The following is a 72,089-nucleotide window of genomic DNA, read 5'->3' as shown; positions in this document are numbered from 1 at the left end:
ACGGGGTATAGGCTTTAAGAATTTTGACGATCGTTTCAAGTATATATATATATTTTTTTTGCTTATAACGTGTTAATCGGTTTTGCAAGGCTTGAACTTGCTTGGATCGGCCATTAAGGCGAGCCATAGAGAAGCCATGATCTATCCCTTTAAAGCAGAGAAAGCGGAAAAGGATCTTGCTCGCATGCGAGACGAGATGTTGGCGCGAGATGCGCAACTCGCTCGTGATCATGCGAGGGCTGTTCGTAAGGCGGAAAGGAAGGGCAAGAGGGAGATTGTCGAGGTGATGAAGACTCGCGCCTCTCAATTCCAGGTCGGGTACAAGAACCTAAAGGATGCTTTCACCTCGCTAGGCAATTTCCGTGAGTGTCGCGGTTCAGTCGGGAGCCTTTGGAAGATGCGGGCGGACGATTACGTTTTCGAGAAGGAGATGGAGTTAATGAAGGGTGGCATGAAGGATCATGCTCGCGCTGAGGCGGTCATTCCTCCGATCGAAGACAAGATTCAGGGATTTTGGGATCCCATCCCGGTTTCTCCTCATACCGTAGAGACCACGACCGAGTTTCCCAGTGATTGCGGGGAGGTGGATCGTCCCGCGGATGCGTTTGGAGCTTCGTTGTCCGGGAACTTTTACTTTGAACCTTGAGAGGTGGAGTGAAAATCTGGAGGGAGGAGGTTGTTTATTTATCCTGGATTTGTTGCCGAGTATGGCTTTTATTTGTCTTTTTCTGCCGAGTGTGGCTTTGATTTCCCACCGCTTTATGCGGTCTTTATATATGATGGGCGTTTTATTTCGAATTGTTTTGGGTAAATTTGAAGTAAATTTGAGTTGTCGTCTCATATTCAATTCCGTTGGGACGTTCAATATGTCGGTTCGTTCGTGACTTTTCATAAAAATTTCTTATTCTTACAACTTTCGGGAACGTTGAGATGTGAACGGAGAGACATGGTTTAGGATCTCGTATCGTTTAGATATCATGTCTTGAGATGTCTGAGACCAATGCGATGGGTTTAGGGCAAGACCTATGTTTACTCTCGGTTTTAAGGTTTGTGCGGTGACTAGCCGGCTATCAATTTTCCTGTTGCGATTTCTACCTGATTCGTACCGATTTAAAGTCCGCGATAGGTTCTCGGCTTATATGACTTGCATGGTATGAATCGAGCATCTTTCCAGAGACAATTTTTAAGCCAACTGGAAGTGCTAGACCAAAATTTCGGATTTTTTTTGTAGCGCACTTTCGTCCTTGTATTGGACGTTCGAAGATCAAAAGAGTGATCAAGTTGTGTTTGGTTAGGACGGCTGACGCATTCATCGGGGCCAATCGACAAACGGGGTGTAAAGTTTTTGTGGTCATGGTCGGACAATTTGTTCGCATCGTGTCGAATTTTAACTTGGCGACGTCTCGCGGTTGTTTTGAAGACTATACGAAATATTTTCTGTGCTGAAGAAAGATTATTTTCCGATTTTGGGCAGGATGAGGCCGTTGACAAGAGTCTTAACATTCGTAGATTTTCTAGGCGTGTCCTGAGACTTTTACGTTTATCTGAAGCGTAAGCGTTTTAATTAAAAAGGAGCAACGCATATTGTAAAGAGAGATTTTTTTTTGTAAAGAGGTCTCCGTCGGGGAGCAGACCTCTCTTGAAAGAGGAGATAGCAGTGGGGATACTGGATTCGGGGATAGCCACCTTCTCTTGATTGAAGCGGGCTATGTAGCCTCGCACGGGCTATGTAGCCTCGCAGGGGTTATGCTCGGTGCTGGAGGATTTCGTAGAGGCTGTCGGAGGTTTTCTCCAGGTCCCTGCTACTGGTGAATTGCTCCACAAATTTTTCACGGAGAACAGCGAAGGAGGCTATGGACCTGGAGGGTAAGTTGATATACCACTGCAGAGCGGGTCCGGTCAAGGTTGAACCGAAACCTTTGCACATGGTAACTTCGTGTGACCCCTTTGGGAGTGCTACGGCGAGCATCCTTTGTCTGTATTGAGCGACGTGGACGTCGGGATCAGTGGTGCCGTTGTACGCCTTTATGCTGGGGAAAGAGAACTTCCTGGGCATCTCGATAAAAGTGATCTCATCCGGGAAAGGAGTATCGGCGTAGGAGTCGGGGTTGCTCTTCCGGATGGGGGGAGCTACCCCTGGGAGTCTCTCTACCATGAAATGCATGGCGTCGAGCCTATTGGAGAACATCTGGTGAAGGTGAGCGATCATAGGAGACTCCGTTCTCGCTGCTCTGTCTAATGCTTCCTTATCAGGCTCGGGTTCCGCGTCACTGTCGTACACAACGTAGGTCTGAGCATCCTTGGCATGAATGCTTCTCCTCCCAGCGCCGTAATTGGGAGGTTCACGCCTGTCCCGGAGTTGGGCGTTTCTAGAGTCGGCATAGGGCAAACCTGAGTCCAGAATCGACGCTTCTTGTTGCTTACCGCGTTAAGGGCTTGGTTCTCGTCTCGGAGGGTAAGATTCTCCGATTCGAGCTGGCAGAGCTTCTCGGTGCTCTGCTCCAGTTGCTTGGAGTGTTCGTTGAGCTTTTCCTTCAGGATCTTGAACCCCGAGGAAAGCTCGGGATTGGTCTCTTCCCGAGTTCGATGCAACCCGGTTACTTGACCTTGCAGATCGTTGATTTGCCTCTGGAGTTCGGCTTCTCTATGGGTAGCTTCGGGTACTCGTCATGCTCGTCCACCGCCATTATCACGTAGTTTAGATTACTCCCCTCCTTCTAGTGCCAAACTCTTAGGGGATTTTTGTGTAGGATCTTGCCGCCTAGCTCTAAGGGTTTAGGTTCCCTTTATATAGTCTTCCTAAGGCGGGTCTTAGTCGGTTGGAGTAGGTTAAACTCTTCCACATTCGGAAATATGGAAGGTTCTCCTTATCGGAAGTTTTCCATTTCCCGGAGGAAGGGGGCGATCCTTGGACCGGGCCCGGAAAAATCCATAGCGGAGAACCGGGGTTCCTTCTAGCGGAGATCCTGGGAACCAGGGTTCCTTCCAGCGGGGATCCAGAGGCCGGTGTCCTGCCTGGGGTCTAGAGGAATTCAATACCTGAGTATTTTTCCCGAACAGCTGAGATGGATTCTTTTACTCCAAGAATTCGATCTTGAGATCAAGGATAAGAAGGGGATCGAAAATGGAGTTCCAGATGGCCAGCCGCCCTAAAGGAACCCCAATCTGAAGAGGTTTCCGCTATCAAAGAGGGCGAAACCTGGATGACCCCTGTAGTCCGGCGGTACCTAGAGAATGATACTCTCCCGGAATAATCGCAAGGAGGCCAGAAAAATTAAGAAGCAAGCCGCAAGATATTGTATCTCTCAAGAGAAGCTATACCGGAGATCCTTCTCAGGCCCGTACTTGAGATGTGTTACACCTCGGGAAGCCGCTAGAATCCTTGTAGAACTACGTGAAGGAGATTGTGGATCCCACTCTAGCGGCAGGAGCCTGGTGCTCAGGGCCAGAAGAGCATGCTACTATTGGCCCATGATGGCCGCAGACGCCAACCGACAAGCCAAACACTGCGACCAGTGTCAGAGGCACGCTCCAGTTTCTAAACTCCCTTCGGAAAACCTCAAGTCCCTAAGCTCACAGTGGTCGTTCAGAAAATGGGACATGGACATTGTGGGGAAATTCGCTATGGCGCCAGGGCAGAAGGTCTTCCTTCTGGTAGTCACGGACTACTTCTCCATATGGGTCGAATCAGAAGCACTTAGCCAGATAAGATACCTCCAGATCCGCAAATTCCTGTCGACGAACGTAATCACTTGCTTCGGGGTCCCCCATGAGATCGTCACCGACAATGGACCCCAGTTTACGAGCCATAACTTCAATGAGTTCTGCAAGGACTGGGGCATAAAACTTACCTTCGCCACCCCCCCCCCCCCGACACCCCCAGTCCAACGGACAAACCGAATCCACGAACAAGACCGTGGCCAACATGATTAAAAAGCGATTGGAGGGTTCTCACGGGAAGTGGGCGGAAGAACTGCACGGAGTCCTCTGGGCCTACCGTACCACTCCCAAGACAGCGACGCAGGAAATTCCTTACTCGCTAGACTACGGCTCTGAGGCCATAATACCCACGGAGATGCACTTGAGAACAACGGTCTCATGGTCTACCTCTCAAGAAGAGAACGACGAGCTGATGACGCTGAGCCTAGACCTACTCGACGAAAAGAGAGAGGCCGCTCGGCTAAGAAACTGGTACTACCAGCAAGACGTCGCCAGGACATACAACAAGAAAGCCACAACCAGGACCTTCCAGCAAGGGGATTGGGTTCTACGACGAGCAGAAAAAACGACTGGGAAACTCACCCCGGGTGGGGAGGACCCTATAAGGTAATCAAGGTGCGGAGAGCAGGAGCCTACAGGCTACAAGATAGCATAGGTAAAATACAACCCAACTGCTGGAATGCCCTGCACCTCAAAGCCTATCATTTTTAATACGGTCTCCGGACCATGATTTCTACTATCTTACTATATACTATTTAAGCATTATAATTTCCTACTTCTATGTATGTTAAACATCTCCGAGCAAAGCTTATAATAAAAAATAGTTCCGACTATGAAGCCAGTAGGAAAATCACTATACTTAAAGGGGAATACGAGCAGGAACAGGTCTCTAGAGACCTCTGATCCTGGCTAACCCTTGTCATAAAGTGGCATGCCCACAGAAAATCAAAACGGGTATGAGACATAGAAAACGAATGGGTATGCGCCAGCCTGAGTATGCTGTCAAAACTACCTAAAACTCCTGTGCAGCCTAAGGCGCATCGGGGTCCGTAGAGTACCACATGTGAAAGTACATGTATTAAAACGCTACGTGCTATACAATACAGATAACACTGGGTATACTTGCAAAAGTACTGTGAAATATAGGGAGCAAAAGTGCAAAAGTCTGGGAGCACCTCATAATCTCTGCTTATCCAGATGTGGAAAGCAGCAAAGCCTGGCACTTGGGTCATAACACCCAAACCAGCACCCTCTAAGCCTGTCAGTGACTTCTTGCAGAAGTTGAATACATCATAGGAAATTGATAGTGGCCAGCTTTCGAGCGGCAGAATGCGAAATCCAAACAGGTACTGGTAGTAGTCTTGCCTAGGAAGGCGGAGTACGGTCCCTGCGAAAAACAAATATTCCGGGTTCTCAAGGGAAATCCGGGCCCATATAAGAGCCCGCAATCTAAAGAGGAAACCCACGGTTCCCCATACAATCTCGGGTCCTACGTATAAAGTCTAAGGAAGAACCTCAGGGTTCCCAGATAGCCTCCGGGTTCCACGCAAAGATCTCAGGATCTGAGGAAGAACCCTCGGGTTCCTATATGGCCTTAGGGTTCTAAATATGATCTTATAAAGAAGATAGAACCCATGTGAAGCCTAAGGTGCATCGGGGTCATCACATCTCTAAGAACCTCCGGGTTCCCACACGACCTCAGGGTCCAATCATGACCTCAGGGTCCAATCACGATCTCAAGAACCTCTGGGTTCCAAGTACGGTCCGGATCTAATGAAGAAATTTTCGGGTCCTCATACAGCCTCCGGGCTCCAGTCATGATCCCAGGATCTAAAGAAAAACCTCCAGGTTCCCCTACGACCTCCGGGTCCCAGACACGATCTTAGGATCTAAAGGAGAACCTCCGGGTTCCCCTACGACCTCCGGCTCCCAAATATGACCTCATGGTCCTTATGCGGCCTCCGGGTCATGAAAACAATCTCCAGACTCCAAGAGTCCGTATTCTAGAAAGCCTGAAACCTCTGGGTTCAGAGCCCATCTTTCAGATCCTAGGCTACCTTCTGGTCCCTGCGTAATCTCCAGGTCCGGGGCAACCCCAACATCCATAGATGACCTCTGAAATTTCATGACGTATCCAAAGAAAAGCAGTTCACTCCCAGGATCCAGTTATCTAACCTATGGAGAGGATAAGGAGCGATCATATACTACGAGACTCACCCCACCCGAGAAACAGGCGGAGAAGATCCTCTTAAAAATTTGAAGTACTACCATCAGAGCATACAAAACAATAGGAAAGATTGCATAAAAAGAGAGTTATGAAGAGCCGATTATTCCAAAAACCAAAGGGGGCTAAAAAGAGCCATTTTAGAAGGATCCTCCGAGAATCGCGACCCCACAACGGATCTCGGGGTGGAAACCCGGGAGAAACTCCCCGACTGCTGGTCGATCCCCCCGGATAGTAACAGATGTCGACGATACTCTTCTTCAGGATCCCAATGTTCCACTCGCTTCTCCAGCCATTCCTTCATGAGCTCCCATCTGGCCGACGCCTTCACTTGCTGAATCAACAGATCCCGGTGAGCCATCATGTTCTGCACCAGACTACGGAGAAAGAACACCTCGCCAATTAACCTCCGGTGAGCATCCACCAGTGGGTCGTGATTAGGTACGGCTTCAGCACCTGTTGACGAGGTGGAAGATAAGCCATTAACCAATGAAGCAGCCCTTGCCAATCTTGGCGGAGGGGTATAAACAGGACACCTCTTCCGAGTTTTAGCCTTCTGGTGCTCATCATAGATGGCTGACACCGAGAGTCTAAAGGATCAGTTTGTCGAAACAAACAGACTTGATCATCGAACACGGATTCAGATCGGCAGTTCACCGAGCTGGACCAGTCTAGTTCAGCGAACGGCCAAGCTGGACCCAACACGGATTCAGCTCGGCCGTTTGCCAAGCTGGACCAGCCCAGTTCGGCGAACGGCCGAGCTGGACCCAAGACGGATTCAGCTCGGCCGTTCGCCAAGCTGGACCAGTCCAGTTCGGCGAACGGCCGAGCTGGATCGACCGGAGTCCGTCTTCGCCTTGTGATATACCATGGATTTGACCCATTTTCATCCATGGTATATAAGTATTTTACTATCTATATATTATATATTCTATCCTATTACGTATGTTTTCAGGTTCAGATGTATCTTGGAGTAAAGTGATGATTATGGAGCATTTATGAGCTTAAAAGAGATTTCATCTAAGCTGACCATTAGAGGTCGATATGCAGAAGAAGCAATCATCAATGTACATCCTGTACCATCGATTGATGTCGAGACGCGGAACGCGCGACTTGGTTCCAGCCGACTTTAAACCCAAGGCTTCACCAAATTACAAGATTACCCCTGACAAATTTTTAACCTAATAGTTATATATTTGCCTAAGTGTTAGGAGGCAAGAAGAGTTTTTACCATCATTGTATTCTTACTTTCAGCAAGAGAGAGAGAGAGTTTTTTGGAGAGAAGATCATAGAGAGATTTGTGATTGGAACTCCATTGATTCATCTATTCTATTCTATGCAGTTTTTATCTATATTTTATGTCATGAATTGCTTAGCTATGTCTGAATAGTTTACTTGTTAGATTCAGGGTTCAAATAGGTTAGAGGGATTAGCCCCAACTATAGAATTGCTTAGTTGTGATATTCATTGATTGATTGTTCTTAATGCTTGCTATAGCTTGCTAACTAGAATATTGAACCTAGGAATTTGCATGTGTCAAGCATCCTTGATTATCATGTCTTAAATCTAATATGTCATGCTAGGACTGCTAGAGAGAGCTAACCGCAGATCTAGGAGACTAGTGAGCATTATCAACCTGCGCCTAGGGCTGAACTAGAAGCTATCGATTGATATCGTCATCTGACAATCGATCGATATTGTGAAAAGTGTATCGATCGATATCCCTATAGGATCATCGATTGACACTTTCTTGTGATCAAAAGACGACAGTTGAGATCCAAGATCTAGTTAGTTAACCGGTGAAACATTTCCATCGCTAATCACTGTGATTAAGGAGTTGAGCTCTATTATATCATGCATGCAACTGTTAGGCATCTATAGGATTATAATCTCCAACACCTGAATAGAAAACATGCATCTAATATCTTCCAATAAAGTTACACCCCCAATCATCTTGTTAGTAGAGCAATAGACTTGCTATTTACTTTTAAACCCATAAAACAACAAACACCTAGAATTAATAACCTGACTAGATTTAATAGGTTCCTTAGCTCCTTGTGGATTCGATCCCTAAGTACTGCAACTGAACATCTTATTTGAGAGAGTAATTCACTCCTTAGGGTAATTTGAGTGGTATCAAATTTGGCACCGTTGCCGGGGAGCTTTGATCGCCATTAGATTTAGTGTTATTGATTCTTATTCTTTTCTCTACCCCCATTCTGACACAAAATTTTTTCTTGTCTTTTCAGGTGCATGCCCAGCAGTACCAGAAGCAACAAGAACACACAACCGCTATTCTCAGAAGATCCTGCTCACTTAGAATGCTCGATCTGCAAAGACCAACGTTCCACATCGATCGACGCAGCAGCTTTCACGTCGACCAATTCTCGCACCCAACCATTGACCGATACCCAACCTTCATCGTCGACCGATCTACATCGTTCGCCATCAATCGACACTACACCACATCGATCGATCCTCAGTCGCGAAGCATGGTTGTGATTGTTATTCTCAGACAGGACGAGAATGGAAACATGTATGACCAGGATGGTCATCTTTGAATAAGATGGAGACTAGACGCTCAGGGGAATGTAATCTCTGATACTGATGCTACAGGATCTGCTCAACCAGTTGAAGAGGCTGCTCGACTAAGGGCACTGGCCGACTACAATCGTCCAGATGAGTACTACACCAACAGATCAGCTATTCGACTTCCAGAGATTCATATGCAGAATTTCGAGCTAAAGCCTCAGTACTACACACGCAGATACCCTACTCTGAGTTACCGCACGAGCATCCCATGGACCATCTAGAAAGGTTCGAGGATCTTATCGCTGCTACTCGTATGGATGGAGTCTCTGAGGACTACCTATTGTGCAAGCTCTTCAAGTATTCTCTGACTTGAGAAGCGATGCACTGGCTTAAGCAGCTACCCACATGATCTCTAACATCCTGGGCCGAAATCAAGAATGCGTTCTTGCGAAACTTCTTCGATGAGGCACGCGCTGAAGACTTGAGAAGCAAAATCGCTACATTCGCGCAAGAGACATGAGAGTCTTTCAAAGACGCATGGATCAGATTCAAGTTCTTCCAGCGAGACTGTCCACACCACGGATTCAACGAAGTGCAACTGCTGAGCACTTTCTTCAGAGGTATCGCCTTGAGGTATCAGATGGCTCTTGATAAAGCTAGCGAGCGAAACTTCAACACTAGGAATCTGGTGGAAGCTGTGAGACTGATAGAAAATCTAGCAAACAGCAGCAGCACCAAGAACACTGATTTTGAAAGAAAGAAGTCTGTTGCATCCCTAGGGAAGGAGCATATGGACGAAGTTAGAGCAAAGCTAGATGTAGTTCATGAGCTTCTCAGGAAGCAGGTCTGCTCAGCTGAAGGAGAAGAAGCTGTAGACATGGAAGGAGAAGAAGATGTGAACTACATTGGAGGTACTGGATTTCAGAGGTATGGAAACCAGGGTGGAAACAGAAACTTCTATGGAAATGGTCAAAGGAGTAACAGAGTTCACAGTTTCAGAAACCTTTCAGCAACAACAACAGAGGCTATGGAAACTCATTCTACCAGAATCCACCACCACAGACTCAGGATAGCAAGATTGAAGCAATGCTTGACAGAGTTCTGGAAGGACAGCAACAACTCACTGTGGATTTCAATGGGAAGATAGATTCCGCCTACAACAGTCTGAACACAAGAATTGAGACCTTAGGGACTCAGGTTAGGAATCTTGAAATGCAAGTGGTTCAGACTGGAGACACTGTAAAGAGGCAAGAAGCCTTGGCTAGAGAGGCAGGAGTTGAGAAATCAAAACACCACGTCAATGCCATCATAGATGATAATTTATGGCAAGTGGTGAAGCATGAGAAGCTTGGAGAAGGAGACTTCGAAGTTGAAAGCTCCATGAGTTTCGGCGGATCACAATGGTGTCGACCGATGTCAATGGATACACATCGATCGATAGACCTTGACGAAGATCGATCGACAGACCATGACGAAGATCGATCGACAGATTACTCTTGACATCGATCGACGTCGTCTGCTGAATTTACTGCGGAGTGTAGTGCAGTTCGAATCATGACTCATAAGGAATTCGCAGAAAAACATCCTCACCCACCCTCCCCTTTCTACGTCAAAATCGATCAACCGCTTGAGACAGCAGTTGACCGACAGAGAGAGATCGACATCGATCGGCCCCCCCTCATCTCCCATCGATCCACACACTCAGACCACCACCTAAACCATCAGCCAACCCACCAGAACCTACAACCAACCCTTCAGACACTACACCAGACACTATGCAAGTTGATGAGGCAACTGAAGGAAGAAGGTTAAGGAAGAGGAAGGAGAAGATTCCTAAGAACCTTAAAAGGGAAGCTAATGAGAAGGAGATGGATGGTTTCACTAAGAGAGTCCTCAGAATCCCAGTGGAGAAACCTTTTGATGAAGTTTATTTCACACACAGGTTGTGGATGTTCTTCAGAGAGACTAAGGAAACTTTAGGAGAATGTTTATGAGACTAAGGATCACATTGAAGAAGAAGAGTGATCCTGGGAAGTTCGCAATACCATATGTGGTGAAGGGTATTGAATTTCTCCATGCACATTGTGACACATGAGCATTAGTCAGCATACTACCTAAGGTTATGGCAGACCAGCTGGGTCTGAAAATAGAGCCTTCATCAGAATCTTTCACCTTCGTGGATCTTTCAGAAAGAAGCTCAGGAGGCATCATAAGAGACCTTGAAGTAAAGATTGGTAATGCCCTTATCCCAGTAGATGTTCATGTCCTGGACATAAAGCTAAACTGGAACTCTTCACTTCTGTTTGGAAGAGCTTTCCTTGCTACAGTAGGAGCTGTATGTGACGTGAACACCAACAGATTGTGTCTGACACTGATAGATCCAGACGTCCACTATGACCCAGTTCAAGTTGTGAGACAACAAGTCAACCTCGTGGAGCTTGGAAATGATCTTGGCTACATTGCAGCATGCCATTGTGGAGCAGAGTACGAAACGGAGTACTCGGAATCGATCGACACCCGCATTGTTTCATCGATCAATTCCAATGAGTCACCGACGACCGATGAACGCTATCCCACGTCGCTCGACGGGAAGCAACCGGTAGACAACTTCACATTACCAGATCAGTGTTATCCAGACTTTGCCTTTCAAAAACCCAACAACAGAGGACGAGAGGACTATTCAATAGGCAGTTGGGCAGACAGTGGATTCCATGAAAGTTTTGCAGTGGATACTGTAATTCCTTCATTCGATGAGGATCCTACAGAGGAGTATGATGAGGATTGCTGGAAGGAAAGAGCTATTGAGATTTCTATGCATGATGACATATATTCAGGCCATTCCTTCAACAACACGTCTCCACCATCAATTGACAGAGTTCACTTAGCATCGGTCGATACCCACCTTCATCCAGCAAAACGTTCTTATGCATCGATCGATACCATACCTGGTACATCGATCGATATTAAAGCCACCGCCATTGAAAAGGAAAAAGAAAAAGAAAAAATATTCCAATTCCAAGTAGGTTTACCAATACCTATATAAGGAGTTTTGCACCCCAGATTACTTCTCACGACACCGAAACAGAAAAGATGAATGCTCCCACAAACCAATCAGAAGGAAAATCCAGGAGGAGCATTCAATCCAAAAACCCTAATTCCGCAGACAAACGTCTACCATCGATCGATACTCCAGTATCAACATCGATCGATACTCATTCTAAACCTCAACTTTCTTCATTTACTAAGAAGAATATGAGTATGGATTACGGTTTTCTAACTCCTGATGAATTTGGTATTTTCAGGGACCCAGATGGCCATGCAAGAGCTATAGATGGAAGAATTCTAAAAGTATCCAGAGAGGACATAGCAGACTTCAGGTGGCCAATAGACCAGATAAGTTGTTTATGCAGCAACCCAACATTCCAGACAACATTCCAACAGTTCCAGACGAACATCCAGGGGCTAACACAATAGCAATTGGTTCACACCAATCATACCGACCAGTTGGCCACGCATCGATCGACAAGGTTGCTCCAACATCGTTCGACAGGGTAACACCAATGTCGCTCGACAAGACACCCTCACCATCGATCGACAGACGTTACGAGTTTGGACATCGCGCTTATGACATCTATGGAGCCAGAAAGTTCAGATGGGAACATAAGGACGAATATGGAGTCTACAGAGATAAGTTTGGATATGCAAGGAGCGTAGCTGGTGAGATGATCCCTGTTACCAAGGACAACATCAGAAAAATTCTGGAGAGAGCATCACTATATGAAGAGAGTCACATATGTCTTCCAGAACATGCCACTTCTTTCACACCTACAATACTGGCACAAGATATCTACACCAAGGATGAGATTAATGAGATGGTGACTGGTATTTGTGGAGCTCATGAAAGGCTAGGAGATGAACTCAAGACATTGGTAGATGACACCTATCAGCCTTTGGACAGAGGTTACAATGAGCTTTTCAAAAGTATGGCAGAGATGAGGACAGAGATTGAGAGTATGCAGCACAGCCTTGAGAAGGAAGCTACGGCATCACCATCGATCGACGCCGACAAAGCAACATCGATCGATGGCAAGCCACAGACATCCCAAATCCCTGCAAAACCGCAAAGTTTAGCAGAGAAGAAGGATGAATGGGAGATCGCATACATCAACACAAAGATTAACGACGTCTACAACACTCTCAACAACAACGTGGACTGGTTAAGCACGAGAATTGATCTGCTACAGCAAGATTTGGACACCATTCGCAAGAAGGATCCACAACCAGCCACATCGATCGATATCTGCACCATCACATCGATCGACAACAAGTTCGCAGCCATGGAAGATAGGTTACAATCTTATGAGGATATGCACGACCGTTTTACCTCACCTACCATGCGATACTTGGACAGCTTGTCTACGCAGATGATGAAAGTCCAGAAAGATATTGGCAAGCTTCATGATCAACATGATTTTCAGGATGAAGGATCGACATCGATCGATAGGTTCCGCAGGGCATCGCTCGATGACAGGAAACCTACTGAACACCTTCTCTACACAGCAGCATAAGTTGATCAGATCACATCAAAGCTTTACACTGCTATAGACACCATGGAGGAACGACTTGAGAAGCGGTGTAATGACATCTACTTTCCATTCGACCTTCGACTCGGTGGACTAGAGAGCCAAGAAGAGTGGCTACAGAAAGAAGTCAAAGCCATTTAAAGGCAACTCGCATCTCAACACCAGATATCAGCATCGATCGACAGAGCACACTCCATATCGATCGACAGTACTGCACCAGCAACGATCGATAGACATATGGTCGCATCGATCGATACCAAGTCTACATCAGACGACGAGCAGCTGATACACAACAAGATAGATTCAATGCACGAGGAACTGAACGAGCTATCAGCATACGCCTACGACAAGATAGGATGGCATCATTTCAGCATTAAAACTCTTCAGGAGAGGCTACAGAACATCTCAAATGCAATACAGAAGATGGATGAGAGATGGACCAGAAACGATTAGGCCACAAGATGTTTCATTGCAGCTTGGTCCAGAATGTTCAGAGATGAGGTGGATGCTTGTTTCCCAACAAGTAGCTGTCTTTCCACCAACTAGCCAAACACCTCCACAGCCAAGGTAAATGACTATAACAAAGCGCTGAGTGGGAGGCAACCCACTATTAGGTAATTTTAATAGGTTTTCTTAGTTACTAGTATTTACTTTCGTTTTTATTCTTTCAGATTTATTGCAAGACCCAAGTAGGATGATGATCACCATATCGACCGTGGACGAGACCTCGACATCGATCGACATGCTGACACCTGCGACGATCGATGCATACCGATGCACATCGATCGATTCCCACTCCGGTCAGGTTTATCTTCCTAACTTGTTGTGGGAACCGAAATTCGTACTGTCGATTTCCGTTTAAATTAGGAAAGTATGAGAACCCTAGTTTCCCAGAGATCCCGAATATCTGCTAATACCACACGCACAGCAATCAGAACACGAGATAACAACGATAAATTATATGAAATCGTAAAAAGAGAGCGAAGAGAAGTCTTATACTGAATTTGCGTATGAGTGTTTACAACAAGGTATAAGCCTGAGCTCGAGAGCTGTCGGCGAGATTCCTAGTTCTAACAACCCTAAGACGGCTAAACCTAATTGAGTCGCAGCTCGAATAACAAAAACGAAAAGTTGCCTAATTGCTCTAAGTGCTAAGTTTGCTCTCAGAAAAGTCTCTCCATGCCTCTCGCCTAGGACTCCTTATATACTGGCTCCTAGGTCGGTTTACGCTTTTCCTCTTCTGCCCTTAAGCCGCCATAGAATAAAAATGGAGATATTCCATTTTTTCCGATCTTCGTAATTATCTTCAAAATTTCGTATTTATCCGCGGAAATTTGACATTTATCTATTCTCGCAAACCAAGCATAAATCGTCATGCGGCTTACGGGCTGTTGGTTAAGAAATCGTAAGTTGGGCCTCGAGTCATGTCTTAGGTCCCTTTGGGCCGTCTTCTGACTCGAGGCGTTTATTACGGCTTCTTTCGATAAAAAGTGAACTTCCCGCAGTTTTTACTGTAAAGCTTGATCGATGACTTAAAATGGCAGGAAACATGAAATGGGTTCGCTACGGTCTTCGGGAGATAGCATCGAAGGGTAGACGAGAATGCATGGACTAAGGTCGTATCGGCGTCTCTGAAGAAGTCGGTCACTACGTAGCGACCGAGCTTGGCTCGAGCTCGGTCGCTACGTAGCGACCGAGCGGAAAACGCGTTCGGTCGTTGCGTAGCGACCCTTTTCGAGCTCTTGTCCGATGTCTCGTGTTTCCTCCGCAAAGCTTTTCGTAAGGAAGAATCTATTTCGAAAAAATATTTGTCGAAGAAGGTTTTTCGTTTTCTTCTTCGGAAGTTTTGAATGTTAACTTCGTCGTAACCGTTTTTGACCCCAACAATTATCCCTCCAGCTCGTTAGAGTCGATACTCTAGCGCGCGGTTTGACAATTTTGGCAAAGTTAGGCGTTTTGAACGAAGTTTACTTCAAACTCCGCGGAAGAGAATTCTCGAGAAAGTGTTTATTAAAAAATATAAAATTCCGAGCCCATACTTCTATAAGTAGTGAGCTCTTGTCATTTATTTGCTTCACACATTCCCTTCTTCAAACCTTCAAAACCTCTCTAGCTCCAAATCTCTTTTAACATGTCTTCTTCCCACGGTGACAAGAGAAGTTCCGATGTGGAGATGGGCGAGGCCACTTCTCCGGCGCCGATTTCGACCTCTCCGGTCGAAGCACCGGCTTGCGTTGCCGACCATCTCTCCTTTCGAGAGAGACTAGTTTGTCGCCAAGCCGAGAAAGAACAGGTTCGAGCCGGCGCCAAGTTCCCGTCCTCTTCTGCATTGGCCGTTGTTCCGGGTCATGGGACCGAGGGCGTAACTCCGCGAGATACGGGAACTCTCGCAGGCTCGGTCATTCCGGATGCTTCGGCTTTACCTGCTGGATCGTCCACGACTCCGATTCTCGTCGAAGATAAGGAGAGGGCCGCTGACTCTATGCCTCCTCCTCCGGCCAGGAAAGAGATCGTTCTAGCGCTACGCGCTCCTAGTGTTGTTCCGGTTTCTCAGCCTAAGGGCCGGAAGAGGAAGTTTACCAAGGGCGGCGAGGGGGAATCTTCGCAGCAAGGAGACTCGAGCATAGCGTTGGGGCTTCGCGGGAAGGTTTGTCGCTCGATTACTCTCTTGATTGTTACATATTTCTCTGAAAGACAACGGATCCCTAACTTTCTTTTCGTTTCGCAGTTCATGTTGTTGATCGATGGGATGATCAGTGAGTGCGGTTATGAGACTAGTCGTCTCGCCGGTGAGTGCGGTTATGAGACTAGTCGTCAACGATTCTCACTCCGTGAAAGTGTCGAAACTCGAGGTCGCGATAGGGGAGCTCGAGAGGGACCTCGGGAACACGGCGAGTTAAGGAAAAGAAAACCAGGAAGGCCAAATCTTCGGAGGTGCGTCGTCTTCAGCGTCAGATCGAGGGCGATGTAGGGTTAGCGAGCCGCAGGATTCGAGAGGCCAAGGACGCTCTTCGTTCTGAGTTTCAAGCTCGCTTGGCAAAGATCTCCGCCTTTCTGGGCTCCCTTGACCGCATCCGGAAAAGGGATTTAGCCTTGGCGACGATTGAGGGCGGGATGGCCGTGGTTTAGTCGTTCCAGAGCGAGACTCCTCCGACCTTAGAGGCCGAAGAGGCCCGACTGTCCGGCTGCAAGGGAGATTTGGCAGTCGTGGATGGAGATTTTGATCTCATCCTAGCTGACCTGAAATCCGCCTGCTCTCTTCCGATGTGTTCAGAAGGCCCAGAGGGGAAAGATCTGGTGCTTGGAGAAGGCGGAGGTGATGCGGCTCCAGGCTTGGACGAAGCGACGGGTGAAGAGGGAGCGTGAGTTCTGAGGATGACTTTGGTTAGATCTCTTGCGGGGGAGATTTTTTTTTTTTTTTTTTTTTTAATGTTTGATGTTTTGGCCTTAAATGGCCTCATTTCGTGTTTCGGGACTGGCCATATGTGGCTTTGAATCCCTGCCGCTCTGCGGCTTTCTTTTTATGACAAGATGATCGAGTTACATTTTTCATAAGTGTACGTATGGCGTGGAAGAAGGGTGATGAGTTGTCGTCTCATATCCTTCTTCGATGTGAAATGTTTCATTCGAGATCTGTTTCGAGAGTTTTTCCGCGAGATATCGACTTCGCGGGATATCTGAAAATGTCAAATATAAACATAGAGGCATGGTTTTGGGATCTCGTATCTTTTGGATATCATGCCTTGAGATGTTAGAGACCAGTGCGCTGGGTTTAGGGCAAGACCTAGGTTTACTTTCGGTTTTAAGATTTTATGCGGTGACTAGCCGGCTATCGATTTATCTGTCGCAATTTTAACCTGATTCGTACCGATTTAAAGTCTGCGATAGGTTCTCGGCTTATATGACTTGTTAGATATGAATCGAGCATCTCTCTGGAGACAATTTTTAAGCCAACCAGAAGTGCTGGACCAAAATTTCGGGTTTCTTTTATAGCGCTATTATCCTTGTGTCGGATGTACGAGAGTCATCTTCGTGAGATGGCTATGTCTGTTATGGACGTTCAAGAGTTCGATGTGATCAGCACCGAACATGGCGGCAGATGCCGTCGTTTAGAGTTTTTTGCGCAAGATATGTGTTAAAATGTTCGTCGTTTTATGACGGAGTGTCCGTTTTCGTCGTTCGGAAGAAGTAACTCTCGAGGCATCTCTCGCAACGTCTCACGATGCCAAAGGCTGCTTCTCCTAACGGCTATTTATTTTTGCATATCGAAAATGTTTTGCGGGTGAAAGATAATATGCTTGGTTAAGGTATGTCGGAAACATCAAAGGCGTGGTCAGATGTTTCCCAGTTTTGAGAGTATACGAGTATACGTATCCACTCCCCCCCCCCTTTTAATAAGGGGGGACAGCTGAATTTGCCTTTCGACAAACTGCCTACGTACTCCTTATGGAGATCAAGCCATCTCGTAGTTCGGTTATTATGAGTTGGTTTGTTTAGTGATAGTATTTTTTTAGATGCATCGCGTTCAGGGTCCTTGGAATTTTTATGCCTTGCATGTTGGCAATTTCATAGGAGTCCGGTCGGACGACTTTTTCGATTTTATAGGGTCCTTCCCAGTTTGCTCAGAGTTTTCCCGCGTTTTGTTCATCGGTGTTTTGGAAGACTTTGCGAAGGACCAGATCTCCCTGATTAAATCTACGATTCCGTACGTTGGAATTGCAGTACTTTACGGCTGCGTGTTGGTAATTTTGGATTCGGATGAGCGCTCGACCTCGGCGCTTGTTAATGAGATCGAGATTGTCGAGGAGCATTGCGTTGTTGAGCTCCTCTTATTCGGGAAGTAATCTTCTTCGAACACCGGGGAACTCTACTTCTGCGGGAATCATGCATTCCGTTCCGTACACCAGAGCGAAAGGGGTTTCCCCTATTGCTCGCCTCGGGGTGGTACGGTGGGACCAGAGGACTCCCTCGAGTTCGTCGGCCCACCGGCCTTTTTTGGCCTCTAAGCGTTTCTTCAGTCCGTCGAGAATGGTTTTATTAATCGTTTCAGCTTGTCCGTTACACTGCGGATTGTGGGAACCAAAATTCGCACTGTCGATTTCCGTTTAAATAAGGAAACTAGGAAAACCCTAATTTTCCAGAGGTCCCGGATATCTGCTAATACCACACGCCAAGCAAATCAGAACACGATAATGACAACGAAGAAGTATAAAAATCGTAAGAAGAGAGCAAAGAGAAGTCTTATTCCGAATTTGCGTATGAGCATTTACAACAAGGTATAAGCCTGGGCTCGAGAGCTGTCGGCGATATTCCTAGTTCTAGCAACTCTAAGACGGCTACACCTAATTGAGTCGCAGCTCAAAATCACAAAAACGGAAAGTTGCCTAATTGCTCTAAGTGCTAAGTTTTCTCTGAAAAATCCTCCTCCATGCCTCTCGCCTAGGACTCCTTATATACTGGCTCCAAGGTCTGCCCTTAAGTCGCCATAGCATAAAAATGGAGTTATTCCATTTTTTCCGATCTTCGTAATTATCTTCAAAATTTCGTATTTATCCGCGGAAACTTGACATTTATCTTTCCTTGCGAACCAAGCATCAACCGTCATGCGGCTTATGGGCTGTTGGTTAAGAAATCGTAAGTTGGACCTCGAGTCATGTCTTAGGTCCCTTTGGGCCGTTTTCCGACTTGAAGCGTTTATTACGGCTTCTTTCGACAAAGAACGAACTTTCCGCGGTTTTTACGGTAAAGTTTGATCGATATCGACATTTCGGAAGAGCTCGGTCGCTACGTAGCGACAGAGGGGAACATGCGTTCGGTTGCTGCGTAGCGACCCTCTTCGAGCTCTTGTCCGATGACTCGCGTTTCTTCCGCAAAGCTTTTCGTAAAGAAGAATCTATTTCGAAAAATTATTTATCGAAGAAGGTTTCTACGTTTTCTTCTTCGGGGATTTTGACGTTAACTTTGTTGCAACCGTTTTCGACCTCAACACGGACTTTCAGACATTGATTCCGTCGTGACCGATTTTGACCCCAACAGTTAGCCCCCCAGCTCGTTAGAACCATGACCTTCTAGCGTGAGGTTTTAGCGAGTGGCTTGGCAAGTTAGGTGACTTAGGCGGAATTAATGGTCGAAAAGGTTCGTGGTAAGTGGTCTTCTCGCTCTTCTAAGAGTAGAACGCGATTAGATTGGGGCTGCGCCTTATGACGGCTGCCTACGTACCTTTGTTGAAGGGATCAAGCCTTTCATAGTTCGTCTTGGAGTTAAGGTTCTTATGACTTGTTTTCCAGCGAGACCTTTACGGTCTAGTTTTTATGTAGCGGTTTTCAGGCGTGTTGCTGCCGATGGCATTTTATATGGGTGTAGAAAGAAGACTACGAGTTGTCATCTCGTAATCTAACTCTGTGTGAACTGCTATATATGTGATCTGTTTCGAGAGTTTTCCGCAGTGTGTAAATCTTGCGGGATTTCTGAAGACGCTCGAATATTGGGAAAGAGACAAATTTTGGGATCTCGTATCAAGGTTTTTGATACTATGCCTAGAGATGTTAGAGACCAGTGCGCTGGGTTTAGGGAAAGACCTAGGTTTACTCCTGGTTTTAGAGGGTGCGATGACTAATTCGACTTACGTATCCCGTTTCAGTTTCATCCTGATTCCATACCGATTTAAAGTCCGCGATGGGTTCTCGGCTTATACGACTTGTATGGTTGGAACCGAGCATCTCTCCAAGGACAATTTTTAAGCCTCCTGGAAGTGCTGACCAAAAATTTTGGGTTTCTTTTATTGCGTTATTATCCTTGTGTCGGATGTACGAGAGTCATCTCCACGAGATGGCTAAGTCTGTTTAGGACGTTAAGCGAGCTCGTTGTGATCAGCAACAAACTTAATGGTAAAAAATACCGTTTCGAGTCTTCGCGAAGGATATGTTTTGAGAAGATGTTAGTGCGTACGACTGTCTGGTCTTCCAAGAAAGTGTTTTTATTGAGGAAGGAAATTTCGTCGAAGAACGAATCTTCAGGCGTCTACGACGTCTCGCGAGGCTGATGATTTGTTATTCTTTCGTATGCCGCGTTTCTTGCTTGAAATGTTCGCGGGCATGAAGATGTTTTGCGATGTTGCAAGGGTTTAGTCTTAGCCCTGCGTTTGAGAAACGTTCTTGTTTGACTACGGGTGTTCGCAGCCAAAATTGTTGTTCCTGTTTGGATGCTAATAATTTGATTTGCGATCGAGGAATTAGGACTGAGGTATCGCGTAAATCTTTTCCTGGGAAGAAGCGTTTTCCTTCATAGTGCTTTGTGAAGTGTTGGCTTTCCGAGATCTATTTCGTGCAAATTTTTTTTTTAGGATGTTTCGTATAGCTTTAGAAGCTTAGTTACAGATTTTTCCTTACATGCCGCTTATTATGGGTAAAACGTTGCGGGCTTAAAGTGAATTGTGGAGCGTATTGAACTCGGTCAATTTTCGAAAAGTTTAAATCCTCCTTTAACCATTTGGTTGTTAGGACTGAGTTTCGTTACGAAGAATTTATCATATGACTTCCGACTGTAGGCTATACGATAATTATTCTCTTAATAGTCACAGGACGTTTTTAGACAAATCGTAGATTGTCGTTTAGCCGTTAAGTGATGGAGCTATGGTTTCTCAAATAGTTTGGCTTGGCGTGAGAGATGTGTTCACTCAGATAGCCAAGGATGTTGTAGGTCAAGGATTAGACCATGGTACTTTAACATTTAAGGTCATGTTAGTTTACGATCGTCCTTAAAGGGGATGGCAAATATTGGTTTGGACCTTTAGTGGAAGGCGTAATTGACCGAGGGCCAAAGAGAGCTTGTTGAGATTGATAGGCCAAGTTTGACGGGGTTATCCATGCTAATATGGCCGATAGTCGCAGAAAACGATTCTCCGCTCTAGGTTTCAGTTATACGAAGAAAATTTCGTACAATGTGACCTATAGTCTTATGAAAATCGAATCTTTTTTGCTTGAGGAAGACGAAGCCCAAGAGGTTTGCTACATAACCAGTGTGGAGTCAGTGGCGGGACGACTGCCTTCTCGGATGTGACCGAGGGAAAAGAAAAGAAGAAGCCAGCGAGCCGCATGGTTCTTCATAAAGCCTGTTATGTTAACTTTAGAAAGTTTCTTCATAAGACTTGGTCTGATTGTACGAAGGATTTTTCGCGTAAGTAACGGGGACCGGTTTTACGAAGTTTGTAGATCGGTGATATGTAAACATATGTTAATGTAGCGTTGTTTCTGTGGGTTTCACGAGAAACGTTTCTGCCGTGATTTTGATCCTAGGTGAAAGTTGCTTGGAGTTACTCATGGAGTGTTACTGAAGTTTATTTCATTACGATCTAGTCGCAGAACGTTTTTCATAGGTTTTATGAAAGGATTCTCATGACACATTCGTTTCTGGAACGAATTGGTCGACCAGAGGTGGATCTAGCCACCATCAGGAGGAAAGCGTCTCTTTGTGCACGATGCTACATCTATTCTCGAGTTTTCTTCGTCACAAATGTTTTCGATGCTTTTCCGAGGCTCACTTGGTACCACGGAAACTGAAAGAAATGCTTTGGTGAATGAAGATTTCTCGTAGAAATTTTTAAACGAAACTGGCTTTCTAAAACTGGAAAATGATTCAATACTTTGGCTAATCGTCGAGTTTCAGTTTGATATTGGTATATGTTTTCTGTACGCATGATTGCGACAAGAAATGATGTATAGTCTTTGAGATTATGTTCATGATCATCTGGATATGTTGCTAGCATTTAGACAAATTTGAGATTGTCGTTTGCCTATTTGAGACGATTTGCTTTGACAAAATCTTTTTCTTGACAATTTGCAAAAGTTTTTGAAGTTTGGGAGTATACGAGTATAGTATACGTACCTACTCCCCCTTGTTTTTTTTTACGAAAGAAATCAGTTGAACCGATACTTTGAAGGGTTGTGTACGTTTCTTCTTCTAAGGTTTGAAATGATCAATAATCCTGGACGATTTAAAGACGACGCTTGGACTGTGATTTGGTTTGGTTCAACTTTGACGACTTGGAATATGTCGGTTCCGAGAAAATTGCTAGAAACGAATCGGTTTTAAGACGATGTTCATGTCTCTAGTTTTTTCTCTCTTTAGGAAGCAAGCTTGATATGTGTGGCGATCGTTTCTCGATTTTCGGAGAGTTTAGATCGGTTTGCAAGATCTGGCTGAACAGTTATGGAATGATATATCGAGACAAGAAAATTCGCCTAAGACTTAGTTCGCTAGACTATCCACCTAGGTTTTACGTTCCCTAAATTTCTATGGCAGTCTCAAAGGCGTTTTTATTTCTTAGTAATTTGAAAATTCCAAGTCTGATTTCAAAAATCTCAAGTTGGATATACCTTAGTTCTCCCGAAGATGCTGTTTTATCTCTTCTCAGTTTTGCTTGCTTATTTCCCCTTCCTCTTCTCATGTATGTTCGCCATTTTCGATATTGGTCTTTATCCTTTAAACTTGACTTTTATCTTCTCCTTAGATATGACGTTAATTTTTATAAAAAGGTTCAACGTAATCGTATAGTTGAGGCGGCTAAGGTGTTAAGTTAACCGTTGCCGTTTTATACGATTAATCTGAATCCAAGCGAGAAAACAAGTCTTTGCGGGTTTTTTATCGTAAAGTTTCAATGGTAACTCCAATCAAGATGAAACAAGAGACGTTTCGATCGAGATTTGAAAGAGAACACAAAGATGGAGGTAAGGGCGAGTAGGAGCAAGCGAAGGAGTTTAGACGAGTCCTACTTGTTTTTGTCGTAAAATCTCAACGAAAATTCCGATTGAGACGAAACGAAAAGCGTTTCTATGAGGATTCAAAAGAGAACCTAAAGGAGGACCTTTCTGAGGCCTGACAGGTCGCTATGTAGCGATTGAAGGTCAGACAGGTCGCTACGTAGCGAGTGGAAGCAAGCCAAGCAGAGTCCTACTTGTTTTCGTCGTAAAATCTCAACGGAAACTCCGATTGAGACGAAACGAAAAGCGTTTCGATGAGGATTCAAAAGAGAATCTAAAGGAGGACCTTTCTGAGGCCTGACAGGTTGCTATGTAGCGAGTGAAGGTCAGACAGGTCGCTACGTAGCGAGTGGAAGCAAGCCAAGAAGAATCCTACTTGTTTTCGTCGTAAAATCTCAACGGAAACTCCGATTGAGGCGAAACGAAAAGCGTTTCGATGAGGATTCAAAAGAGAACCTAAAGGAGGACCTTTCTGAGGCCTTACAGGTCGCTATGTAGCGAGTGAAGGTCAGACAGGTCGCTACGTAGCGAGTGGAAGCAAGCCAAGAAGAGTCCTACTTGTTTTCGTCGTAAAATCTCAACGGAAACTCCGATTGAGACGAAACAAAAAGCGTTTCGATGAGAATTCAAACGAGAACGCAAAGGAGGACCTTTCTGAAGCCTTGCAGGTCGCTACGTAGCAAGTGGAGAGTTGGCTTGAGCTCATTCGCTACGTAGCGACCGAGCCATGTGCGTGCTCGGTCGCTACGTAGCGACCAAACTGTGTGCGTGCTCGGTCGCTACGTAGCGACCGAGCTGTGTGCGTGTTCGGTCGCTACGTAGCGACCGAGCTGTGTGCGTGCTCGGTCGCTACGTAACGACCGAGCTGTGTGCGTGCTCGGTCGCTACATAGCGACCGAGCTGTGTGCGTGCTCGGTCGCTACGTAGCGACCGAGCTGTGTGCGTGCTCGGTCTCTACGTAGCGACCGAGCTGTGTGCATGCTCGGTCGCTACGTAGTGACCGAGCTGTGTGCGTGTTCGGTCGCTACGTAGCGTTATTTCAAACTACGATTTTGTCTCTCGTGTTTCAAGACATTGTTTTGATCAAGCATTTTGTGGCTGAGAGTTAGATTGATCCGTACCCCCCCCCCCCCTCCTTCTAGCGCCAAACTGTGGGAACCGAAATTCGCACAGTCGATTTCCATTTAAATAAGGAAACTAGGAAAACCCTAATTTCTGAGTGGTCCCGGATATCTGCTAATACCACAAGCCAAGCAAATCAGAACACGATAATGACAACGAAGAAGTATAAAAATCGTAAGAAGAGAGCAAAGAGAAGTCTTATTCCGAATTTGCGTATGAGCGTTTACAACAAGGTATAAGCCTGGGCTCGAGAGCTGTCGACGAGATTCCTAGTTCTAGCAACCCTAAGACGGCTAAACCTAATTGAGTCGCAGCTCGAAATAACAAAAATGGAAAGTTGCCTAATTGCTCTAAGAGCTAAGTTTTCTCTAAAAAATACTCCTCCATGCCTCTCGCCTAGGACTCCTTATATATTGGCTCCAAGGTCGGTTTACGCTTTTCCCCTTCTACCCTTAAGTCGCCAAATGGAGTTATTCCATTTTTTCCGATCTTCGTAATTATCTTCAAAATTTCGTATTTATCCGCAGAAACTTGACATTTATCTTTCCTTGCCAACCAAGCGTAAACTGTCATGCGGCTTACGGGCTGTTGGTTAAGAAATCGTAAGTTGGGCCTCGAGTCATGTCTTAGGTCCTTTTGGGCCGTCTTCCGACTTGAAGCGTTTATTACGGCTTCTTTCGATAAAGAACGAACTTTCCGCGGTTTTTACAGTAAAGTTTGATCGATAACTTAGAATGGCGGGGAATCATGAATTGGGTTCGCTACGGTCTTCTTGAGATAGCATCAAAGGGTAGACGAGAACGCATGGACTAATGTCGTATCGACGTTTTGGAAGAGCTCGGTCGCTACGTAGCGATCGAGCTTTGGCTCGAGCTCGGTCGCTACGTAGCGACCGAGCTTTGGCTCGAGCTCGGTCGCTACGTAGCGACCGAGCTTTGGCTCGAGCTCGGTCGCTACGTAGCGACCGAGCTTTGGCTTAAGCTCGGTCGCTACGTAGCGATCGAGCTGTTGCTCGAGCCCAGACGCTACGTAGCGACCGTGCTTTGGGTCGAGCTCGGTCGCTACGTAGCGACCGAGCAGAACATGCGTTCGGTTGCTGCGTAGCGACCCTCTTCGAGCTCTTGTCCGATGACTCGCGTTTCTTCCCCAAAGCTTTTCGTAAAGAAGAATCTATTTTGAAAAAGTATTTGTCGAAGAAGGTTTCTACGTTTTCTTCTTCGGGGATTTTGACATTAACTTCGTTGCAACCGTTTTCGACCTCAACACGGACTTTCAGACATTGATTTTGTCGTGACCGATTTTGACCCCAACACGGATACCTGGGCGTCGACTTGTTAAGTCGTATCTTCCATTTTTCGCAGAACGCCTCGAACCGGGTGGAGATAAACTGAGATCCGTTATCGGTTAAGATTTCGTAAGGAACTCCATGCCTACAGATGATGTTTATCCATACGAAACTTTCGACCTGGACATCTTTTATACTTGCGTACGAATCTGCCTCTACCCATTTTGAAAAGAAATCGGTGAGGACTAAAAGGAAACGCTTTTGCTTCGTATTATGAAGGGGACCGACGATGTCCATGGCCCAGCGCATAAAAGGATAGGGGGATGTGATGGAGGAGAGAACTTTGGCTGGTTGTCGGATGGTTGGAGCATGCCTCTAGCAATTTTTGCATTTTCGTGTGAACTTCTCGCAATCTCCGATCATCGTTGGCCAATAGTATCCATGGCGCTTGATTTTCACTGCCAGTGATCTTCCGCCGGAATAATTGTCGCAGGACCCAGAATGTACTTCTTCCATCACTTTTCTCGTTTTTTCCCCTTCCAGGCACGTCATGAGTGGTCCGGTGAATCTCCATTTGTAAATTTCGCCGTCCACTGTTACGTAGCGCGCGGACTATGTTTGGACTTTGCGGGTTGATAATGTAGTCTCGAATTGTCTGCAGCCATGGGGTATCGCAGCCGTAATCTGATTGCTCTGATTGCGGTCGTATCCTAACTTCTTCTTCTTCGTCATCTTGACCGTCTATGAGGTTGACGACGATTGGTGGTCCGATGCTTGGATGTTCAATGAACTCGACCGGAATTACCCTTTTAAGTCCTGGGTCAGAACTTGATGCTAAAGCCGCGAGAGCATCTGCCTGGACGTTTTCGGAATGGGGAATTCGCGTAAGGGCGAAACAGTCAAACTTTTGAGCTAGTTTTTGGACCAGTTTGAGGTACGCGTCCATTCGTTCGTCCCTGGCTTCATACTCTCCGCTGAACTGACTTGCCACTAACTGGGAGTCGCAGTAAGCGTGGACACGTGATCATTTGCTTGGAGGGATTTGACGAGCATGTCATCGATATAAACCTCCATCGTTTTACCGAGTTGTTTAGAGAACATACGGTTCACGAGTCGTTGGTAAGTTGCCCCAACGTTTTTGAGGCCGAAGGGCATTACCCTGTAGCAATAGGTTCCGCGATCGGTAATCAACGCAGTCTTCTCGCGATAGTCAGGGTTCATCATAATTTGGTTGTAACCTGAGAAGGCGTCCATGAAAGACAGAAGTTCGTTTCCCGGCGTTGCTTCTACTAATCGATCAATGTGTGGCAGGGGCAAACTATCTTTTGGACAGGCCTTGTTTAGGTCGGTAAAATCCACGCAAACTCGCCATTTTCTGTTTTTCTTTTTGACTACTACAGGGTTAGCGAGCCAGTCTGGATACCTCACTTCCGTTATTGACCCGACTTTAAACAATTTTTTGACCTCGTCGTTGACCGCGGAAGCCCGTTCAGGTCCTAGCTTCCGCCTTTTTTGTTTGACGGGTTTGAAGGTCAGATCGATATTTAATTCGTGACACGTTATGTTAGTGTCAATCCCTAGCATATCTTCCGCGGCCAATGCGAAAGTATTGAGGTCCTTTTTTAGACTGGTAATGAGCTCTGTCCTCAAAGGCTTGCGGAGATTGGCTCCGATCTCGACGCATCGTTCCGAAGATGCTTCGTCGAGACAGACTGTGACCACAGGTTCGCAAGTTGGTTCGCGATTTTTCCTCTAGGTCCGTGATGTTACGAGACTGCCAGAAGAGTTCAGCCGAATCTTGACTTCGCGAATCCTGGTCGGAGACCTTTTTTCTGTTTTTCTAGGAGTGGTCTCGAGGTCTGGTCTTTTTCGTTTTTGTTCTGCGGCGTAACACACCTGTGATACTCTTGGGTTTCCCCATATTACCTCACCTCCGTTAGGGGTTGGAAACTTGAGGCAAAGATGGTACGTTGATGGGATGGCACGCATGGTGTTCAACCATGGCGTTCCCATGATAACGTTGTAAGATGCGGGACGGTCAACGACAAGAAACTCTGTGACTCTTGTCACGGTTCCGGCTTTGACTGCAAGATTAATCGACCCGTAGGCCATGGTCGTTTCTCCCGAAAAAGGCCCAGTAGTGGGCTAGGGTATTTCACGATTTTGGATTGATTGATCCCCATACTCTCGAGAGTATCTTTGAAGATGATATCGACCGAACTTCCGGTGTCGATTAGCACCCTAGCGACGTCGATATCTCGGATCGTCAGTTCGATAACAAGGAGATCGTTTCGAGGTTTGGCTCGATCGACCGTTTCTCCCTCCCTTGAACGAGATGACGTTCGCGCACGTTGAGTCTTGCATATCGTTCCTGATCGTTGAGTGGCTTTTGCGGGTTAGATTGATCTGTACCCCCCCCCCCCCTCCTTCTAGTGCCAAACTGTGGGAACCGAAATTCGCACTGTCGATTTCCGTTTAAATTAGGAAAGTATGAGAACCCTAGTTTCCCAGAGGTCCCAGATATCTGCTAATACCACACGCTAAGCAATAGAAACACGAGATAACAACGATAAATTATATGAAATCGTAAAAAGAGAGCAAAGAGAAGTCTTATTCCGAATTTGCGTATGAGCGTTTACAACAAGGTATAAGCCTCGGCTCGAGAGCTGTCGGCGAGATTCCTAGTTCTAACAACCCTAAGATGGCTAAACCTATTAAAGTCGCAGCTCGAATAACAAAAACGGAAAGTTGCCTAATTGCTCTAAGTACTAAGTTTGCTCTCAGAAAAGTCTCTCCATGCCTCTCGCCTAGGACTCCTTATATACTGGCTCCTAGGTCGGTTTACGCTTTTCCTCTTCTGCCCTTAAGCCGCCATAGCATAAAAATGGAGATATTCTATTTTTTTCCGATCTTCGTAATTATCTTCAAAATTTCGTATTTATCCGCGGAAACTTGACATATATCTTTCCTCGCAAACCAAGCGTAAACCGTCATGGGGCTTACGGGCTGTTGGTTAAGAAATCGTAAGTTGGGCCTCGAGTCCTGTCTTAGGTCTCTTTGGGCCGTCTTCTGAGTCGAGGCATTTATTACGGCTTCTTTCGATAAAGAGTGAACTTCCCGCAGTTCTTATTGTAAAGCTTGATCAATGACTTAGAATGGCGGAAAACATGAAATGGGTTCACTACGGTCTTCGGGAGATAGCATCGAAGGGTAGACGAGAATGCATGGACTAATGTCGTATCGACGTCTCGGAAGAGCTCGGTCGCTACATAGCGACCGAGCAGAACGAACGCTCAGTCGCTCCGTAGCGACCGAGCAGAATGAACGCTCGGTCACTACGTAGCGACCGAGCGGAACACGCGTTCGGTCGTTGCGTAGCGACCCTTTTTGAGCTCTTATCCGATGTCTCGTGTTTCCTCCGCAAAGCTTTTCGTAAGGAAGAATCTATTTCAAAAAAGTATTTGTCGAAGAAGGTTTTTCGTTTTCTTCTTCGGAAGTTTTAAATGTTAACTTCGTCGTAACCGTTATTGACCCCAACACTTGTTACATTGAGTACTTATGATTTATTTCTACCATAATTCCGACTGTGTTACACTGGGATAATTTAATTTAAGTCTGGGGGAGGTTTACTGACATTATTTATTCTGATTCTTATTAAAAGGATATTAATAAAGTTATACTTAGCTATGAGAAAGGGACTATGATCGTATTATTGATTAATACTTGAATGTCTAACCACTCTTTAGCACAATTTTAGATTTACTAATTACAGATAGTACTAAAGATGCTAAAGTGGATCAACCTGTCAACTATACACACTTGCCTTGATTGTTTGAAGGAACCAAAGCTAACCTCCAACACTAAACCTACATAATTGCTCGTCTTGGGGCTTGGTATACATGGGATCGGATTCTTCAGACAAGTCTGGAAGGTAACGCCTTGTGTAGATTCATTTATCACTTTTTCTCTCTCTATTTCGACCCTAGAGTAGTTAGTGTTATAAAAAATAAAAAAATAAAAAAAATAAAAAATCCGAAATTTACTATTTAAATAGGACGTAGGATTTAGTTAGGAGGAATCTGAACGGGACTTGGTGGCTAAAATCATTAAAGCTTGATTCATAAAGATTCCAAAAAAAAGAATTTGAACGGGATTTGGAGGCGGCAATCTTCAAGGCTCGCTTCACAAAGAATTCTTGGATATAGGTTAAAAAGAAGTGAACATGGCTTGGTGGCAACCACCATTAAGTCTTGATTCATGTAAGCCTGTCCAATCTTTGTCACTAATCTTGCAATAAAAGCAGACTTTGACTCAAGAGAGAAATTAGAGAGAGAGAAATTAAGAACTAACTTTTACCTGCAGTTCCAGATACTTGTCTGAAAATCCTTGCATCCTGTGATCGATACTCCCAAGGTAAAGCCTTCAATTTTATATTTATGCTAAGAAATGAGGTTGGTAGAGGGGAATGTCAGACAGGATTTGCTGAGTTGTTGACTAGTTGAATTTGGTTGCTAAGCTAGGATATTGCATAATGTGCTTTTGTGATTAGGACTTTTTAGATGTGGATTGCAATATTGTAGACGTGATGATTTCTATGTTTTAAATTTGTGAGTCCCTGCTGTTTTCAAACCTCTTTCAGAGAGACTGCCTATTTGTTTTGCTTGAGGACAAACAAAAGGGTAAGTCTGGGGGAGTTGATATACCATGGATTTGACCCATTTTCATCCATGGTATATAAGTTTTTTACTATCTATATATTATATATTCTATCCTATTAGGTATGTTTTCAGGTTCAGAAGTATCTTGGAGTAAAGTGATGATTATGAAGCATTTAGGAGCTTAAAAGAGATCTCATCCGAGCTGACCATTAGAGGTCGATATGCAGAAAAAGCAATCGATCGATGTACATCCTGTACCATCGATCGATGTCGAGACGCAGAACGCGCGACTTGGTTCCAGCCGACTTTAAACCCAAGGTTTCACCAAATTACAAGATTGCCCCTGACGAGTTTTTAACCTAATAGTTATATACTTGCCTAAGTGTTAGGAGGCAAGAAGAGTTTTTACCATCATTGTATTCTTACTTTCAGCAAGAGAGAGAGAGAGTTTTTAGGAGAGAAGATCATAGAGAGATTTGTGATTGGAACTCCATTGATTCATCTATTCTATTCTATGCAGTTTTTATCTATATTTTGTGTCATGAATTGCTTAGCTATGTCTGAGTTGTTTACTTGTTAGATTCAGGGTTCAAATAGGTTAGAGGGATTAGCCCCAACTATAGAATTTCTTAATTGTGATATTCATTGATTGATTGCTCTTAATGCTTGTTCTAGCCTTGCTAACTAGAATATTGAACCTTGGAATTTGTATGTGTCAAGCATCCTTGATCATCCTTTCATGAATCTAATTTGTCATGCTAGGGCTGCTAGAAAGAGTTAACCGCTGATCTAGGAGACTAGTGAGCATTATCAACCTGCGCCTAGGGCTTAACTAGAAGCTATCGATCGATATCGTCATCTGACAATCGATCGATATTGTGAAAGGTGTATCGATCGATATCCCTATAGGATCATCGATCGACACTTTCTTGTGATCAAAAGACGACAGTTGAGATCCAAGATCTAGTTAGTTAACCAGTGAAACATTACCATCGCTGATCACTGTGATTAAGGAGTTGAGCTCTAATATATCATGCATGCAACTGTTAGGCATCTATAGGATTATAATCTCCAACACCTGAATAGAAACCGTGCATCTAATATCTTCCAATAAAGTTACACCCCCAATCATCTTGTTAGTAGAGCAATAGACTTGCTCAATTAGGATTGCTATTTACTTTTAAACCCATAACCTGACTAGATTTAATAGGTTCCCTAGCTCCTTGTGGATTCGATCCCTAAGTACTGCAACTGAACCTCCTATTTGAGAGAGTAATTCACTCCTTAGGGTAATTTGAGTGGTATTACCTTGTCCACGTAACCCCTCTCCCAAAGATTGCATTGAACTCATTCTTATTATGTCTCGATCGGAGGTATCGTTGGAACTTTACAATTTTAAAATCGTAAAGTACTCGTTTCTCCGAAGAACATTCGGATTGATCGTATAAAACGACAACGGTTAGGTGAACACCCAATGTTGACTACGCTATACGAGGAATTTGAATGTCCTCTGGAATCGACGTCGTTTCAGAAGAATTCTTGTTATAAAATCGTAGAAACGCCAAATTCGGGAAACGGCCCAAAAAAGGCCAAAACGCGGCAAAGAGCCCACTTATGATTCTATGAAACCAAGCCCAATTGTTACGACGGTTTATCATTTGTTGCCCAGAAAAAGATAAATGTCAAGTCGACCAAGGGCAGAAAGGGAAAAAGGCAAACCGCCTTAGAAGGAGTATATAAGGGGATCGAAGCTGAAGGGGCGAGGACAGACAAGAATTATTACTCAGAGCAAAAAACTTAGAGCATTTAGGCAATTTTCTGTTTTTGTTATCGAGCTGCGACTCAACTAGGTTTTCGAGTCTTAGGTTGCTAGAACTAGGAATCTCGCCGATAGCCCTCGTGGCCGAAGGCTCTTACCTTGTTGTTATGCTCAAACGCGGATTCGGAATAATAACCTTTCTTGCTCTCTTTTCGATTCCATATATTTATTTCTCATCTATACTTTCGTGTTCTGATTGCTTGGCGTGTGGTTTAGCAGATATATGGGACCTCTGGGAAATTTAGGGTTTCCTATCTTTCCTAATTTAAACGGAAATCGACAGTGCGAATTTTGGTTCCCACAGTTTGGCGCTAGAAGGAAGGGGGGTTACGGATCAATCTAACTCTCGGCCACCAACGCTCGATCAGACATGTCAGCTGACGATCTCAACAACCAACAAACTCGCGACGGCGATGCCGTCGACGACAACGTTGGAAACACTCCAGCAGCGAACGTTACCGCTGTTAACCTTAACACCGCAGCATTCGTGGAGGTTCAGAAAATGTTCTCGAATTTCAAACAGAAGTAGGAAGAACGGGACAAGGTCGTGAGTTCTCTCGCTAAACAAGTCAAAAACCTAACAGCAAGAACCCGGGCCGTCTTTCCGCGCGGGACAACCCGAATCCACGGAAGAAGACTCGATTTCGCGACTCCTCTAGACCGGTCCGGCAAGGCGCAGGGGAAAATGTCCGGGCAGAATCCCGACGAAACCACCCCTGCGCCAACATGGAAAAATCCGGGAGATCTTCCCCCTATCGTGGAAGACGAGGAAGAAGGAGAAATTGAGCGTGTTGATGTGGATTCTAGCAGTCAGTCCGAACCTACGGACGAAGACGCAGACGTGAATCCACGTCGGACAAGAAGTCGTGCGGCTAAAGACGATTCCCAGTTCGATAATCCTATGACCGAAGAAAAAGAAGCTATCTTCTTGGACGAACATGAAGAGCTGGCCGAGGAGCAGACTCGGAACACTCGCGGCGAACACAGACAAAATCGGAAACCGGCTAGTGAGAAATCCCAGATCCGCGATCATCTCAAGAAAACGGCAGTAGAAGTTAGAGCGGTGCAATATCAGATTCACCACCCTACTAGCACAGCGCCCGAGATCGACCTGATGCTCGAGGAATCTTGAAAAACGCCCTTTACTACCCGAATCATCGAAACTAGGGTTTCGGATCCCGGAGAGATCAAGGTAACGCCTTATGACGGCACGACCGATCCAAGGGCACACCTGCAGGCTTTCCAGATCACGATGGGGAGAGCAAAATTCAGAGAAAGCTAAAGGGATGCCGGCGAATGCCGCCTCTTTGTCGAAAACCTCCAAGGAGCAGCATTCGAATGGTTCTCTCGCCTGAAGTGAAATTCCATCGGAAGCTTTCGCCAACTCGCTTCGGAATTTCTCAAGCAGTACTCTATGTACATAGACCGAGAAACCTCCGATGTCGATCTCTGGAGCATGTCCCAGGAGAGGAAGAACCTCTCCGCGACTTCATAAAATGATTCAAGATCGTCATGGCCAGATTCAGCGGAATAAGCAACAAAGTAGCAGTAGACGCACTTCGTAAAACGCTCTAGTACAAGTCGAAATTCAAGAAGTGGATAACCTTGGACAAGCCGCGTACGATTCAAGACGCGCTCCATAAGGCCACGAATTACATAATCATCGAAGAGGAGATGAAATTCATGGCGTAAAAACTGAGGCTGACTGAAGCCTAAAAGGAGAAACCCTCGTAACGATAAAAACGTCCATCACGGGGAGGAAGAGACCCAGGGAGCGCATAACTATGCCATCGGCTCCGGACCAGAGCATGGCCGGACGACGGGTAATACATGGACCCGAAATCCAAATTACGACGAAAACTCCTTCTGTGACTTTCACCAGGCCCGCGGCCACTTGACTGTAAACTGCAAGGTTCTCGGTGCCAGGTTGGCCGCAAAGCTGCTCGCGGGAGAACTCACCGAAGTATGTAGCGTAAAAGACCTCGTCCACGACTCAGACCGTCCTCCGAGAAACGATAAAGCCCCTCAAACCGAGAACTCTCTATGAGAGAACCAATCGGGAGAAAAGCACGGGAGAAGGCAGGACGAGAAGGGCAACAACAATAGTCGCCGCATAGTCAATCTGATCATCGGAGGATCGCAGTACTGCAGCGATACCATCTCCGCCATCAAATCTTATGATCACCTTCGATGAAGAAGAGGCCGGCGGGATCAATCAGCCCCACTGCGACCCGCTCGTGATCGATCTCGTGATAAGAAATCTCGAGATCGTGAGAGTTATCATCGACTTGGGAAGCACGGTCAATGTTATCTTCCGCGACACTTTTAAAAGAATGAACGTCAAGATAGGGATGGCGCTCGCTTCGATTGAGGCATCACTAACACAGACAAAGAAGAACTGCTCCTTCCAAACACGGTATTTCGATACGAACCCTGAGATGATCGCCATATTCACACGAGGCCTCACTTGGACTATGAGTGAAGTAGACCCTCGAGGCTCAACTAAAGCCTCAAGCTGATCAGCGTCAAGGGTGATTCCCATTTCGTAACTCAGCACCAAGGTTCCAATGAGATGCTGTAAACCGCATGGATTAACCTGGCTGATCGACAAATTGAAACGACTAAGAAGCTGTACGATAAGCTCTGGGATAGGGAACCATAGATGACATTGCATCAATTACGTCTCATAGCACATGAAATAGCCTTCGGGCGGAGATTGTGCAACTTCCCCATCTTCTGGGAGGCAAAACTCGACTGACTCAGAAATCCTGCAGAAATGTCTAATGGCCGCGAGCCCATTTGGACAACTCCTGCTCGGACAGCCGGCCACAGGGTTGGTTTTAAAAAGGGGAGGAACCCATACAACAGGAACAGGACGTTTCACTTCTCCCATAGCCGTCCGCCATGCATCAACCTCTTCGGGATCGATCGGCTCAGCCGAGAATTCCACCTTTGGCACAACTCCGACATGCTGCGAGCTAAAACCCTCAGGAACGGAACGGTCGCGACGAGACTTGATAGATGATTTGCTCTTCGAAGACATGATCTTTCCTTCTAAAAAAAGAGAGAAAAAAGAGGAAAAGGTAGAAAATCTTTTCAAGGGAAGAGAAGAAAGCAAAGGATCTTCTTTGGGAGAGAATTTGTGGGAATGAGCAAGTAAAGAATTTGAAAACTTACTCCACCTACTTATAGGCAAAAAAGATTCACTATACATCTTCGGGTTTTTACACAGTGGATTCGGTCTAACTCATTCCAACATGTCTAATCCGCTCGCAAGAACCTCACGATCCTAACGAGTTGGGGGTTAACTGTTGGGGTGAAAATCGGTTACGACGAAATCAACGTCAGAAAAGACGTCCGAGAAAACTTTCTCTTCATTAAAAAAAAAATGAAGTCGGGAAAGACCGGAAAAACTATCGAAGGTCTAAAGGATCAGTTCATCGAAACAAACAAACTTGATCATCGAGCACGGATTCATCTAAGCCGTTCGCCGAGCTGGACCAGTCCAGTTTGGCGAACGGCCGAGCTGGACCTGAGACAGATTCAGCTCGGCCGTTCGCCTAGCTGGACTAGTCCAGTTTGGCGAACGGCAGAGCTGGACCCAGCACGGATTCAACTAGGCCATTCGCCGAGCTGGACCAGTCCAGTTTGGCGAACGGTCGAGCTGGACCCAGCACGGATTCAGCTCGGCCGTTCGCCGAGCTGGACCAGTCTAGTTTGGCGAACGGCCAAGCTGGACCAGTCTAGTTCGGCGAACGGCCGAGCAGGACCCAAGACGGATTCAGCTCGGCCGTTCGCCAAGTTGGACCAGTCTAGTTCGGCGAACGGCCGAGCTGGATCGACCGGAGTCCGTCTTCGCCTTGTCCTTGTAACTCCTCTCCCGAAGATTGCATTGAACTCATTCTTGTTTCGTTTCGATCGGAGGTATCATTGGAACTTTACAATTTTAAAATCGTAAAGTACTCGTTTCTTGGAAGAACATTCGGATTGATCGTATAAAATGGTAACGGTTAGCTGAACACCCAATGTTACCTACGTTATACGAGGAATTTGAATGACCTTCAGAATCGACGTCGTGTCGGAAGAATTCTTGTTATAAAATCGTAAAAACGCCAAAGTCGGGAAATGGCCCAAAAAGGGCCAGAACGCGGCAAAGAGCCCACTTATGATTCTATGAAACCAACCCCAATTGTTACTACGGTTTATCATTTCTCGCCCAGAAGAAGATAAATGTCAAGTTTCCGAAGATAAATGTCAAGTTTCAAGGATAAATACAGAGATCGAATAAAAATGGAATATTTCCGCGGAGCGATAAAAGTCGACCAAGGGCAGAAAGGGAAAAAGGCAAACCGCCTTAGAAGGAGTATATAAGGGGATCGAAGCTGAAGGGGCCAGGACAGGCAAGAATTATTACTCAGAGCAAAAAACTTAGAGCATTTAGGAAATTTTCTGTTTTTGTTATCTAGCTGCGACTCAACTAGGTTTTCAAGTCTTAGGTTGCTAGAACTAGGAATCTCGCCGACAGCTCTCCTCACCGAAGGCTCTTACCTTGTTGTTACGCTCAAACGCGGATTCGGAATAAAAACCTTTCTTGCTCTCTTTTCGATTCTATATATTTATTTCTCATCTATACTTTCGTGTTCTTATTGCTTGGCGTGTGGTTTAGCAGATATCTGGGACCTCTTTGAAATTTAGGGTTTCCTATCTTTCCTAATTTAAACGGAAATCGACAGTGCGAATTTTTGTTCCCACAACCGCTTCTCCAGAAAAGGAAACTGGACGAGACACGTCTGATAGCAAGAACCAAGCGTCAATAAAAAACGAAACCCAAAAGGAACGGTAAAACTCAAGGATGAAACAAACAGAAGAACTTACCGACAGTACGCCAGGACGCGGGATAACCAACAGGTTCATGGATCTTCACGAATACATACCGATTGCTCCAGCCATCCCCAAAAGGATAGTTGCCCCTCATACCACTCGAAGGTTCCTCGACTAAAGGAGTTCCATCGCGGGATCGGAGATGTTAGAATCCTGCTTTGTTCACCAGTGGGGCAAAGTAGTACGAGTATAGAATCTCGTGTACCCCACGGAAAATCCATGAAGTTCCCCGAGTACTTGGATAGCCATTAAAGTCCTCCAAGTAAGGGGAGTAAGTTGAGAAGGACATAAACCGAAGAAAGAGGATACTTCGCCTATAAGGGAAGGGATAACACCCCGGAAGCCTGCTTCCAGATATGCTTCATAGATAGCTATCTCACTTGCTCCTCCATCTCGAGCATGCTCGAACCCAGATGGGCTCCTCATCCCCACTGAAGGATGAATCGCATACTTCCTCCGCATATTAGCAAGATCTCCTTCTCGGATCTCGGAGTGGGGACAGTCATCAAAGAAATAGGAACGGCACCCTCTCAGGGATGCCATCGGGACTGCCTTGCTGTCAGCCTCTAGAACATCTCCCCAAGAAGGGATGGGAGATGAGAAAGGATCGGTGAATAGACAACGTGGCTGATATCACTCAAATTACCCTAAGGAGTGAATTACTCTCTCAAATAAGAGGTTTATTTGTACTACTTATGGATCAAATCCACAAAGAGCTAGGGAACCTAATAAATCTAATCAGATTTGTTAACCTAGGTTGTTTAATGATTTAAATGTAATTTCTCGATTGATTGATTGGGGTTTTGGTACTTAAATGGAAATAGCTAGACTTAGGATGTTCATTCAGGTAGTCAGGATTATAATCCTACAGATGCCTAATAAGTTGTATGCATGATATTATAGAGCTCAACACTTGATAACAAACCATTAGGCTTTCACTTTCTAGGTTTGTCTATTGACCAATGTCAATCGATTATTCTATAGGAATATCAATCGATACACTTATTGCAACGTCGACGGATTATTCGTATGGATTATCGATCGACGCTCTTGGTCAAGCGTTAATGCGCAGATTGAATATGCTTACTAAGCTTCCTAGATCAGCTCTCGCCTACTCTAGCAATCTTATTTCAGTTAGGATGGATTCAGGGTGAGATGCAAGCTATCGCTTTTGTCTACAACTCCTACGGAAAGTTCTTGGTAGCTAATCTAGAAACAGGCATTAATGACAATTCCAAAGATGAATATCACAACTTACCAATCTATAGTTGGGGCTAATCCCTCATAACTTATTTAAACCCTAAATCTAACAAGAGAACTATTCAGACATGGCCAAGCAATTCATAACAACAATAAAGTATAAAAACTGCATAGATAAATAGATAGATATCAATAGAGTTCCAATCTCAAATATCTTTGGATCTTCTCTCCAATCTATTAAAAATCCTAGAAAACCTTTGCTGTAAAATCAGTAAAACAAAAAAAATACACTCTGCCCCTAATATGTTGGCAAAGCTTATATAGTTAGGTTAAAACTCGTCAGGGGTAATCTTGTAAATAGGTGAAAACTTGGGCTCTAAGTTGGCTGAGACCAAACGGGCTTTCTGCGCGCTTATCTGTCGATCGATGTCAAGATGTGAACATCGATCTATTATTTCTCTTCAGTGTCGACCGATGGTCGTGCTCGATAGTCATCTCGGGTGTTTACTCCAAATATATACAAAATGCTCCAAAATCATCACTTTCCTCCAAATCACTCCTGATCCTATAAATATACTAAATAGACTCTATAATATAATAATAAGTAGTTAAAACACTTATAAACCATGGGTAAAAGTGGGTCAAATCCATTGTCTATCAACTTCCCCAGACATACCCTTTTGCTTGTCCTCAAGCAAAAAAAACAAGTAGTCTCTCTGAAAAAGGTTTGAAAACAGTACGGACTCACATAATTTTAAACTTAGAATCAACACCTTAAACAGTCCTAGTCCCAGAAGTACACTGTAACACCCGATCCCGGCCGACTAGGCCGCGGTCGATGCCTCACGTCGCTCAGTCCATACCTGGACCGAACCTCTAAAAATTTTGCCCTTTATTGAAAATATCGCCCATTGGCGAGGGCTAACTCAGATCCTAGCTCAAGACTACCTTAGTCATTCCCTAGCTAGATCTTTTCAACTTATGCACAGCGGAATAGTATCTACTTAACCATTGGTCTATAACCAATATAATACTTGTCTGGTCGAATCACCTCGGCTAATGGTTAGTATACTCAACTACCAGCTAGCTCCAAGGTCAATCCCAAACCCAAATCAAGGCATACAAATCTGAGGTTCCACTCCCCTAACCATTCTATCTAGATCAATGCAACATTGCTAGATCATACCTTTGCCACATCCACGGAGCTTGTTAGCTCATCGGCCCAGCTACTCTAGCTGAATGAACTCATAAACCAACTGATCGAGCTGTCACACTCGAACTAAGCTAGGACCGAGCTATAGCCAGCTGCCATATACTGCGTCCAGCTCCTTTACACACACAAAACAACTCCCTTAGGTACTTAGTCATTCAGCCAACCATCCCCACAGACATAAGTAACCCTTGAGAAGTCTTCAAACAGCTAAGGACATGCATCTGGCCCTTACCGGCTCATGCACTGTCCCACATCCTTTTTGCCTTATCAACTTATGATACCAAGTCCAGCTCATGGACTAACAATGCCCATCAGATCCTGAATCAATCAACCAACCACCCCACATGACTCAGAACTGATGAGTCTTCATACTTCCTAATCAGTCATGGAACCATGTCCCACTGAACCTGATTAGTGTTGCTCTTACCACCGGTGCATCCTTTGATCAATCAGATCAGACACCTTGATCCATCATCCAAGGATCAGGTCATCCATCCTTGCCCATGATCAGATCACACACGGCCTGCCTTACCAACACCAAGGTTGATAACCAGCAATTCCTTATGATCAATATCATAAGTGACAATATGTTCCAGCACACAAACATATGATCAGATATCCTAACACAAGGATCTGACCCCAATATGCCGTCAGGTGCAATTTCGACCGCAAGCAAACCTGCTCCAAAAATCGATTAAAATTCATGACAATTCATGATAAATCATAACTAAGAGAATGGTCCAATCAGATTTCCCAGAACCGGCCTCCATCCCATAGATCTCGGCCAAGATCAGCCAAACCGGCCCAAGGGACCATCTCTAAATCAATCCCTAAAAACTCATTAAGATTCATGATAATTCATGATAAATTTTAACTAAGAGAATGGTCAAGTCAGAATTCCAAGAACCGATCTCGATCCTATGGATCTTGACCTAGAACAGCCCCACCGGCCACCTTGACCATCTCGAAATCAATCAGATAAAAATCCCCAAATACCATGATAATTCATGATAATTCACCACTAAGAGGATTCCAAAGTCAGATCGCCATAAATCCATCAAGAAGTAGGAGATCCGGACTTAGCTGCCAAACCAAGGCCATGGAGGGTTCTTTTGAACCGGCCAAGCCATGATTCAGTGCTACTATGTCTAATCATCAATCTCAATCATAAGAAGAAGAAATAATATGATTAATAATCATAAAACAGAGTAAGGTGTAACTACAGGACCAGATCAGCCCATAGTGTACCAGACTATGTCCAATGGTCTGCAGTCCCCACCTGTTACCTCATCAGGGGCGTCCATGCTCCTCCTAGCATGCCTTCATCAAACCCTTATCACATACTTCCAGTATTGATATGATCTAACCATGGTTCGTGCCCATCACTCCTTCCATGGAACTTCCACGAAACCAGTTTCTATACTGCATCCATCTTCAAGGCTGTTCATGCCTTTGAGAGTGGAGTCAAGCCTTCCCCCTTCTCTCCCAACCAATTGCGTGTGTTCCCAAGACACAGAGGAAGCCTTAGACATGATCATCCATGATCAATCACCATCCAAAGGTCGTGCATCACTTCCCTCTTTGTTCCCCATGAAACTGCTTTCCACACCAATCTCCCTTTAAGGCTGCATTGGCCCTTGGGAATGGATTCCGGCCAACTCCCTCCTTTCCTCACCATTTGCGTGTGTTCACAGGCTCCAGATAAGGCTTTGGGTGTTGTAAACAATGATCAAAACCTTTCAGAGGGTCGTTCTCAACTTCCCCCTTGATCCGCCCCAAAACTGTCTCTTTATGGCCTTCACACCACCATGGGTCTTGGATTGCGAATCCGACCAACTCTCATTTTTTCTCTGTCTCTGAATGATATTTTCCACAGGGAGGGACAAAAATACAAGGAAGAAGTCGGATATAACTGCCCCCTTAACTGCCTGGATGACCAGTTACCCAAAGTGAGTCAAATGGGGCGGTTTTCCCTTTTTCCCGTAACCGCCGCCTAGTAACTGCCTCTTGGCGGTTTCTTCCCATTTTAAATTCACGTCCTGGGCCTTCCAAACCACCCCTGGACATGTCTAAAACAAGCCCAAAGTGATTGCCCACGCCCATGGTTCAACCACAAGAGCCCACCGGCCCATCGGTACACATGGGTCGTCCACAAGGCCCGGTCACTGTCTGGACCCGGTCCAACTGCCTAACACTTGAACACTCAGTACAGCTGAGTTGAGTTGACCCCCAGCTGAACCCATCTGAGTCAGCTAGTAGTTCAGATAGTGTGAGCTTACCAGTGAGTGTGGAGCTAACACACTCTACTTGAGCTCCAACCGAGCTTCGTCCAGCCGGTTGAGCTTCTTCCTTGCATCTCCTAGTTGTCATACTCTACGTGCAGCTAGTTTCCTTCATCTTATTGAATCCTTATAAGTCCCTTGGTCCATTTCCAGACCTAGATGTATTGGCTAAGACTCTCACGAAGAATAGAGATTTGGATCATTAGTTTTGTTTTAATTTAATCCTTATAAATGTAAAACATACATATAAGACATTGAAGATGAATTGGCTAAGACTCTCACGAAGAATAGAGATTTGGATCATTAGTTTTGTTTTAATTTAATTTATATTAGGTGTTGTATTTTTTATTTTGTGTCATGTGTTGGTTTCTATTTAGTATTTAATATTTATTATTTGGATTTTTTTAATATTTAAATTTTGAACAATATTATAGAAGTTATTCTATCACTATATTATTTTATAATTATTATTTTTATTTAGATCACGAGTTAGCTCATTTAACTCATGATCTAGATGATCTGAGTTCGAGTTTACGTATTGAAACTCATATAATAAATGAGCTGAGCTGAGCTAGCTCATGAAAGAGCCGAGCTCACTATGAGCTGAGCTGAGTTGAGCGAGTTAGCTCATTTTGGCTTTGTGTAAAATAAAATATTTCTACTAAAGGAGATTCTTCCATATTTTCGAATATGAAAGTCTCTAACTTAATTGTCTACTATGAACTAATAATATACGAGGGGCCCAAATCCTAAAACAAGGGATCGACCATTCGATACACAAATATTAGAGCTAAACGTTTAAAACTAATATTTATACACCACTTGTTGTAATTTGTACTTTAAAGATCAATAAACACTATGTTGATCTCTTTTCCTGCTCTTTTTGCTTTCTAATACGTTTCCGTAGTACCACAAACGCACCTGCATAATTTTACCCCAACAACCACTGCCATCTTTCATACACCTCAGCTTCATTTATTTACCGGCGGAAAGTGTCCAACTTAATTGTCGACTATGAACTAATAATATATGAGGGGCCCAAATCCTAAAACAAGGGATCGACCATTCGATACACAAATATTAGAGCTAAACGGCTAAAACTAAGATTTATACACCACTCGTTGTAATTTGTACTTTAAAGATCAATAAACACTACGTTGATCTCTTTTCCTGCTCTTTTTTGCTTGCTAATACGTTTCCGTAGTACCACAAACGCACCTGCATAATTTTACCCCAACAACCACTGCCATCTTTCATACACCTCAGCTTCATTTATTTACCAGCGGCAACCTTTATAGAGAGAAGCTAAAACCGGAAAAATAAATAAACAAATGTTATGAGAACTAATTATGTCCAAATCAATGTTATATTCTTAATTTTACTTTCAAAATTGGCTACTACACAACTAACCCTAAATTATATACGTGTTTTGCTAAAATTTTGTGCTAATAAATGACATATGGTTTTGAAGCGATTTTCAAATCTGGTATGGTTTGCATAAGTTTTAAAACATTGAGTGGTTTGGCTTGAAAAGTTTCATTTTGTGTAGTTCTTTAAAGAAACTCAATATTTGTGTGGGTGGAGCAATACATAAATTTTGTGTGGTTGGAAGGTTGAGACATGAAACTTTTAGTGGAAACGTGAATAGATCATCCAACTTATTTTGTGTTTAAGAAAGATTAGATGAATTTCACTCAGCTCATTGGAGAGAGAGAGAGAGAGAGAGAGAGAGAGAGAGAGAGAGAGAGAGAGAGAGAGAGAGAGAGAGAGAGAGAGAGAGAGAGAGAGAGAGAGAGAGAGAGAGAGAGAGAGAGAGAGAGAGAGAGAGAGAGAGAGAGAGAGAGAGATCTCTCTCGAGAGAGAGAGAGAGAGCTCTCTCTCTCTCTCTCTCTCTCTCTCTCTCTCCTCTCTCTCTCTCTCTCTCTCCTCTCTCTCTCTCTCTTCTCTCTCTCTTTCTCTCTCTCTTTCTCTCTCTTTCTCTTCTCTCTCTCTCTTCTCTCGCTCTCTCTTCTCTCTCTCCTCTCTCTCTCTCTCTCTCTCTCTCTTGAGATCTCTCTCTAGATCTCTCTTCTCTCTTTCTCTCTCTCTCTCTCTCTTCTCTTTTCTCTCTTCTCTTTTTCTCTTCCTCTCTCTCTCTCTTTCCTCGCTTCTCTCTCCTCTCTCTCTCTTTTCTCTTCTTCTCTTTCCTCTCTCTCTCCTCTTTCATTTCTCCTCGCTCTCTCTCTCTCTCTCTTCTCTCCCCCTCTCTCTCTCTCTCTCCTGCACTATATATATGTGTGTAACTTTATGTGTGTAACTTTAATTATATGTTAAATTTAACTCAAGAAAAAATATTACATCAGATACACCTTAGACTGAGCATTGAAAGCATATTAGTGAGTTTTCTCAAAAAAATCTTCAGAAACTAAAAAGCTATCTTCAGCTAAGTAATCTGCCTAACATCTAATGTAGAGGAATCCTGTTAAAATTATCCGTGACGGAACTGTACTATATATATATAGTACTTTAAGAATAAGGAATGGATGTCAAAAAAAAAAAGAATAAGGAATGACAGCTTTTGCATTGTGATTTTTTCAAGTGAGTTTTTATATGTAACATGTTATTTTTCAAGTAATTTTTTTTTAAGTGATTTTTTAAAGTTACAAAAACATGTTATTTTTCTCTACGAAATCTAATTTAGTAATAAGTTCTTCATTTATGCATGCCTAAATTATCAGTTTAGCGGTGTACAAATAATAAGATCTACATTATTTTGTTTTCATAAAATTTTATATTATACATACCAGTTATTTTAATTTCTAATTATTAATAATATTATAAATAATGCAATTATTTATTTTATTAATATTATAATTATCTAAACAGTTTAGAAAGTAATTATTAATGTTTTATAAAGGATAGCGTCTACCTAAACGGTCACCTAAACCCCTTTTTAGAACAATGATATAAATAATGTTTGTTCTATTTTTCTATTATGTTTGAAATTTTATATTCACACCTAATATTGTATCCATTTACGAAAATATTATCAACTGTATAATAACTCATCTTTGGAAAGCGAAAATAATAATATTACTCATATTTTGCATTATAATATTCGAGAAGATACGTAGCCGTATTACGATATATTGTTATTTTTCTTTTTATTCCAACTTTTGATGACTATAAGAAGGGCCATTTCCACTTGGTTTCTTCCTGCATCAAACAAGTAACTCTTCATTGTTCACCAAATATATTGTAACTAGAGAGAGAAACAAGATCCTCTATCTAGGATCATATACATACATACGTAAATAAATACATAAGTGTACGTATATCTCTCAAATAAAGAGAAAATGAAGGGAGGGGAGAAGCAATGTGGGAAAGTTGATAAACTGAAGCCAATAATAGCGATCATATCACTCCAATTCGGATATGCAGGCATGTACATCATAACTATGGTTTCCTTCAAGCATGGTATGAACCATTGGGTCCTTGCTACCTACCGACATGTTGTCGCTACAATCGTCATGGCTCCTTTTGCTCTCATTCTCGAAAGGTATTTATGTGTTATAATTGCGTGGTCTGCCCTCGAGTATTTTGAGGCTATACGAGACTATAAATATTGTCACCTTACGGATATGTATATAAAAACACGAAGTTGTTAAAACATTTCTAATTTCCACACAAATGTGTATCATGATAACTAACAAAGATCCACTCAATAAAAGAACCAATTTGTATTATTTTTCTCCCTGCAAAATTTTCATAATCAAAATTGTTTTTATATTTATGTTCTTCAATCGATTCCATATGGTTAAACCGTGTATGCATGGTTTGGTTATATGATCTAGAGCCATGAAAGCTATATATGATTGTAAGTGTCTCTATATTAATTAGTGATTTATATAACTATTATTTCCACTTTTCAGGAAAATAAGGCCTAAGATGACATGGCCATTGTTCCTTAGGATCCTTGCCCTCGGAATCCTAGAGTAAGCTCCGTATACAAAAACCTTTATCCTCTTTTCACGTAATAGCTTATGCAGAGATATATAATACTATAATTTGAATAATACGTTTATATAATACTATAATTTGAATAATACGTTTATATGATTGTAAGTGTCTCTATAACACAGCAACATACGTTTATATGATGTTGCTGTGTTTTCTTTCGTAAAGAAGTGATATTATTTTTCATTAAAAAATTCTACATTTGATTCTTATCCGTCTCAATCGATTAACTAAAAGGTTATACATAAACGAAGTTAAAATATTTATTATAAATGAATTTTGAACAAAAATGTATTGTTAATGGTTTATATATACGAGTGGGTAGATGATTTGCCCCTTAGATGAAGGCCACCATCTACGAAGATTACGGTGAATTTCTTTTGGCCGTTATAAACGTTTTAAGAAGTAAAAAACACACCTTGCTTTCTGCAAACCTTCGAGATTAGTCTGAACTAGGGGTGGGCACTTTACCCGATATCAGAAGTGGCATCCGAACCCGATCCAAAAAATTCGAACCGAAATCTGAACCGAAGTAGCAGAATATCCGAACGGATATTGAATTAGGAGAGATTGGATATCCGAACCCGAACGGATAATATCCAAACCCGAATGGATATCCAAAAATAACCGAACATATGTATAATTAACCTTATATTTATAATTTACATCTCTCATTTTATATAAAATATTTATATTGATACTACACATATTTTAAGTTCATATGATCTACGTACAATTACGGAAAAAATGATTTGCTATTCACTTAAAATGCATGTCAAGCTTTTTATTTCAAGAATTAACAAAAACTTACATCAAAAATTTAAAAACAATAACCAAATTAATGTCTTTTTAGTTTCAAAATGTTATGTCGAAATCTATTAACCATTCAATCTATTAAAAATAAAAAAATTAGTTAAGTGAAAGTTATATTTTTAAATACAAGAAATTTGAGAAATGAAAATTTAATTTTGTGTTTTCAAAATCTAAATATCCGAACTCGATCCGAAATAACCGAACCCGAACTAAAAATATCCGAACCCGACCCGAAGTACAGAAATACCCGAACGGGTTCTACACCTCCATACCGAAATATCCGAAAATCCGAAATACCCGATCCGAATCCGAAAGGATACCCGAACGCCCACCCTGAACTATATTGATTTAAACGAAAAAGAAAAAAATTGGTTGAATATTCATACTAAGAGATTCTAGTCGCGAATATTCTTTGATGAGATCATCACCCATTGCCGTCTTCTCATAGCTATGCGTATCTTTAAAGTGAATGATGAAAAATAAAAGCATATGATTAAAATATACAATAATAATAAATTGACAAGTTGTAAGTGTTGATTGTCTACTCAGACCGCTTATGGACCAGAACTTCTACTACATAGGGATGAAAGCCACATCAGCAACGTACAGTTCTGCCTTTGTTAATGCACTTCCCGCCGTCACCTTCATAATGGCCGTCATTTTCAGGTATTTTTCTTCTTATTACCAAAACCAAGCAAATAATCATTTTCTACTTTTATTACTTACTTTTACTCCGATTTTTGCGATGGGTGTCATTATAATATCCACTAGAAGTTCCTATCGTTTTGTACACAAATGGATTCGATTTTTACTAACAAAATGTTAATTCACAATTATATGCTTACTAAAAAAAATAAAAAAAAACTTTCGCAATTTTATGTTTACTAATTAACAAACAAGTTTTCACAATTTTATTGTTACTGATTATAGATCTACCTTATACAATCAGGTTAGAAACTGTGAATTTGAAGAAGATACGTAGTCTTGCAAAGGTGATTGGAACAGCAATAACGGTGGGTGGGGCAATGGTAATGACGTTATACAAAGGTCCAGCCATCGAGCTCATCAAGGCCGCTCATACATCTATTCATGGCGGATCCTCCTCAGAGACCACCGACCAACATTGGGTTACGGGAACATTAGCCGTGATGGGTAGCATCATCAGTTGGGCAGGTTTCTTCATTTTACAAGTAAGCAAACATTATTTACTTTTATTAAAACCCAAGTTTGTGTTTTGTATTTACATGTCCATATATACGTTTTCATATCATGATATTTTTATGGGCAATTCTCTCAAATAGTCTTTTTGAAATTTTGTCGGAAAAATAGATTTCAAAAACTAAAATGATCAAAATAACATTTTTTATTTTGAAAATTTTAAAATTTTTTATTTTTAAAAATTTAAAATCTTATCCCCAAAACCCCATTCCTCAACTCTAAACCCTAAACCCTAAACTCTAAACCCTAAACTCTAAACCCTAAACTCCATCCTTTAACTCTAAATCCTAATGTCTAAATTAATTAACCATAGGGATATAAGTGTATATTTATTTTTTTTGACAAAATATTTAAGTTTATTTTGATCATTTTTATTTTTAAAGTCTATATTTGTGACAAAAACAATTTTAGGTTTATCCCAGTGAATTTCTCTATTTTTAATCATTCTAATATAAAACAGAAAATAAAAAAAAAACTCGGTTTATTGGTCGAGTCTATGGATTGAGTCGCATTCCCATTTTGACCACAAAGTGTCCAGAAAAAAAGACAACTAGATTTTTGAAGTTATTTTATGTTTGGAAACATAAGATTTGCATGGGTATTGAAGAAAACATTAATACTGTAAATTTGGTAAAATTTTCAGTCATTCACATTGAAAAAATATCCGGCGGAGCTATCATTAGTGATGTGGATATGCGGCATGGGGACGATCTTAAACACCGCTGCTTCCCTGGTGATGGTTCGTGACCTTAGCGCATGGAAAATTGGTATGGACTCGGGCACGCTCGCAGCTGTTTACTCCGTAAGTTTTCCAGCATTTACGAATAATTACTAGTGTATGTACTCTGTGATAGTAAGTTAAATTTAATGGTTAATATCAGGGAGTGGTTTGTTCGGGAATGGCGTATTACATACAAAGCATTGTGATTAGAGAACGAGGCCCAGTATTTACGACGTCATTTAGTCCCATGTGCATGATCATCACTGCCTTCCTTGGCGCGTTAGTTTTGGCCGAAAAGATCCATCTCGGAAGGTTGATAATATGTCATTCATGATTTTACGAATGATCTTTTGATAAATCGTTTGTTAATTAGTCGTTTGATATGGTAAATGCAGTATAATCGGGGCGGTTTTCATCGTTTTTGGGCTATACAGCGTCGTTTGGGGAAAAGCTAAGGACGAAGTGATTTCGACGACGGAGGAGAAAATAGGAATGCAGGAGCTGCCGATCACCAGCATAATATCAACGGATGGTGGTGGTAATCCTTGTGCACATAACAAAGGTGTGACTAATAGTACTTGATTGGAACCCCCATGAAGCAATCAAAGAAACAAAAAGAAAAGTCAATTGCTCTCAATTTTTGAACACCAAATTTCCAAGAAGGGAAATTTCTCTATCTTTCTTTCTTGTATTGTTTTTATGTTATTTACGTTTCCAAGTTTGTTGGTGTTTATTTTAAATTTTATGGTTTATAATAACTAATGTGTTATCTTTTGTGCTTATGGAATCTCATTGGAAATGAAAACAATTTCAACTTGGTCAAATTACGAAAATAGACGTGCTTTAGTATTGAAGTAAAATGTCATCCGGTAGACGCCAGCTATAAGCTAATTACTAGATTTTGACCCGCGCTTTCAAAGCGCGGGTTTATTTTTGTTTTTTTTTTCAATTGACAAATATTTAGTAAATGTCACATTTTCATATATTTGTGTTTTATTTTATAAAAGACTTAAAAATTTTATCTTTATTTATCGTATTTCATTTTAAATGACTATTTATGTTAAAAAAATTAAACTTTATTTTTTTAATGAATTAAGTTGGTATAACTCTGATAAATTAATTTTATTATGGGGTTAATATTTTAATTAAAAAATTATATACTTTTAATAAAGATTTATACTTTTCAATAAAAAAATTCAATTATTTTTATGAATGCTTAAATTATATTAAGAAAAAAAAAATAATAATTAAGAATCGTTGAAAAAAAATTATTTGAACTTGGACTCAATGGTCCAAAGGAAAAAAAAAGGTGAGAATTGAATCTGATTTTTTAATAGGCCCAAATGGCCCAATAGAGATTTGATTTGGGCTGGATCCAAAAATAATGACCCAATATAGATTTGTTATTAATATTACTTAATTGCCCTTAATGAAACATGCAATGTTAGTGAAAGAAATATGCCCCTAAGGTAATTATGACAATAGGATCCTGCTTTAATAGTATAGATTGACAAGCATCTTTGAAAGCCTTTGAAAGTAGAGACGATGTCGAAGAGTTTGTTTGAATACTGAGAAAACTACGGATATGAATGGTAACCAAATAACGACGATGAATAATTCATTTTCTAATATTCTTAAAAAAAAAATCATCATTTATAATGAATAATTTTTTCTTCTCATTTTCTACCATTTTGTTTTGTAGAGAAATAAAGAATAAAATTCTTTCTTGTTAAATATGTGATGGAACAATCATTTTTTTTCATTCATTCAATTTTATTCTTCTACGTTCATTTCTTATTCGTTCTTCTTATTTTCAGAATGGTCACGAATCAGACCCTAAATGTTTATAGTTGACATGAATATTATTAAAATCGAATGAAACTTAATATTGGATTAGATTAATCTAGGTCATCTTCCATTCAAAGTATGAGCACGATTTGGAATTCACTAGCTGAAATAATCGCTTAAGAAGCGTTAGTTACTGGCCTAAATTAACGAGTAAAGATATTATTTTTTTTTCGTTGGCACACACACTCCAGTCCGTTTCTTGATAAACGTGTGATTCATAGGCTTTGCCTTTAGATAAGAGCAAATCACTTTTATGATAAAAAAACATATTGATTGTTAGAGCCGGTATGTACTCAAGATCCGGTCCGAACTTTCAACCCGAATACGATAAAGCCGAAAATCGATTATCATTCAGGCCCAAAATGTAAACATAGGCTTAGGAAGGTCAAGTCCCACCCGAGCTCAAGGAATCTAACACACCAAAGCTCGACAAGTCAACGTAAACGTACAAAAATTAAAGGTACTAAAAAACAATCATAAAATCACCTAATCTTTGCCGGAGATGCGTCACCGTTATGATCCGCCGGAAAGACCTATAAAAGGAGAAGAAAGAGCCAAAGAAACGGGAAAATAATGATTCCATATAGATAAAATATACTCTCTTGATATTCACACTCCATCGCTGACAAGCATCTTCTGTTCCCAATATCAATTTATCAATAAAACATCAATTTTCTTTAGTTGATCATAGCGTAGTGATGTGTTGTGTTTTCAACACATTAAAAATCGAAACTGATCAAACCAGAACCTAACGCTTGTTTAAAATCTGCGATACAGTGAAAGCTAGCATTTAGGATTTTGAGCATAGGGTGTTAGTAGGTTAATTCTAATATTGTGATTTGAGATCGAGACGTTGTTGTACTTTGTTTCCATGTCTTGTTTGTTGCATGATCATTACTGAAGAGAGATCCCTGAGAATAACCAGTGCACAACATTTGTTTTAATTATTTACAAACTCGTTTTGATTGCCTCCTGTTTGCTTGCTCTTGCTTATTTGAATTAAGAAACTGAAAACCAAACCAACAAATTTCTTTGATCGCTTTAGCTAGTAACTTGTTTGCTACTCTACGTGTGGTCATCGGTCCTTATGGATTCAATTATGCATTACGACTGTGTATTTCACTGTATACTTGCAGTTAGATAATCAGGTTAAAACCTAACATTTTCAAGTTTTTGGCGCCGTTGCTAGGGACCAATTGGTTAACTTAGAGTTAAACAACAATTTCAAATTATTGCATTTTCTTATATTTTGTTTAACATTCCTTGTTTTTCTTTGTTTGTGCTCTCCGGTATATGAGCAGATTTCATACTAGGAGTCAAAGATCATCAAATTTAATATCGTTGGAGTTGGAGTTTTGTCGCCTTGAGAGACGGAGGGAAAAAAAAACCTGCAACTGTTGAGGAAGTTGAAGAAATTGAAAAGATTGACATGGATGACAACCAGAACAACCAGTTTAAAGATAATCCTCGAAATCGGTAGGGTAACAACAATGGCCAGAATTTACTTCCTGTTGGTGGACAAAATGGCAACAATGCTGGTAACAATCAACATCTTGGTGTAGCTGCGAGACAACATGCTGCGAATTAGGGGATACCTAGGATGACACTTGCGTATTATGACACCCCTGATGCTTTCTACACAGATCGTGACGGGATTCGCCCACCTCCTATTGAGAGGAGAGACTTTGAGATCAATACTGGTCTCACTAATTTGGTACATCATAACCAGTTTCATGGGCTTCCTTCTGAGAACGCAATGCATCAGTTGGAGCATTTTGAGCGACTGTGCAACACCAACATGCATAATGGAGTTCCTGAGGGTGCTTTGAAGTGCAGACTGTTCGCTTTCTCCTTGATTGAAATGGCTGTCGAATGGTTGAAGTCTTTAGCACCAGGTTCTCTTACTACTTGGGAGGAGACAAAGGCTGCTTTTTTGGGACACCTCTTTACTAAGTCGAGGTCTACATATCTGAAGAGTAAGATTTGAAAGTTTCAACAGTTTGGTTCTGAGAGTTTTCATGAGGGTTGGGAGCGTTTGAAGGAGTACACGCGGATTACCCCCACCATGATTACACTGATGTGAACTTACTGAATAACTTCTATCATGGGGTCAATGAGAACCATCAGAATGCCATGGACACTGCTAGTAGTGACGACTTCATAACCAAGACAGTGGAAGAAGCTTACATCTTGATAGACAACCTGTCATCTAGTCAAGCAAATCGCAGGTCAGAGTTAGATAGAGTCAAGAAAAATTATGGGTATGATTCTCAGAAGATTGAAGAGCTGAATGCCGACATTGAGATGCTTATGAAGAGAGATCGGAAGTCAGTTAATGTCGTGGGAGATCAGAGTGATCAGATTAACCAGGAGCTTACTGCTGATGATTCAGATCTGCAAGCTGATGTGAAATTCATTGGTGGTCAGGGGATCTACCAGCAATCAAAACTTTGGAAACCAACAAAATCAGAAAGTTTTGAACCTAGGTTTTCAGAATAAAAATCAGTTCGAGGGAAACAATTCTGGTTTTCAGAAGAAGAAATAGTACAACAATTTCCAGAATCAAGGGGTTGCATCATCTTCTCAGTCTTCTCAAGAAAGTGAGATCAAGCAGATGCTGCAGATGGTGATAGAGGGTCAGAAAAAAGCACTTCATACATCAATAACAAGGTTGACAGTTTCTATGGAGAGTTGAATGGGAAATTTGAAACTTTGAAAACCCATACGAAGTTATTGGAAACAGAAGTTGCTCAAACCTCATCAAACGACATAGCACCTTCTGGCACTCTACCAGGGAAATCAGAGGTGAACCCCGGAGCCCATTGCATTGTTATCTCGATTTTAGAGAGTGGGAATACTGAAGAAGTTGCATATGATGGATCGATAGATCCTGGTCCTATGGTACCGAAAAATGCTCAAGTTTCTGGATTTGAGCGAGTATTTGTACCAAGAACCCCACGCTTTGCTGTGCCACATCATCTGAAAGAGTCTATCAGTGAAAGGACTTTGGCTTGATTCCATAAAAGGGGTAAAAAGAATTGCTCCTACTATGTCGTTTAAAGATGCTTGGAGTAGGTAACATCTAATCAGTTCTTCACCAACACTAGAGAAACAAGGGAGGAGATTGAAGAGCTGTACATCAAGTGAATGCACCGTTGTCGCTTAAGAAGCTTTCTAAGTTGGAAGACCCTTGAAAGTTTATAGTTTCATGCTCTATATTTGGAGCGGAGTTCCCTGATTATTTATGTGACACTGGTTCAGCGGTTAGTCTTATGTCTAAGGACATTGCTGAGAGACTAGGCCTTCAGATAGAGCCACCAAAGCTGACCGTAGAGTTTGCAGATGTGAGAACCAAAATTCATACCGTCGATTTCCGTTAAATTAAAAAAGTTTTGAAAAACCTAAATGTCCCAGAGGTCCCAGATCTCTGTGAAAACACACGAATACGAAAAAGATATAGATAATAGAAATATCGATTGAGATTTCACAGTGGCGTTTTATTGATTGATAAGAATAGAGTTACAGGATATCACCAAAAACTGGATGGATTGAGAACTGCTAACAAAGAGAATCGCAAAACAGAAGTGAATAAAACGTTCTACGTATGAACTTGCTCGTCTAGCCACCTAAGTCCTAATTTCTTCTACGTTAACAGGAAATCTCTCGGTCTTAATTTTTGGATCCCGGCGCTCCTTGCTCCAGCTCTAGTTATATAGGTCTTGAAGGTCGGTTGCCCCTTTTTACCTTTTTCCTTTTGGCCCAAGTCTATCTCTTTGCGGGAATATTTCATTTTTCTCGATCTTCTTAATTATGCTTGGATATTTCACATTTATCTTCTCCTATGAGTAAAAGATAATTCACATTTATCTTCTCCTATGAGTAAAAGATAAACCATTATTGTAATCTTGGTCTTATTCTCGTCTAAAATCGCAAGTGGGCCTCTGGCTACGTTTTAGACCCCCTATGGGCCGTTTTCACAACTTTGAGCGTTTTTACGATTTCTTTGAGATATCGCATTTGGTACGACGCCAGTTTTATAAAGAGTTTAAATCAATCGTATAGTTAAGGCATCTGGTGTTTAAGTTAACCATTACCGTTTTATACAATCAGTTTGAACTTATACGAGAAAACAAGTTTTTGCGGTTTTCATCGTAAAGTTTCAACGATGACTCCAATCGAGTGAAACAAGAGAAAGTAATATACCATGGATTTTACCACTTTTAGACCATGGTATATGTGTTTTTTATAGACTATTATATGTATTTGGGGTATGTTTTAGAGTGTTTTCAGGTTCATGTACGTTTTGGAGAACTTTGGTGATTTTGGAGTCTTTTAAGGTGCATAACTGCACAGACGAGTCAAATGTTTATCTATATATGGCGACCTTCCCACGGTGAGATTGAGCTGATATTTTCACACAAGATAGAAAATCCAATAGACCATATCGAAGCACTTGAGGACTTTGTGTCAAACATCAAGGTGCACAGAGTCTCTGAACACTACCTATTCTGTAAGCTCTTCCTGCACTCTCTTGCTGGAGATGCGACTTACTGGCTGAAATAATTGCAGCCACGATCTTTGACTTGCTGGAGTGATATCAGAAGTGCCTTCCTCAAGAACTTCTTCGATGATGCACAAAAGATCTATAATTTTTTTCCAAGGCACTACTGAAGATTTTAAGGCTTCTTGGGTAAGATTCAGAGCCTACCAGCGAGACTGCCCACACCATGGTTTTTCCAAGATTCAGCTACTTAATATTTTCTTCAGAGGTCTCGATTGGACATACCAATCGACCTTGGATGCTGCGAATCATGGGAACTTCAAAACTAGGAGCTCTGAAGAAGCTACGAGGCTCATTGAAAATGTGGCGACTAGCACTAGTGCCAAGAAGACTGATCTAGAAAGGAGGAAGATGGCCGAGAATTTGAATGGAGATCGGATATCTAAAGTGAAAGCAACATCAGATTCAGTTCATGCTTTCGTAATTGGAAAGGAGCAAGTTAAATTCACCGATGAGAGTCCAGTCTTTTCAAGTGAATGAGATGAAGAAGAGAATGTAGACCTCATCGATGAGACCAGCTTTCGTGAACAGAGATTTGTTGATCAGCAGAGAAACATGAGCTTTACAAGAGGCTACGAGGAAGCACATACTCACGAAGTCATAGTGGAATTTATAATGGGAGAAGTTTTGAAAGGCCAGCAGAAGATGAGTGTGAATGAGGATGTAAGATTGGATTCCATGTATTCTAATTTAGATAAGAAGTTTGAAGTTTTCAGTGCTCATGTCAAGAAAGTGGATAGCAAAGTTGCACATAACACTTGGCTTGTCATAAGTGAAGAAGGATTCTTTCCTGGAAAAACTGACACTAATCCAAGACATCTGGTTAATGTCGTTACATTGAGAAGTGGAAGACAACTCACCCCACATATGAGAAAATAAATGCTGGAATTAGATCGAGCTGAAATGTTAGAAGAAGTGCAACCCGATCTTGATGAAAAGGAAGTCGAATTGCTGATTGATGAGAGTATCAATCGACAACAACTTGAAAGTGTCGATCGACACCGTGTCCATCCGGATCCCCAACCGTTTAAGTCATTCAAACCAGCTGTATCAAGAATATATAGACCCAAGACTCCATTCCCTCCCACCCAAATGAAAGCGAAACGAGAACTTGAAAAAGCTATATGCAAGAAAGCATTCAACAAGATAATTGTCGGGCTGCCACTCAGTGACGCCAAACAAATTTCTCTTCCAATCAAAAAGTACGTTAAAGATATGGCGCTGGAGGTTTTCGACCAACGGAACAGAATGTGTGATGGTTTCTGAACAAGTAAGCGCTATGATTCATGAAAGAATCTCAGTGTTTGGGTCAAAATCGGTCACGACGAAATCAACGTCAGAAAACTTCCAGAGAAATGTCCTCTTTCAAAAGAAGATGTAAAATTCAAAAGAATAGAGACGTGTGAAAACCCAAAATCAAGTTCGTAACAATTCCGAAAAGGATTCACACGATAAGTATTCGAGAAAGGTTACACAAAGCCTCGGACAACAGATTCCGAACAGCGAAACACCCATGGTCCAACTCGCCGAAGGGGCGAGCTGGACCGGATACACCGACCAACTCGCCAACTCTAAAACAAGTGACACACTAAATAACTACCCGGCATAACAGAGAGTCTCACTCAAATCTCTATGCAATCACCAACTACACTACATGCAATGCATATGAACCGGCATAAGAGAGTTTTACTCAAATCTACATGCTACACAACACCATAACATATGCAACTACAAAACTAACAATGCATGCATGTAATCTAACCACTTAACAACACAATGCATATAAATCATGGTATCACCCCTAGATGACCAATTAACAACACATAAAAGCCTTCTACCATCTCTTCACTCACTTAGAAATTTTATCATTTTTAGCCATTTTCTTTCTGAAGAACAAACCATAAGATCGACTGAGAGAGAAGGCACAGGGGGTTTCTAAATTTCTAAAACTAAACCTAAGGGTCCTATTTATAGCCAAAGAGTGGGGTGGGAGCACTTGACATATGTAGTTCCACTTGTGACCAAAATACACTCCAAAAGCTCCTTTGCATGAAAGTACACTGAATCAAATCATTTACGTCCCATCTTCTAGAAGTTAAACCACCTTCCCATCTAGGCTCATCTTCTAGAACTTAAATCATTTATGTCCCATCTTCTAGATATTAAACCAAAAATCAGAACGAAACTTGATTCCCAAGTTTAGTTTCCACCTCACCACCTTTTCGCTCCAAAATGGCCTTTAAGCTTAACACATGTGAAACCTACTTCTTAGGCTTGTATCCCTTGCTCCTGTAGACCTCAGTATGTAGGGGAAGAACCACTGCATGGACGTTTTCGTGCCTGACAATTTCCCATTAGTCTTCTCCTCCCTTAACCAAACCGCAAAAATGGCCCATTTTGACACTTTCGGGTCTTTAATCCTCTAATCTGTTTTCCTTGTGCTCCAGCCCAATCCAATACTTCCCCTGAGTCCTAAATAAAGCTTAGATGTCGTGGGTTTCATGTAGAAAAGCCTTTCTTCAGCCCATAGCTCCGATTACAAATCGTAGTCCATTTCGGTAACAAATGGTATCTCCATGTCTTCTTGCTCTCTAAATGTCTTTTGCCCCTGATTTCTTCACCATAAAATCCCTTGATTTATTCCACATCATTTCCAGGATTGAAGGAAGTTGGTCCCCTCCACGTGGCATGCTCCTATTGGTTGCTCGGATGGGTTATATGGACCAATGGGGTTCTTTCTCTCTCCTTTGACTTTAGTTGACTTTGACATCTGAGTTGACCATTTCCAAAAGTTGAGGAAATGTGTAAAACATTCCTTTGAACTCCTTTCCCATGTTTGCACAACTCCTTTTGGCTTTCTTTGCCCTCAACTAGCTTGTTTCGACCATATAGGCCAAAACCGTCTTCCTCCAGACCATCTTGGTCTTCCTCCGGACCATCTTGGTCTTCCTCCGGACCATCTTGGTTTTGTCTTGACCAAACTCTCAAATATGTATTCAAATACCTTAAATAAGGTTCCTAGATTGACTCCCTAACTCCTGGATTCATAGTAGCCACCTTCGTCTTCTGACCGTTACCAAACCTCTGCATAGACCATCTTTGAAACCTCTACCGACCATCTCCTTATGGGCCCATCCAAACTTGATCCTGATTCGACAAAATATCTTCCACTACCCCGACTTGATGATTGAGATTGATTCTTACTTGAATTGTCGACTTTGGATTTTCTCCATGCTCGACCACGACTCTTTCGTAGCTCAGATTCTATCTCTGCGATCCAATCTGATTTTTGCTCGACCGTTCTCCAAAACTACTAGACCGAACCTCTAGTCATAACTCTATATAGCATAATACTCCAAATGTTGGTCGATCCTAAGTCGTTTACTTTGCGTTGACTTGATGCCATAGACCAGGGGTATTACATTCTCCCCTCCTTAAATGAATTCGTCCCCGAATTCACAAGGTACTTCTATCTTCTGTTGCCACCTTCTGATTTTTTCTTCGGCTTCCTTGATATGTTCCTTGGTTCTAAGTAGTCGATGTCACTATCTGCTTCTACCATCCGCTTCTTCCTTTTACTACTGATGCCACCATTTGATATTAAACTTTTCTACCACCATTTACTCACATCACAACTGCAGCTTGTTATGCGATCAACTCCATAATTTCTTTACTTGGAATTTCCATTCTTGTCTCCCCTCCTTGGAAACAACTTCATCTTGATCATCGGCACCATATTACCTCTTTGTTTGTCTTTCATCTTCAACTCCTTTCATCCTCCTCTGATCTTACACCTGATGAGGCTTTATCTTCTATTCTCGTCACATTCTTTCTCTTGGCTTCACACGGTTTGGGCTTCACCATTAGACTTCTTTGGATTGGTCTTCCACTTGACATCTTTTCTCTGACTCTTCGGCTTTTTGTTCTTCAATAACTTTGACTCCTTGAGGGATCACCATTCCAAATACACCATACACTCTCTAGTCTTCACGCTTCCATTATTGTCTCGGTTGCTTCTTCACTAGCTCGACCACTGATTGATTTGATCTTGCACACTCGCTGCTGGTCTTTACCGTGGTCGCCTCTGGTTCTAGATTTTCTTCATGCACGCACAAGTCTTCTTGAGTACACCTTGGCAGGGTTCATGTCCTTCCGACACCACACCCACTTACAACACATCACATAGCTATAAATAAGGGCAGGCTTCCTAAACTCTAGGGTTCGCTCTATCCTAAACAAAAACAAGGTTTCCTAAAGCGAAGCTTAACTATCTCAACATAGCAAGGTCTACACACTAAACAACATTTGCTACCCGGACACACAGTCCTCAATGCCACAACAAAGAAGGTTGCACACTCAACACAACAACAAAACAAAACAACAGCCACAACACGCAAAGAGAAGGATCACTACCCACTTACCTTAGCTCCCACGAGCTTAACGACGAGGGTTCCTATAATGGCCACGGTTTCTACGGTTTGATCCTCCCGTTGCAGATGAGGCCGATCGAGTAGGGCTGGCAGGGGGAACGACGGAGATGGGTACGGCTCGGATCACGCTGGTCATTGGAAAATCTGCAACGAAGTGTCCACGAGTTTCACACGAGCTGCAGATCAGGTAAGTATTCAAGTCTGGCTGACTCCTAATCCTGGTGCATGCCCCATTATGATGGTCACCTGCTCCACACACATTGCATTCCTTCCCGGTTGGAATGTCGCGGGAGTCTTTAACATTTGATGCTGGTCCTCCACTAGTACCTCCTTTTCCCACTTGTCCTCCTAGAGCTCCACTTGTTCTGGTCATCCCATTATGAGTACCTTCCATCATCTGAACTCCCCTTTCGGTCTATTGTTGAACTTCCATGTCTACATCCCTTGCTTCTGTTCCGGGATTGGTTGGTGATGACTCCATTGGCATTGGCGAGTAATGGTACTCGTAGTATGGGTCAAAGGATTGCCCAATAATTTCCAAGCTAAAATCGATAGATCCTCCAAGTGAGAACGCTGGACTCAAAGCTGGCATTGGGATCCATGGACTGGTCTCTCGGGAACTGATGTCGATAATGTTGACGGCCAATGTGCTGTCTGATGAGATCTGTGGGAACCAAAATTCGCACTGTTGATTTCCGTTTAAATTAGGAAAGTAGGAGAACCCTAGTTTTCCAGAGGTCTCGGATATCTGCTAATACCACACGCCAAGCAATCAGAACACGAAACGAGAAAATTAATAAAATAAAAAATCGAAAAAGAGAGCAAGATAGTTCTTATTTCGAATCTGTGTTTGAGCGTTTACAACAAGGTAAGTGGCTGGGCTACGAGAGCTGTCGGCGAGATTCCTAGTTCTAAAACCCTAAAACGGCAAAAACCTAATTGAGTCGCAGCTCGAATAACAAAAACGGAAAATTGCCTAAAATCGCTCTAAGTGCTAAGTTTTTGTCAAAAAAGTTCTCCCTTTTGCCTCACGCCTAGGACTCCTTATATACTCGCTCCTAGGTCGGTTTACGCTTTTCCTCTTCTGCCCTTAAGCCGTCATAGCTTAAAAATGGAGATATTCCATTTTTCTCGATCTTCGTAATTATCTTCGAAAACTTCGTATTTATCCGCGGAAACTTGACATTTATCTTTCCTTGCGAACCAAGCATAAACCGTCCTACAATTTATGGGCTTTTGGTTAAGAAATCGTAAGTGAGCTTCGAGTCACGTCTTAGGTCTCTTTGGGCCGTATTTTGACTCGAAATGTTTATTACGGCTTATTTCGATAAAAACGAACTTTCCGCAGTTTTTATCGTAAAGTGCGATTGTTGACTTCAAATGACGAGAAACATGAAATGGGCTTGCCACGGTCTTCGGGAGATAGCATTAAAGAGTAGACGAGAATGCAGGGATTCATGTCGTAACGATGTTTTAAGAAAGCACGGTTGCTACGTAGCGACCGAGCCGTGTACGTGCTCGGTCGCTACGTGGCGACCGAGCTTCGGTGAGAGCTCGGTCGCTACGTAGCGACCGAGCTTCGGTGAGAGCTCGGTCGCTACGTAGCGACCAGCTTGTGCGCTGGTTGCTACGCGGCAACTTTGTTCGAGTCTTTCTTCGATTTTTCGTGAATGAGTTTTCTCCGCAAGATTCTTCGTAAAAATAAATCTTTTTCGAAGATTTATTTTTCGAAAAAACGTTCTTGCTTAGTTTTTACGTACATTCGAATGTTAACTTCTTCGTAACCGTTTTTGACCCCAACAGTTAGCCCCCCAGCTCGTTAGAATTGTGGATCGCGATGAGATTCTAGCGCGCGGTTTGGCGAATTAGGCAAGATAGGCGTATTGGACGAAGTTCACATTCAGAATTCCGTGGAGGAACGTCAACGAGAAAATACATAAATATTATAATAATCCTAAGCTCATACTTATGTAAGTAGTGAGTCGCCATCTTTCATTTCTCTCAGATCTTCCTTTCCTTCCCAAATCCTCTCTAGCTATCAAGATGTCTTCTTCCCAAGGTGACAAGAGAAGTTTTGACGTTGATATGAGCGAGGCCACCTCCCAAGCTTCGGTTCCGGCTTCCTCCGTCGAGGCACCAGCTTGCGTCGCCGGGTACCTTTCCTTCCGAGAGAAACTGGCTCGCCACAAAGCCGAAAAGGAACCAGTTTGAGCTGACACCGAGCTACCGTCCTCTTCTGCTCTGGCCGTTACTCCGGATCATGGTGATGAGGTTCAGGCTCGGGAGAACGCAGGAACTCAAGTTGATACGAGCGTTCCGTATGTTCCGGACGCTTCGGTTCAGCCCACTGGGTCGTCTACGACTCCGATCTTTGTCGAGGACAAAGAGAAGGCCGCCGAGTCCATGCCTCCTCCCCCGGCTAGGAAAGAAATCATCCTGGCGCCGCGTGCTCCCAGTACCGCTCCGGTCGTTCAGCCTAAGGGCCGGAAGAGGAAGTTCATCAAGGGCGGTGACGGGGAATCTTCGCAGCGAGGAGGCTCGAATCTGGAGTCGGGGCTCCGCGGAAAGGTTTGTCCCTCACCTTGGATTTCCATTTTTTTGGCCTTGCTTGGTTTCCTATCTCTAAGTCTTCTCTTGCCTCGCAGTTCGTGTCGCTGATCGATGGAATGATCAGCGAGTGCGGTTCTGAGGCCAGTCGTCTTGCGAGAGATCTGACGGAGATGCAAGGAAAATGGTTAGAAACTGAAGCCATGCTGAAAGCTATCAAGGATTCTCATTCCGCTAAGGTGTCTAAGCTCGAGGCCGAGATCAGGGTGCTCGAGAGGGACCTTGGGAAGACGGCGAGCTCTCTGCTTAAGGAGAAGAAGGCTAGAAAGGCCAAGTCTTCGGAGGTTCGCTGATTTCAGCGTCAGATTGAGAGTGGCGAAGGATTGACGAGTCGCAGGATCGAAGAGGCCAAGCTCGTTTGACGAAGATCTCCGATTTTCTAGGCTCCCTTGAGTGCATCCGCGGCAGGGACTTGGCCTTATCGACTGTCGAGGGCGGGATAGCCGTAGTCCGGGCCCTTCAGAGCGAGACTCCTCCATCCTTAGAGGCCGAAGAGGCCAGGCTGTCCGATTGCAAGGGAGACTCGGCGGCCGCGGACAGGGATTTCGATCTCGTCCTGGCTGACCTGAGATCCGCGTGTCTTCTTCCGACGTGTTCGGAAGACTCAGAGGGGAAATATCCCGTGGTCGGGGAAAATGGAGGCGACGCGGCCCCGAGCTTGGACGCGGCGATGGATGAAGAGGGGGCATAGGTTACAGATGATAGTAATGGTTATGATCTCTTGCGAGAGATTTTTTTTTGTGTTTATGTTTTGGCCTTATATGGCCTTATTTCATGTTTCGGGACTGGCCGTTTGTGGCTTTGAATCCTTGACGCTTTGCGGCTTTTTTTTATGAAAGGATAATCAATTTGCGTTTTCGCGAGTTAGTGTAAGGAATGGAAGGAAGACAATGAGTTGTCGTCTCATATCCTTCTTCGATGTGAAAAGCTTTGTTCGCGATCTGTTTCGAGAGTTTTTCTGCGAGATCCTGATTTCGCGGGATATCTGGAGACGTTGAATATAAACACATAGGCATGTTTTAGGATCTCGTATCTTTTTGATACCATGCCTTGAGATGTTAGAGACCAGTGCGCTGGGTTTAGGGCAAGACCTAGGTTTACTTTCGGTTTTAAGATTTATGCGGTGACTAACCGGCTATCGATTTATCTGTTGCGATTTTAACCTGATTCGTACCGAGTCAAAGTCCACGATAGGTTCTCGGCTTATACGACTTGTCTGATACGAATCGAGCCTCTCTCCAGAGACAATTTTTAAGCCAACTGGAAGTGCTAGACCAAAATTTCGTATTTCTTTTATAGCGCTATTATCCTTGTGTCGGATGTACGAGGGTCATCTTCGTGAGATGGCCACGTTTGTTTAGGACGTTTAAGAGTTCGATGTGATCAGCAACGAACTTGGTGGTAGATATTGCTGTTTGGGTCTTTTCGAAGAATATGTGTTTTGCTGAGATGATAATGCGTATATTGTTTTTCGTGACGAGGGTTTCGTTTTGTCAGTAGGGAAACAACTCTTTAGGCGGTTTTTTGCGACGTCTCGCAGTGCCGAAGGTTGATTTTTTCCCTAACGACTGGTTTATTTTCGAGTTTTTTCAGGACTCGAATAAAATATGCGAATGAAGATGATTCGCTCGGTTAAAAAGTTACAGAAATATCGAGGGTGTGGTCAGATATTTTGAAATTGAGAGTATATGTACCCACTTCCCCCCTTTTTAGTGAGGGCGGACAGCTGAATTCATCTTTCGACAAACTGCCTACATACTCTTTATGGAGATCAAGCCGTCTCGTAGTTCGGTAGTTGTAAAGTGGCCCGTTTAGTGATAGTATTTTTTGAGATGCATTGCGTTCCAGGTTCTAAGAATTTTTACGCCTTGCGTGTTGGCTATCTCGTAGGAACCTAGTCGAACGACTTTTACGATCTTGTAGGGTCCTTCCCAGTTTGCTCCAAGTTTTCCCGCGTTTCGCTCGACGGTGTTTTGGAAGACTTTGCGAAGGACCAACTCTCCTTCGTTGAATCTACGATTCCGTACGTTGGAATTATAATATTTTGCGGCTGCGTGTTGGTAATTTTGGATTCGAACGAGTGATCGGTCCCGGCGCTCGTTAAGGAGATCAAGATCGTCTAAGAGCAAGGTGTTATTAAGCTCTTCTCGTTTGGGTAGTAATCTTCTTCGAACACCAGGGAACTTGACTTCTCCAGGAATCATGCATTTCGTTCCGTATACGAGAGCGAAAGGCATTTCTCCCGTTGCTGGCCTCGGGGTGGTGCGATGTGACCTGAGGACTCCCTCGAGTTCATCGGCCCACCTGCCTTTTTTAGCCTCTAGGCGTTTCTTAAGTCCGTCAAGAATGGTCTTATTGATTGTCTCGGCTTGTCCGTTGCATTGCGGATACCTGGGAGTTGACTTGTTTAGTCGTATCTTCCATTTTTCGCAAAATGCCTCAAATCGGGTGTAGATGAACTGAGATCCGTTATCGGTTACGATCTCGTAAGGAACTCCATGTCTACCGATGATGTTTTTCCATACGAAATTTTCAACTTGGACATCTTTTATAGTTGCGTATGAGTCTGCCTCTACCCATTTTGAGAAGAAATCGGTGAGGACTAAGAGGAAACACTTTTGCTTTGAATTGTGAAGAGGTCCGACGATGTCCATGGCCCAGCGCATGAAGGGATACGGTGACGTAATGGAGGAAAGAACTTCTGCTGGTTGTCGGTTGGTTGGAGCATGCCTTTGGCATTTTCGTGCGAATTTCTCACAATCTCTGATCATCGTTGGCCAGTAGTATCCATGGCGTTTGATTTCACTGCTAGTGACCTTCCACCAGAATGGTTTCCGCAGGACCCATAATGAACTTCCTCCATAACGTTTCTCGCCTTCTCTCATTCCAGACACGTCATGAGTGGTCCGAAAAATCTCCATTTGTAAATTTTGCCGTCGATCGTTATGTAACGCGAGGCCTACGTTTGGATTTTGCGGGCCGCCCATTTTTCGGGAGGTAATTTTCCGTCGGTGATGTAGGCTCGAATCGTTTGCAGCCATGGGGTATCATAGCCGTAATTGGATTGTTCCGGTTCCGGATGTACTGCAACTTCCTCTACCTCGTCGTCTTGATCCCCGATGAGGTTGACGACGATTGGTGGTCCGATACTTGGGTGTTCGATGAATTCGACCAGAATTACTCTTTTAAGACCAGGGTCGGAACTTGACGCCAGGGCCGCGAGAGCATCGGCCTGTACGTTTTCGGAACGGGGGATTCGCGTAAGAGCGAAGCAGTCAAATTCTTGGGCTAGATTTTGGACTAGTTTGAGATACGCATCCATTCTTTCGTCTCGTGCTTCATGTTCTCCGCTATATTGACTTGCAACTAGCTGGGAATCACAGTAGGCATGGATGTTGCGTATCTTCAACCCGTGAGCTAAACGCAGCTCTGCGATGAGTGCTTCGTACTCCGCCTCGTTGTTGAACGCGTGAAATTTCAGCCTGAACGACTGTTCTAAGATCTCTCCGGTCGGAGACGTGAGGCGGATTCCGATGCCTGATCCTTGCTTGGATGAGGATCCGTCAACGTGAAGGAGCCAGGTCGAATTTGGTTCCTCCTTGGTCACGGTCCCCGTTGGTAGTTCGACTAAGAAGTCTGCGAGTACTTGGGATTTTTCACTCGTTCTTGGTCGGTATTCGATATCGTACTCGCTCAACTCGACTGCCCATTTGGCTAGTCGGCCCGACGGACTCGGACTATGTAAAATTGTCCGTAGGGGGAAGGTTGTGAGGATGACAATCGTATGGGATTGGAAATACGGTCTTAGCTTCCGCACCGATGTTACGACTGCGCATGCTAATTTTTCCATTAGTGGATACCTGGATTCAGTGTCCAGCAAGGTTTTGCTTATATAGAAAATAGGTTTCTGTTCGCCGCGCTCTTCCCTGATCAGGATGCCGCTCACAGCCGTAGCCGATACCGCGATGTATAAGAACGAAGGTTCTCCTTCCACGGGTTTTGCGAGGACTGGAGGAAAGCGTTTTCGCACTCTTCCGACCATTCGATTTTTTTATTTCCCCGTAGGATATCGTAGAAAGGTAAACACTTGTCCATTTACCGTGAAATGAATCGGTTAAGTGCTACGACTCTACCGGTCAATCTCTGGACTTCCCGGTTATTCTTGGGCCAAACCATCTCAATCAATGCATCGATTTGTTTCAGATTAGCTTCGATACCACGGTATATCACTAGGTAACCGAGGAACTCTCCTTATGCTACGGCGAATCTGCATTTTGCCAGGTTAAGCTTCATGTTATGGGAATTTAATTGGGCGAAACATTGCTCAAGATGTGATACGTGATCTCTTGTCCGGAGGGATTTGACGAGCATGTCGTCGATATAGACCTCCATCATTTTACTTAGTTGTTCGGAGAACATACGGTTCACAAGTCGTTGGCAAGTTGCACCGGCGTTTTTGAGGCCGAAGGGCATCACCTTGTAGCAATAAGTTCTGCGATCAGTAATGAAAGCAGTCTTTTCGCGATCGTCGGGATTCATCATAATTTGTTTGTAACCCGAGAAGGCGTCCATGAAAGATAGAAGTTCGTTTCCCGCCGTTGCTTCGACCAGCCGATCAATGTGCGGTAAAGGGAAACTATCCTTCGGACAGGCTTTGTTAAGGTCAGTAAAGTCCACGCAGACTCGCCACTTTCCGTTTTTCTTCTTGACCACTACAGGGTTGGCGAGCCAGTCTGGATATGTCACTTCTGTTATCGATCCGACTTTAAGAAATTTTTCGACCTCATTGTTTACTGCGGAAGCGCGTTAGGGTCCTAGCTTACGTCTTTTTTGTTTGACTGGTTTGAAAGTTGGATCGATATTCAGTTCGTGACATGTTATGTTAATGTCGATCCCTGACATATCCTCCGCAGCCCATGCGAAAGTATTAATGTTCTTTTTCAGACAGGTTATGAGTTCTGTCCTCAAGGGCTCGCAGAGATTGGCTCCGATCTCGACACACCGTTCTGGGAACGCTTCGTCGAGACATACCGTCACCACGGGTTCGCAAGTTGGTTCGCGTTTTTCTTCTATGGCCATGATTTTATGGGATTGCCAGAAGAGTTCCGCTAAATCCTGACTTCGAGTGTTTTCGTCGGAGGCCATTTTCTTCACCTTTCTAGGAATGGTTTCGAGGTCTGGCCTTTTTCGTTTTTGTTCTGCGGCGAAACACACCCGCGATACTCTTGGATTTCCCCATATTACCTCGATTCCATTAGGAGATGGAAATTTGAGGCAAAGGTGTTACGTTGATGGGATCGCGCGCATGGAATTCAACCATGGCGTTCCCATAATAACGTTGTAAGACGCGGGACGGTCTACAACTAGAAACTCTGTGATTCTCTTCACGGTCCCAGCTTTGACTGCGAGATTAATCAATCCGAAAGCTATGGTGGTTGCTCCCGAGAGTCCCAATAGTGGGCTAGGATTTTCCACGATTTCGGATGGATCGATCTCCATCTTCTCGATAGTATCTTTGAAGATGATATCAACCGAACTTCCAGTATCGATTAATACCCTAGCGATATCGATGTCACGAATCATTAGCTCGATAACAAGGAGATCGTTACGAGGTTTGGCCTGATCGGCCGTTGCTCCCCCCTTGAACGAGATGACGTTCGCGCATGTTGAGTTTTGCATATTGTTTCTGATCGTTGAGTGGCTTTTGCTGGTTAGATTGATCTGTGTCCCCCTCCTTCTAGCGCCAAACTATGGGAACCAAAATTCGCACTGTCGATTCCTGTTTAAAATAGGAAAGTAAGAGAACCCTAGTTTCCCAGAGGTCCCGTATATCCGCTAATACCACACGCCAAGCAATCAGAACACGAAACGAGAACAATAATAAAATAAGAAATCGAAAAAGAGAGCAAGATAGTTCTTATTTTGAATCTGTTTTTGAGCATTTACAACAAGGTAAGTGCCTGGACAACGAGAGCTATCGGCGAGATACCTAGTTCTAAAACCCTAAAATGGCAAAAACCTAATTGAGTCGTAGCTCGAATAACAAAAACGGAAAATTGCCTAAAATCGCTCTAAGTGCTAAGTTTTTGTCAAAAAAGTTATCCCTTGTGCCTCTCGCCTAGGACTCCTTATATACTCGCTCCTAGGTCGGTTTACGCATTTCCTCTTCTGCCCTTAAGCCGTCATAGCTTAAAAATAGAAATATTCCATTTTTCCCGATCTTCGTAATTATCTTCGGAAACTTGACATTTATCTTTCCTTTTCCTTGCGAACCAAGCATAAACCGTCCTACGATTTACGGGCTTTTGGTTAAGAAATCGTAAGTGGGCTTCGAGTCACGTCTTAGGTCTCTTTGGGCCGTCTTTTGTTGGGGTCAAAATCGGTCACGACGGAATCAATGTCTGAAAGTCTATTGTTGGGGTCGAAAACGGTTACGACGAAGTTAACGTCCAAATCTCCGCATAATACAAGTATGTCTTTCCGCAACAAATCATGCTCGGTCAAGAAAATGTCGCAACGTATGTTCCCGAGATAAAGCTTCGTTCGAATTCTATTTAGATCAAACAAAAGCTATTTAGATCAAACAAAAGCCATCGAAAACATACCCACACCAGCAACGGATAGGTCCGAGTATGACGATCAGAACACGGACGAACCAAGCTCGGTCATTACGCAACTACCGCACATGCACGCTTTTCGCTCGCTACGTAGCGACCGAGCTCGATCCAAGCTCGGTCGCTACGTAGCGACCAAGCATCTGTTCCGCTCAGTCGCTAAATATCGACCGAGCTCGAGCCAAGCTCGGTCTCTACGTAGCGACCGAGCTCGAGCCAAGCTCGGTCTCTACGTAGCGACCGAGCTCGAGCCAAGCTCGGTCGCTACCTAGCGACTGAGCGTCCGTCCCACTCGGTCGCTACCTAGCGACCGAACGTCCGTCCCACTCGGTCGCTACCTAGCGACCGAGCGTCCGTCCCGCTCGGACGATACGTAGCAACGGAGCTCGAGCCAAGCTCGGTCGCTACGTAGCGACCGAGCATCCGTCCCGCTCGGTCGCTATGTAGAGACCAAGCTCGAGCCAAGGTCGGTCGCTACGTAGCGACCGAGCGTCCGTTCCGCTCCTTCGCTACGTAGCAACCGAGCTCTTCCAAAACGTCGATACGACATTAGTATATGCCATTAGACCATGCATTCTCGTCTACCCTTCGATGCTATCTCTCGAAGACCGTAGCGAACCCATTTCATGTTTCCCACCATTCTAAGTCATCGATCAAACTCTACGGTAAAAATCGCGGACAGTTCGTTTTTTATCGAAAAAAGCCGTAATAAACACTTCAAATCAGAAGACGGCCCAAAGGGGCCTAAGACATGACTCGAGGCCCAACTTACGATTTCTTAACCAGCAGCCCGTAAGCCGCATGACGGTTCACGCTTGGTTCGCAAGGAAAAATAAATGTCAAGTTTTCGCGGATAAATACGAAATTTTGAAGATAATTACGAAGATCGGAAAAAATGGCATATCTCCATTTTTATGCTATGACGGCTTAAGGGCAGAAGATAAAAAGCATAAACCAACCTAGGAGCCAGTATATAAGGAGTCCTAGGCGAGAGTCATGGGAGGGGACTTTTTTCGGAGCAAACTTAGCACTTAGAGCGATTTAGGCATATTTCCGTTTTTTGTTTCGAGCTACGACTCAATTAGGTTTAGCCGTCTTAGGGTTGCTAGAACTAGGAATCTCGCCGACAGCTCTCGAGCCCAGGCTTATACCTTGTTGTAACGCTCAAACACGGATTCAGAATAAGGTCTATTTTGCTCTCTTTTTATGATTTTTGTACTTTGTCGTTGATATCTCGTGTTCTGATTGCTTAGCGTGTGGTATTAACAGATCTCCGGGACCTCTGGGAAATTAGAGTTTTCCTATTTTCCTAGTTTAAACGGAAATCGACAGTGCGAATTTCGGTTCCCACAGTTTGGCGCTTGAAGGAGAGGAGGTACGGATCAATCTAGCTCTCAGCCACAAAATGCTTGATCAAAACAATGTCTGGAAATACGAAAGACAAAATCGCAGTTCGCAACAACGCTGGTAAGACAACCCCAGCCGCCACTGCGCCTATGGCCAACGCTTACGCAAACGCCATAATGCCTAAAAAAATCGAAAAAACCTAACTGCGACTTTTCGCCAACAGGAAGTGCTACGAAACAAGCTTGCAATTTCTCTTTCTAAACATAAAGGAAAATGATAAATTTTATCAAATCCCGTAAGTTTGGCTCATTTCCGAGCTAAAGAAGTTTCAATGCGTAAGGGTTTTACCAAAACAAGTTGTCCGAAAACTTTTCGGAAGGGTAAAACTTGTTCTCCCAAAAACCGCAGAAAACCCCTAGGTTAATCGCGGAAAAAGGAAGCTCAACAAATCGATTACACAGCTCGGTCGCTACGTAGCGACCGAGCAAGCACACGGCTCGGTTGCTACGTAGCGACCGAGCTCAAGCCAACTCTCCACTTGCGTTATCAAGCCAGCTCATCGTAACGCTTTTCGTTTCATCTCAATCGGAGTTTCCGTTGAGATTTTACGTCGAAAACAAGTAGGACTCTTCTTGGCTTACTTCTACTCGCTACATAGCGACATGTCAGATCTCCAGCTCGCTACATAGCAACCTGTAAGGCCTCAAAAAGCTCCTCCTTTGTGTTCTCTTTTGAATCCCGATCGAAATGCTTTTCGTTTCGTCTCAATTGGAGTTTCCGTTGAGATTTTACGACGAAAACAAGTAAGACTCGTCTAAACTCCTTCGCTTGCTCCTACTCGCCCTTACCTCCATCTTTGTGTTCTCCTTCAAATCTCGATCGAAACGTCTCTTGTTTCGTCTCGATTGGAGTTACCATTGAAACTTTACGATTTAAAAAAAACCCGCAAAGACCAGTTTTCTCGCGTGGATTCAGATTAATCGTATAATACGGCAACGATTAACTTAACACCTTAGCCGCCTCAAATTTACGATTACGTTGAACCTTCTTATTGACTTCGTATCAGTCAAGTTCGGAAGATAAATGTCAAGTTTCAAAGGATAAACACCAATATCGAAAAAGGCGAACATACACGAGAAGAGGAAGGAGAAATGAGGAAGCAAAACTGAGAAGACAAAAAACTGCATCTTCGAGAGAACTAAGGTATTTGCGACTTGAAATTTTTAAAATCAGACTTGGAGTTTTCGTAGGAAATTACTAAGAAATAAAAACACCTTTGAGACTGCCATAGAACTTTAGGGAACGTAAAATTAGGTGGATAGTCTAGCGAACTAAGTCTTAGGTGATTTTTCCTGTCTCGATATATTGTCCCATAACAGTTTGTCCAGATCTTGCCAACCGATCTAAACTCTCTAAAAATCGTGAAACGATTGCCACGCATATCAAGCTCGCTTCCTAAGGAGAGAAAAAACTGGAGACATGAACGTCGTCTTAAAACCGATTCATTTCTGGCAATTCTCTCGGAACCGACATATTCCAAGTTTTCAAACCGACTCGGACTGTCGATCATTCTATTCCGCGAGAAAAAATGGACAGAGTAGGTGCGTATACTATACTCGTACACTCCCATACTTCAAAAACATATTCAAACAATGCGATGTCTCGTCAAGATCAAGAAAACGCTTTCGACAAGAAAACGCATTCGACAAAGAAAACTCTTGTAGAAATATGCGGAAAAATATTCAAACAATGCGATGTCTCGTTAGGATCATCCTAAAAGCAAACGATAATCTGAGATTCGTCTAAACGCTAGGAACTGATCCAAACCAACTTGGAAAAATTCTCAAAGACTATATAGCATCTATCATCGCAATCATTCGTTTCGAAAACCTCAGCCAAACTTCAGAATGAAAGTCGATGATTTGCTGATCTTTTCCGATTTGATAAAACGAGTTTCGTATAAGAGTCATTATACGAGAAATCTTCAGGCATCAAAGCATCGTTCTCATTTTCCGTTGAACCAACCGACTCACGGAAAAACATCAAAAACATTTGCGACAAAGCACCTGCAAAAACGTTTCGCGACTAGATCTCGGTGAAATAACCTTTGGTAAAACTCCATGAGTGACTTAAAGAAACTTTCACCGAAGAATAAAAATAAAAGCGGAAACGTTTCTCAAAAATCTGCGGAAACATCGTTATTTTGACATCTCCATACGTCGCGTCAATTTAATAAATTCGTAAAAACCGGTCGCCCGTTACGCAAAAAATCCTTCGTATAATCAGATCATGTCATATGAAGTAACTTTCAAAAGTAAACGTAACAGGTTTTACGAAAAAGTACTTTCCTTATAGCAAAAACCAAGCTGTATGATCCGACATTGGACGACCAATATAAACTTTACTTCCTCGCACCACGATCTGAAAGGTCTCATTCTTTAGCCCCGTGACTCACTGGCATCCGCTCTCATTCCGCTTGGTCACATCCGAGCAGGAAACCACCCCGCAACTGACCCCGCACGGGCTCTGTATCGAGCTTCTTAGGCTTTATCTCCCTCGCAAACAAAGGAAATAACTTCCATACGAATAAAGGAAACATTATACGAAACTTTCATCGTATAAATTAACCCTAAAGTGGAAAAACTTTTTCTACCACC

At 43.2% G+C, this 72,089-nt stretch overlaps 1 protein-coding gene and 1 non-coding gene across 2 annotated transcripts; one reads left to right on the top strand and one right to left on the bottom strand.

The window, feature by feature from the left end:
* Positions 1 to 44,467: 44,467 nt before the first annotated feature.
* On the top strand, positions 44,468 to 48,849 carry LOC111204651 (WAT1-related protein At4g08300). Its single transcript, XM_022699837.2, has 7 exons — positions 44,468 to 44,815; positions 45,189 to 45,251; positions 46,636 to 46,752; positions 47,036 to 47,276; positions 47,948 to 48,106; positions 48,186 to 48,337; positions 48,421 to 48,849. The coding sequence occupies exons 1-7, from the start codon at positions 44,613 to 44,615 to the stop codon at positions 48,605 to 48,607; spliced, it is 1,122 nt and encodes a 373-aa protein (XP_022555558.1). The 5' UTR covers positions 44,468 to 44,612; the 3' UTR covers positions 48,608 to 48,849.
* A 2,990-nt stretch (positions 48,850 to 51,839) lies between these two features.
* On the bottom strand, positions 51,840 to 51,945 carry LOC125593702. The gene has a single exon (XR_007329600.1). It is a non-coding gene; the product is annotated as a small nucleolar RNA R71 (small nucleolar RNA).
* Positions 51,946 to 72,089: the final 20,144 nt, after the last annotated feature.

Source organism: Brassica napus, chromosome C9, assembly GCF_020379485.1.
Source record: "Brassica napus cultivar Da-Ae chromosome C9, Da-Ae, whole genome shotgun sequence".
Lineage (NCBI taxonomy): Eukaryota > Viridiplantae > Streptophyta > Magnoliopsida > Brassicales > Brassicaceae > Brassica > Brassica napus.
This window is presented reverse-complemented; position numbering and strand designations above follow the sequence as displayed.

Coding starts and splice junctions, on each gene's coding strand:
- LOC111204651 (XM_022699837.2), top strand. CDS start 44,613: ATGAAGGGAGGGGAGAAGCAATGTGGGAAAGTTGATAAACTGAAGCCA. Junction 44,816..45,188: donor TTTGCTCTCATTCTCGAAAG/GTATTTATGTGT, acceptor TCCACTTTTCAG/GAAAATAAGGCCTAAGATGA. Junction 46,753..47,035: donor ATAATGGCCGTCATTTTCAG/GTATTTTTCTTC, acceptor TTATACAATCAG/GTTAGAAACTGTGAATTTGA.